The 72,089-nt window shown below is 28.4% G+C and overlaps 2 protein-coding genes and 1 long non-coding RNA gene across 3 annotated transcripts in view; 1 reads left to right on the forward strand and 2 right to left on the reverse strand.

Annotated features, from left to right (window-relative positions):
• The window catches only part of LOC147815916 (putative defense protein 3), a 14,018-nt gene extending 12,673 nt beyond the window's left edge, over positions 1-1,345 (reverse strand). The window contains exon 1 of the mRNA XM_087157754.1: positions 846-1,345. Coding sequence (XP_087013880.1) covers positions 846-1,101 — 256 coding nt within the window. The 5' untranslated portion in view covers positions 1,102-1,345. The remainder of the gene's footprint in view (positions 1-845) is intronic.
• Positions 1,346-16,946: 15,601 nt separating this feature from the next.
• On the forward strand, positions 16,947-56,436 carry LOC107453387 (uncharacterized). The gene is made up of 8 exons (XM_016070208.5): positions 16,947-17,184; positions 22,083-22,117; positions 22,999-23,018; positions 24,109-24,148; positions 30,996-31,037; positions 32,656-32,773; positions 50,105-50,206; positions 56,371-56,436. The coding sequence occupies exons 1-7, from the start codon at positions 17,016-17,018 to the stop codon at positions 50,158-50,160; spliced, it is 480 nt and encodes a 159-aa protein (XP_015925694.1). The 5' UTR covers positions 16,947-17,015; the 3' UTR covers positions 50,161-50,206; positions 56,371-56,436.
• LOC147815917 (uncharacterized) lies at positions 35,136-41,953 on the reverse strand. Its single transcript, XR_015431449.1, has 4 exons — positions 41,888-41,953; positions 40,627-40,706; positions 38,040-38,129; positions 35,136-35,257 (listed from the first exon to the last, which is right to left on the reverse strand). It is a non-coding gene; the product is annotated as an uncharacterized LOC147815917 (long non-coding RNA).
• Positions 56,437-72,089: the final 15,653 nt, after the last annotated feature.

The following is a 72,089-nucleotide window of genomic DNA, read 5'->3' on the forward strand; positions in this document are numbered from 1 at the left end:
TTTTTAAAATTTTTTCAAATATTTTCAATTTTATTTTCGTTCTGCTTGTAAGAAAAATAGTCTTAAAATATTAGATTTTCTCATTTACGTTATACACTATACATATCTAGCTGTACCCTTATAAATTTAAAGACCCTTAGCATTTAAAATATAAGATAGACCTAATTTTTTTTTTTTTTTGCCAAAAAAACATCAAAAAATAGTTTATTTTCATTTTTTTAAGCAAAAATTTTTGTTGTATTGAAGAAAAGTTTTGAACAAATATTCGTAGTTTCTACATAATTAGGACATTTTTGGAAGTTCTTTCTCTTTTTCGTAAAAAAAAAAAAAAAAAAAAAAAAAAAAAAAAAAAAAAAAAAAGCAAAACCATTGGAAAAAACTATTGGTGATCATACGATAAAAAAAATTACAGTAATAAATTATTTCAGAATGATATCGAACAACGAAAAATTTCAACCTAATGATACATTTCCTTTTATTTCGCAAGTTTTCTTATTCCTTTTGTTATTTGAAAACAATTATAACATAGTTCGTTGTATTGAGTATTTGTAGACATTTGCATTTGATGTAGTATGGCCACTTCCGACATTCTATTAACCAATCAAAGCCTGAAATTTTTTATCCTCTGTAAAAAAATTGCTCCGCTGCTCGGAGTATTTTATTTTTTGTTTGAATAAGTTTTGGATAAAATATTTTACATTTAATCGATTAGAGTAAGTTTTGATATGAGTATTTAATTTTAGATGGGTATTGTAACTAAAATAATTGCTAGCAAAGTAACAACATTGCATTTTTATTTTAAATTCTTTTAAAATATAAAAAAAAATTAAAAAAGTATTTCTTACCTTTAATTTTTCTTCGCTTAGAATCAGGATAAAACCGGCCGGCTGATGCTGTAAAAATATATGGGGAGTCTTTTTCCGGTTTTGGACTGGTACGTAAATGCCGTGGGAGTAAAGAATCACAAGCTTCAACTGGCGCTCCTGAATGAAAAGCTCTTATCATCGGTATAAATGTAATACAACACAAAATACCAAACGAAAAAATCCACAACGTTTTTCGACATTTATTATCATTCAAAAAATTCTGACACACTTCCATTTAAAAATTATTATTTCTTAAATTTATTGTATAATATTCCAAAAAAAAAAAAAACTGTCGGACGATAAATTGAAAAAAATCACATATAAATTTTATTTTCTAGGTTGCCATTGGATATAATATAGCAGACGATTTTTTTTCATGGAAAATGTAACTTATATTCTATCACCTGAAGCAAACGATTTTATTCAGAACGGGTAAACCTCATGACTCGGCGCGTAACTCAAACGTTGACTTTCTGAATACTTTTTCAAAGCGCTGATTGGAAGGTAGTTCCGTACCAAGTGGGTTACAGTTTAAGGCTAGCTTTTGTTATGTTTCTTTGTTTTTGAACTTCTGTTTTATTTTTGCAACGAATTTCACCGGATTCTGTAAAGTCAAGTCTTGATGACGGGTGTTTTTTCATCTTCTCATGTACGGAAAAAAAAGAAAGATATACTTCGCTTTCTTCACGGTTAACGGTTCGGTCATTTATATTCACTAAATAATTACAAAGATAGATTGAATAGGTATTTAAATGTTTCAAGGATGAAGACAAAAGTTCATACCCAGTTAAAAACAAGTAATAGATTCTATTTTACCTGAGAAGTATTGTTGTTTTTCTTAATTTTTTTATATTTTTTATTATTTTTTGTAATTATAAATTTTTTATTTTCATTTATACATTTTTTTTTTTTTGCTACTTCAGATAAGGTGAAATATAATATTCCAAATTCAATGAAATTTAAAGGTAAAATATTTAATCCTTCGATGCGTACATTATGTATTTTGTTAATTTCTAAGTTCAATAAATTAAGTCAATTTAGAAAATTTAAAAATTAGTATTAAAATTAAGCATTTTCAATAATAACAAGAATAATAAATATTTATCTTAATAATCAGTTAAAATAACTAGAAAAAAATTGTAACCATAATAAAAATCGATAATAAAAATTATTGATAATAAAAATTGTGAATAATAAATATTAGTATTATTAATACCATTGCAAAAGTAGTTAAGTGAACTAAACGCAAGATTACAAATTTTTCAAGGCGAATCGCTTAAATTTTTGTGAATTAGTTTGTTGATTTTTCCATTCAGATTTTAAGCACGCTTTATTTATACTGTACAATGCTATTTAAAAGAAATATTTTTAACATTCGCTAATATATTTAATGTGATTTAAAGCTAAAATTCTGATTGCAATAATTTTAATTATTTTATTTCATAAAGTTAACAATTACTTACATAAGAAGATCTTATTTTCGAAGAATATGTTTATTAAATAATTAATGAAATACTGACGATAAATATAAGTGTATATTATTATCCTGAACAAAGATAAATATTGACATTTATGACAATTGGTTTCATAGCTTAATGTGTAAATTTTATTTTATTTAAATTAATTAAATAATTAATGAAATACTGAAGATGAATATAAGTGTATATTATTTGCCTGAACAAAGATAAATATTGACATTTATGACCATTGGTTTCATAGCTTAATGTGTAAATTTTATTTTATTTAAATTTCTTCGCTTTATTTTATACGTTTTTTGATTCATTATTTAAAAAAAAATACTTTTTTTCTGTTTTAAGTTTTGTAGCATACAGACAAAAACTTTTTTCAAAATATGTCTATTGATGCGTTTAGAACCAAACCGAACTTTAATGTCATTCAAGTTTTCCTTTTTTTTTATTCTAAGTCCATCGCCTACTCTAACTTCCTGCAGCTTCTTCCGAATGTTTCACTTTAATACAAACCTAACATTTTTTTTAATGCTGTTTCATAAGCCGAATGCGTTAAATTTCAATTGAAGCTAAATATCAGTTAGATCTCAGTGAGATTCCTAGATCAGTCTAGCCTAGTTCAGATCAGTCAGATTCCTAGAACGTGAAGATTTTAATATTAGACCAAAGATTATTCAGTGTGTTGCATCTTTTATTTTACACACTGCATGATTTTTACTGCACTTTCTACGTTTTGTTTTATGGAGTTAAACAAAGAGTGCAGTTAACAGCTCATTTATTAATGATAAAAATTTAACTATAATGCATAAAATTTCAATAATGCCGAAAAAAATTCGAGGTAGTTAATTTTTAACTATAAATTAGGGAGGGGGACACTTACACAAGCTTACTTCCATAAATTTAGTCTAGGAGCCTCTGAAAGAGAGGGTATTTTAAAGACACCTCCAAGCATGATGTCCAATACTTCACAAAATTTAATGACAACTTAATTCTTGTGCTGCTTTTGAGTAAATAAGAGCAAACACTAAAAATCTTATTTAAATCTAAAAAAAAAAAAGAAAAAAATTTATAAAATATTTTATAGCATCCACTCACTCATCTGTACCATTTTAACAAGTATAATTAAATAATGAATTTCTGCTTAAACAACCCGGAAATGATAAATATGAAATAATATTCTGATCTGCAGCACATTTTTAAAGCCTCTGGTGTGTGTAATTTTCTGTCCATTGTTTTTGCGAAATAGAGTAAAATCCTAAAGAAAATTAGAATAAAAAAAAAATGTTCCGTGAGAAAGAAAAGGAATCTGTTTGAAAGAGAAATACGGTTTTCATTCCAGACTCACCTCGACCCTAAAAACAGAAAGAAAAACAAAAGTTTACTGGTTATAAATTTGGGGTAGTAAAAATAAAGACAAAAAACCCTTTCGTCTAAACAAATCGTGTGGAGTAAATTGCGCATTGACAGTTCACACAATATTTTGGTCAAGGTTTGTATGCACGCAGAGATCATTTTTCTCCCAAAAATGGTAATTTCATTTGATCTGTCTCCCTATTATGTCTTTGTTTAGGGCTGATGAAACAAATATCGTTTGCGGTTGGAATGTATTTTTATCGTCATGTTGAGTGAGTTGGGACATTATTGAAATTTTCAAATTTTTACATTTTCTTAAGAATTGGGAAATAATTTGTTCGAAATTGCACTGAATTTATATTAATTCGACAAATAAGCAGTTGGAATGCTGTTTTATAGTCATGCTGAATCTTGTTCGGACACTTTATTGAAATTGACATTTACATTGAATTGCTTGAAAAACAGGTCGGCTTAAAGATTTTTATTTAGAATTATGCAAAACGTAAAGTTTAAATAGTATTTTTTTTTCTAGCCACAAGCAGACCAAATTTTGTTGTTCAACAAGCCGACCCTATTTTGAGTTTACTACCAATGTTCCACACCACAGCCTTGTAATTTTGAACCCAATCTAGAAGACAAAGGGACTCCAGGATCGAGTAGTGGGCCTTAACGGATGCCTTAATTTTATGATGAAACTAATCCGCAAATGCATTACATGGAGAAAAAAGTCCCGAAATCAGAGTTAGTCTTACGACAAGGTTAACCTTAATATATTTAAGGTCAGCCTCTCGTAGATTACATCTTGGTAGTAAAAATCCCATCTTTAGAATAAACTCCAACCAGTTGATTTAAAGTTATTTTATTTTCATTTTATAACCGTCGTTGAAAAGCCGACCAAAATTTTGAGTTTACGTTCACCAATGTTCAACTCCATAACTTTGTAATTTTAAACCCAATCCAGAAGACAAGGGAACTTCGGTATCTAGTATCGGGCGAAATTTGCCTTCGTTGACGACTTTTTGATGGAATTAACTCGCATTTGCGTTACAAAGAGAGGAAAACCATGAAAACCTCCCACGGTTAGACTGATGGCAAGGGCACTCTAACCAATTATTTGTCTATGACTGAAGATATTTTACGTCAGAACTGTGGTTAGTGCGAGCCGAGTGTGGAATTTGTATCGACCAGCCATCGTTACGAATTTGAGCCTGGGTCATGAAAATAGGAGGCGAGCTCTTTAGCCCCTGAGCCACCACAGCTCAAGTATTTTTATTTGTAACATTTAGATTAAATTTTTTAAATAAACTGAAAAAAATAATGGCAAAGCGACACATTTTGTTTGTGCACCCGGCTTTGTGCACAATATTTCTTAGAGTCTCATAGAGGAGTCAAATAGTCTGAGCTAAATCCGATACGGGCTCAGTTTGGAGTCGTTTTGAGATTACCTCATATATGTTTAAAATTGTACTTTACCTTAGTCAATTTTTTCCTAAAAAGAGTGATAAAGTTTTGTTTTTTTTTTAAATTTTCAATATTTAATTCCCAAACATAAAGATCGCATATTTCGGCTTGTAGGTCAGAAGCTAAGGGAGATGTACATAGTCTTGTTTGAAAAAAAGGTTTATATTGGATAGTTAATTCAGTGGAAGACAACGCGATTAGAAAATGTTTCGCGAATAGAAAAAATTATTTGTGATGCTTTCCACTCAAAAACATGCTTGCACACAAAAAATAGTAAAATCTCCGAGAAATTTAACATTTTTGTAGATCTCTTGTTATTAACTTTGTGTATTCTTTATTATTTTAGGAACTCAATAATGCTTTTCAAAACAAAATGGTGGCTTTGCAGCTTTCTTCGCGAAGTCTTTCGCTCTTTATTTATTTATTTTCATTTGGAGATTAAGTTAGAAAGAAAAAAAAAACCTAAATTAGACTTTAGACGTGCGTTGATTTTTTTAGGTCTACCAATTTTTGCTAGAATGATGGTATTTAAGGAAAATCTATATTGTAAAAAAATAATAATGCAAAAATTGATTTGTAACAAAAAAAGCATACAAAATACAATAAAATGTGTAGCTTAAAATCTGAACAATAAAAAATGTAGCTTAAATTTGGAAACAATCGGTAAGAAATTGTTTGAATTTAAATTCGATCTCTTTAAAAATGTAGCTTCTAAAAAATTTGATGATTTCTGAGACAATTTTCAGACACTGAGCGGAACTTCAAAAATCAAGCACTTAGATAATTTTTCCTGCTCAAAAGTTTTCGTGTATAACATTTAAAAAAAAAGTTATTTATTTCTTTTTTTTAATGTTTTAATGCAAGAATTATTTAATCAGTGAAAAAAGTGAATTAGTGAATGATTAAATCAGTGATTAAATCGTTAACAATTTATATCCATTACACGATCTCAAGTAAGTTAATCGTTCTGTTACAAATTTTTAAAAAATGCATATTGTTAATTTTTTTTCCTTTTCAAATCATTTCTAATTCAAATTTCAATATTTTCTTTCAAATACTTAAATTTCGAAAGAGAAAAACGTGACAGAGAGGGTTAAATCCGTTTATGAGGGTGATATCGTTTTTTGGAAGCCTTCAACTGGTATAATAAACATGTCGAAATTACTTTCTCTACTTTTGCTGTTAAAATTACTTAGGAACACCTATTTGCGCATCCAACATAACACAGTTGTTAAAAAATGGGAAGAGCATTTCTGATTTACATCTGAATAAATGAGGGTGTGATTGGTGATTGGGAACAAAGGAAATGGTGTTACCAAACACTCCATAAACAGGATGTATGGAAAATTCTTTAATTTTTTTTGTTCTGGAAATATTTTTGTTACCGTGAGAAGAACGGTAAGTTTCATAATGGGAATGCATTGCGTGTTCAATCTCATTAGTTTTAAAATAAATTGATATTCATTAAAAAATGCAACTTTTTTTAAAAATCAAGATATTAATCAACGAGGTGTGCTATTTTATTACGCTTTTAAGAAGGATGACAGAAAAAAATTCCTTCTCATTATTTAATGCAAAAAACTAATGTATGAATGAATTAATTAATTTATTAAATAAAAATTATTTTTGTAGAATTTAGAATAATTTCATAACTATAAAAAGAAGTAAAGCATTCACGCAACTGCCAATTATAAAATTCGTTGTCAAAAATTTAATTTTATCTATTTGTTATTTTATTTAATAACAGTCGAAATAATTTTTATTGTAAGGTATAAAATGTTTTACATAATTTTAAAGTGCGCAATTTAACACGGCAAAATACAAAATTTGGGTGAAATTGGTTGAGTAGTTTGTGAGAAATCGAATTTTTTTTAAAATTAAATTTCACAGGAATTCTCTTCTGAAGAAAGTGTTATTCAAGGTTGTTATATTTTCATTCAAATCTTAGATTTTCTGTAGATTATAATATTCTGAAAATTCTGGAAAAGAATACCTTTCCCACCTTTTCTTATTCGATTTTTATTTTTCTATTATGATATAGAGCAGGGACGGGGCAAACTTTTTTGGTCGAGGGCAAAAAATCAGGGAAAAAAATGTTTGGTGGGCTAAGTAAAAACTTCTAAAATAAAAAAACGATATACAAGTTTTAATTTAAGTACTTAATGAGAGGAATGAAATAGCGATTTCCTTTTTAAAAGTTCCTTCCATGGAGGCTCCAAGTGAGATGAGCTTATTTTAAGGAAAGAGGCTAAATGTTTGTCTGTTAGTCTACTTTTGAAATGATTTTTTCTGAGGTTCATAGTTGAAAACACTTGTTCACATACATAAGATGAAGCAAACATAGCTCTGATTTTCTGGGCATGAGATATTAAATTTGGGAAATTAGCCTTTGGTAACGATTTGTAAAACTCAAACTTTGGCATATATAGAAACAACTGCTTCAGATGAAATTTACGGCTATTCTATAAAGAGCTTCTGCTTTCAACATTTTACCAATTGAATCTGTCTATTTCCTTCAATTTATGTTTTGTAGAATAAAAATAGAGAAAGTAAAAAGATCATCAGTACTTTGTTTAAAAAGAACAAAAATAGTTTTGAACGAATAAACAAGAAAATAGATGTATATTGCTTATATTCGCCACGGATTGGTAAGTTAAAATTCTATCTGCGGGCCTGATATCTTCCGGTGAGCCACTATTGACCCGCAGGAAGTAGTTTGCCCATCCCTGATATAATGGATTATTTTCTAAGAGAAAAAAATTTCTTTTTATGTTAGGATGCCTTATCGTCCGATATAATTATACCAATGCAATGACTATAACAATGGATAAATTGTCATTATCTAAAACAAAAAACAAAAATTTCTTGGAAAAAAAATTTAAAATTGTAATAATTTTAAAGAAAAAATTGACCCTTTTTTGAAAAAATAAATAATAAATAAATAAATGAAGACCCTTTCAGCCAGTCAAATTTAAGGATTGTAATTTCGTGCAGAGAAGCGCGCATGTTTTTCTTCTTTTCTGCATTCACATGTTTAACAGAGTAAAATAAATATTTCTCGAACTGATAACCAAATTTTTTTTGTTCCATCGTATTGTGCATTTCTTCGCAATTTCTATAATTTATAGTTTTTTAGCAGCTAAAAAATATATAAGATAAAATTATGTAGAGGGAAAAAAAGAGCAATGATTCGGCATTTAAACTGCTGTAGCTATTAAACAAATTAGAATTTGAAAAAAAAATGCTTTCACTAATAAAAAAGGCTTTTTCATAGCGTCAAAAAGAGCGATACCGGTAGTAGTTTTTTCGATGTTTATTAATATTGAGTGAAAATATCCAAATAGAGAATAATTAAATCTTTCATTCAAATCGTAACATATCATATCGTGACGTTCTGTGCATGATACGTAATGAAAGATAGCTTTAAATTCCTGAAATATTGATAAAGTCGCTCATAAAGTTTTTTTAGATTATTTCGAGATAATTCTGCCGGCTCTAGGAAGAAAAAAAGAAGCAATGCACGTTTCCAATTTTCAGATGGGTTGAAGAGGGCACGAATTCCATTGAAATTCTACCCACGTTGCTTTATCATTGGTAGATTCCGTGTTGCCACTCCCGCGAATTAAATAATTTCCTTGAACGAAAGTGAAATCTGTCCAACTTGTACTTGATACGTAAAATCGGGTCATTAATTTATTATTTGAAATTCAATCTTTTTCATATTAAACAAGGTTGGACCTGGAAAGGAAGCATTCTTTTAAACCATTTAGTTCCATTAATGAAAAAAAAGGATTGTTACAATCCTCCATCGCTATTTTGTTGGGTTGTTTTGTTCTGAAAGCAATTAATTCTGCGCAAAATTGGCATTGTAAATTGAAAGTCTATGTAAAAGAGAGTTACTTAAAATTTTATGCATGGGAAAATGAGTTGATTTTGGCCATCTTTGTATTCACATGTTATGAAATAACATAACGAGTTGCATTAATTTATTTGAAAAATTATGAATTTGATGTTTTTGTAGCTTTCTACAAAAAACCCTGAGAAAATGTTTCAGTTCAAAAAATTCAGTGTACTGAGAGGTCACGGTCCCCTATTCGCTTCATTCTTTCATCCATCATTGTACTTTTTCTTAAACATTGATATGTTTTTTTTTCTTTTTTTAAACAAAAAGATCGTTTGGTTTATAATGTATACATACATATATATATATATATGAATGATACATTCTGTGTTTTATTTACTATGTCTCTTTTTCGCTAGAATTTTTTTTGTGCCCTTCAGACTATTGTTTTGATATAATTTGCTTATGCTATATTAATTAGACAGCACTCTTTATTACGGATATAATCGTGAGAGCTGATGTCGAGCTCTATTCTTATTTTGTCTTTTTCCTTAATTTGTTTTTCCGGATTTTTATATTTTTTAAAAATATATTTTTTAAAAAAACATTTTATTTATAATTTTCCTTCTTTTCTTTAACAATATTTATATTTTTGTCTTGTTTTCTTAATTATTTGCATTTTTAGTGACACACAGACATGGATATATTCATATTTATTTCAGAAAAAGTATAAAAATATTTAGACTTAAAATATAAATTATATTACACGAAAAAAGGATGTGGAAGAGAAGTAATTTTACCCATTAATCATATAAAATGAGGATCTTATATTGTTATAACAGTTTCAATTGGAGAAGGCTTTATCACTCTTAAGCTTAAATTTAAAAAAAATTTGATATAGATGTTAAGATTGTCATATTTTTTTAAATCCAATCTCTCTCTTTTTCTCCAGCATAGAAAATTTTTTCTTTTACTTTATTAATTATTTTTCTTACAAATTCAAGAGGGAGCTTAAAAATTTAAGTTTTCGAGAGAAATTTCTTTTTCGTACAGCAATGTATATATAGTCAAATTTTAAAACAAAAAAAAAAAATGTGAAGAAAAGTATTGCGAATAAGGCGTTTTAAATTCCAATACTTAGACAAATTAGAAATTTTTTGAAAAAAAAAAAACATAACTGGCGTTTAAATTTTAATTCCGTGGATGCATTTCATCGGGTTGTAAATCGAGCCGTACGGCATTTTTTACTAAAAAATTTAACAGTTGATAATTCTAGATTTAATAATTAAATCTCAATTTTTATTGCATCGTAATCTTTGTACATTTATCTACACACCTTTATATCTTATAGTTGTCGCTTAGCAAAGCAAAATACAAAGTTAGGGGGAAGACCCAAAACTGCCGCTGCAGTGCAAATGATTTTTTAAGTGGCTCGTGTTAAGAAAAATCGTCCAATGGTTGTTGCCATCAAGCCACAGATTCTCATTAAAAAATTTTGTAGAACGTAGGTCTTCATGAAAGCTGACTAAAATAATTTTATTTAAATTTTTGGACCAAAACTAAGGGGGTCATTCTGAAAATTGGCACAATTTAAGAAAATCGTGGCTCGTATGTTAAGAATGTCTATATGTTTACTTTTTTTTATTATTTATGAGTCAATTTTCTTAATTTTTGGTGTCATTAGAAAGGAAAAAGTAAACACCATGTAACTAAGCTATTAAAAAGTAGAAAATATTTATGTAACTTTTAAAAAGTTTTAATGAAATAATTTTTTGGCAAATTAAAGATTTTTTTTATTGAGATGCAACAATTTTTAACGCCTTAAATTTTCCCCTCATAATGTTAAATCTTATACTTTACGACATAAGAAAAAGATCGTATCGTTTTTTTTAATTTTTTATTGTTGTCTTTAAAAAAAAAATTTAAAAGTTTTGTAGCCAATGTAATTCAAGTTTATTTTATAGCACAAAAACAATGTTTCTTTTCCTCATTTTCTTTCTCGTAATGAGAAATGAAATGATTTTAAATGCATAAAAAAGGTTTTTTATTTTTGATCATCAAAAAAAGAAAATTATAAATAAATAAATAGCGGTCTTTAGCCAAAATTATTCAAGCTCTCTGAATAAGCATAATCTTCTCCGAATAAATATACTTTTCTTTCTTCTACGGACTCGGATTTCTGACCTCCTAAATAAGGAGTGTTACCGCAATTTGAGAAATATGGTCCCAATAGTTTAGTCAAAAGAGTAGCCCATAGTTTGGCTTCTATGATGTAATTTTGTTTGGCTTCATGTTAGTAATTTTTATAATAATTATAACATTAATTAAAATTTTACCTTACATTCAATAAAATATCTCTTATTATTTGCCTCAAAATTATTGAAGTTATACTTCTTATGCGACTTCCAACAAGGTTGCGTTAAACGTTTAACGATACATTTTTATTGGCCGGGAAATCACGTGGTAGGATCCAGTTTTCCCTCATTCATTTCCATATTGTTTTGGTTCTCACTAGCATAAAAGTATTGTTTTTCTATAAATATTTTTTAGTTCGATTTGATACACATACAATTTAATAGGATTCGCGATCGCAACGAACTATAGGGGGCGTTGTTGTATGAGACGCTTACCTGCGATTTCCATATGAACCGTCATTCAGTTACTCTGGAGACGTCGTTAATGTAGCGCGTAGCATTGCAACGTTCCTTCTTTAATGTGGCTTATTAAATTTAAAAAAGAAAAATGCTTGATCTTCTTTCTTGTACAACCGAAAACAAAATGGTATCTCTTTTTATTAGAGAAGGAATATCCAAAACACATCGGAAAAATATTTGTACATTAACAGAAAAAAATATGTATATTCTTATAAGAGTTAAAACCTAATGCCCGAGAAATAGTATTACTAAATTTAATGATATAACATGAAAGGCCCATTTAAACTTTACATTCTATAGTTTTAAGAATCATATTAGTTCAAAAATTAAAATGAACAAAAAGTATACATAAGCCTCATAATTTTATGAAATTTAATTTTGTAAACAACGTTTTTTGACAACAATTTTTATCAAAAAATTTCAAGTTTCAATAAAAATTATTATTTAGAAACTAAGAAACGTAAAATAAAGAATGCTGACGAAACAAAAAAAAAAAAAAAACAATTCTTTTTTGTCGCCATTTTTAGTGCTACGAATATTCGTCTTTGGGATTTGCCAAAAACAAAACAAGATGCAATTTTATTTTTTCAGGAGGGAAATATTTTACCGAAAAAACGAAAATGTACCAATTCCCACAACATAAAACTTTATCTTGGCAAACGTACGTTTTGGAAATGTTATTTCATTTGGAATCTAATTCATCAGAGTTCATATGGCGATATGATTGTTTTGAATCTATGCTAAACTCTATATCGGCTCATTTTCCACCGAAATCCAATTAACTATTTTGATTTTAAATAAAGTGTTTTATTTTATGAACTGTCGCAAAAATTTTAAGTGTAGATTGGCGGCACTTAAAAATCGCCAAATCTGTAGCGGCGGTGGCGTTAATACGTCGTAAGTACCGAATTTTTATTCCATACTTTTCTGAATCATATTATTTCAAACATTGGAATATACAAGAAGTATACATAAACACATAATGTTATACCATTTAATTTTTCAAAAGTATTTTGAGAACAATTTTTATCAAAAAATTATAAACTAAAAAACGGAAAATAAAGAATTCTTAGGATAAAAAAAACGATTTTAAGAATTATTAACATTGAAATAAAAACTTTCATATTGTTTCTTTTTTTATTATTCTTATAGTTCTTAATCAGACGTAAAAAACCATTCTGTAGAGAACCATCATCAAATGAAAAAAAAATATTTACAAGCAAATTTTTTATTGTAAAAATCATTGCACTTACCTGATTTATGATTCCCGGAGAATTCCAAAATGATAAGTTCCTTGTTTGAAAACTTTATTCTCAAATAATAGATACATAGTTTATACCTTCATTACTTTTAGATAACATACTACACAGCAAAATTTTATAATTGATATGAATTTGAATATGTAGCTAAAATTAGAATAGCTGAATTCTAGTTGAACTTATTCTTTCAAAATTAAAAAAAACTTACCAAGAAAACGATTTAAATTAATTAAGAATCAGCACAAATGGCACTATTTCAAGTAACTTGAATAATTTTTTATTGTTGTTTTCCGAATTATATGGATACAGAAATATATGCTATTCTATAACGAAGGAGAATATGCTATAACTATTACAATTCTGTATGTTCTGAATTCATATTTATTCACTGGAATGACGAAAGCAATGTTGACTTCACTTTAATTCGTAATGAATAGAAGACAGAAGAAATGCATTTTACCTTAATACACACATCTGTAACAATATCCGAAATCGGAAGTCATCAGTTGCAAGTTTGTTGATAATAGAAATTAAAAATTATTCAGGAATTTTTCTTCAAATGTTTGGCGTGTTCTGTTCCTGAAAGATTTACTAATATTCTGGAGATTTTTTTCAAGTTCTTCGGCCTTTTCCTTAGGGAAATTTTGTTTCTTATTTGCTGCTAAAAATGGCGTCTGATTCAGTCAATGACTTTGATGGAACTAAATGAAAACGTGATAAATTAATGTCCGATATTTACAGGCTCCCGCTAGACGGCGTACTCGAGCGTTGCGATCGCGAATAGTATTTCTTATTTTCAAATTTAGTGGATAACAATTGTAAGAAATGAGTGAAAACAATCCCACGGACAATGCGACGGATTTAAGGTTATGTCAAGGTACGTCTCTTGTGAATATCAATTGATTGTTAGGTTTTCTCTTCTGAAATTACCTTATGACGCATTCACATACATTATTAATACAAATGCATTTTCCAGGAGAGACGATGAGGCAACCACAAGCACTTCCATTGGTTCAAGAGGTTCACGAGGGAAAAATGCACAATATTACCGTGATTACAAAGCACGGAAGCGAGCGGAGCAGGAAAAAGAGTCGTTGAATAGAACTAGTGATTCTTCTACGACTGCTAATTCTTCTACAATTAACGTCGCAGGTTTGCGAAGTTTAACTTCTTCCGCGCGGAGGGACTCGACGCACTATTTTTTTTTACTTTTGCTTTCTTGCATTGCTGTTGTTGTTAATTTACGTCGCACTAGAGCTGCACATTGGGCTATTGGCGACGGTCTGGGAAACATCCCGGAGGATGATCCGAAGACATGCCATCACAATTTTGATCCTCTGCGGAGGGGATGGGACCCCCGCTTCGGTAGCCCGACGACCTGCGCGCGAAGTCGAGCACTTTACGGTAGCACAGTTTAACGAGGACCAATACCGCACACCCTCGGTCCCTACGCAGACTGATCCAAGTGGTCACCCACCCGCACACTGACCGTAGTCAGTGATGCTTGACTTCGGTGATCTGCTGGGAACCGTGTCTTAACGATCAGTCCACTGCGGGACCTTTCTTGCATTGCAAGATGGGAAAAAAAGGAAGAAAAAAGAGGGTGTTAACTAGATCTTTTTTAAACATAGCCATCTCTATAATCTCAGCTGGAACCACCCATTTTTTTAATTTTCCGTAGTTTTTAACTAGATTTAAATTTTTTATTTGTTCTATAATTATTTCAAGTAGCATATATTTTTTGACAAGACATGTTCGTCGACTGAGAAAGAATTTTTCTTATAACTTCTTTTTTACATTTAAGAACATACTTTCAATATTTTTCAATATTCATAACAACATTCATTATTCAAAATTTTTGAACATTTTTGGTATGTATGATGCTACCAAAATGAAAAAAGACATAGCAGAGTACTTCTTAACTGCAATTCCATATCGTATTACTTATAAATTTATTCGGACAGTCTCATTGCGCAATCAATTTTTTTAAATAAATTTATTTTTTCTTTAAAAAAAAAACAGTTTAATCTTATTTTCTGCCTTTCTAAAAACAAATTTATACTGTTTTATTTCATTTTATTACCGGCGTTGAACAGTCGAACCAATTTTGAGTTTAAGACTATCAACTTTTAACTCCGGAGTCCTGTACTTTTGGAACCCAACAAAGAAGACAAGGGAGAACCTGGTTCAAGGTTTGAGACAAACTAAAAAATTGCTCAGTTTAGGCTTATTGGCCTTTGTCAAGTAGAAGGACAGACAGAACAGTTTAAAGAAGGACATCACAAAGAATACATCCAGAGTTACTGCTGGATTCGATCCCGCCACCTCAACTCTTCGCACTGCTTTTTGCGGGCGATACCGCTCTGTTAGAAAGACCCCCTTTCATTTCGCTTTTCAATTTATGCATGGAGGACATTTTGGCAAAGCAATCTCACAATTTAGCCAAACTCTCTGTAGCGTAGAGGTAGCGGGTTCGAATCATCTTTCCCATGCTTGTATTTTTCTGATATCTTCTCTTGATTGTTTTATTTATTTTATTGAAATTACATACATTTGCTGACTTGTGTGCTCAATATAGGCTTATAAGTCATTGTCAAGTAGAAAATACAGATAGAACAATTCAGAGAAAGACATCACAAAGAATACATCCAGGGTTACGGCGGGATTCGAACCCGCTACCTCCACGCTTAACAGAGCGTTTGGACCGACGATACCGCTCTGCCAGGGAGGCCCCCTTTTCTTGATTGTGTTATCTATGGATGGGTGGTCTAATGTAAACAATAACAAGCGTCCTTAAACCGGAAGAAATTTAGAAAATTTTCGGTGTATCCCTCCGCTTATGTTATGACTACGAGGCGATGTGTGAACAAGCCTAATATTCTATGCAGTTTTGTTATTGTAATTTGGGTTCAAATCTAAACATAATTGTACCATTCATAAGAGCTTTCAGAAATTTATTGATTCTCAGAGGTCGTAAGGCCAAAAAAAATTTTGGAAAGTTAATATCTCATTGTGAATAATTCTTAAGGTTTGCCATGTTTTGTATTTTATCCCTTATTTGGCTACATTTGAATGAAATGTCGCCAAAAATATCTTTAAAAATATCTTTTTAAAATAGCCCAATTAGAAAATATTGTAATGATTATAAAATTAATATGATAATGCTGAAGTTTAAAGGCTGAAAGAAAGAACTCGGTATATGTGAAATACTGCAAAAGATATGATGCAATAATATGATGGCGCGTTTTTTAAATCTGCGGTGTAAAAATATATCGGAAGCAGTAACCCGGAAGTCTTGAAAGAGCAATTTCACCACTAGCGCCACCACTCTTAGCTTTACACGATCACCCATCCATCCTTGCGCCGTTTTTATAATGAGCAAACACATGCCTGCGTATACACGTGTAACAATAAAAATGAGTTCAAAAAATTTCCAAAATTAAAGTAGTTATAAAAGTTTTTGGCAAGCGGACAGGAACCAGGAAGTTTTTCACGGGTTAATATTTTCCATTTAACCTCTTCTCATTCGCATGCGTAAGTTGTTGTTGTTGTTAATTTACGTCGCACTAGAGCTGCACAATGGGCCATTGGCGACGGTCTGGGAAACATCCCGGAGGATGATCAGAAGACATGCGATCACAATTTTGATCCTCTGTGGAGGGGATGGCACCCCCGCTTCGGTAGCCCGACGACCTGCGCGCGAAGTCGAGCACTTTACGGTAGCACAGTTTAACGAGGACCAATACCGCACACCCTCGGTCCCTACGCAGGCTGATCCAAGTGGTCACCCACCCGCACACTGTCCGCAGCCAGTGATGCTTGACTTCGGTGATCTGCTGAGAACCGTGTCTTAACGATCAGTTCACTGCGGGACTTCGCATGCGTAAGAATTTGCATTCAGTGAGAATGGTTGGTTTTCTGCAAAAAAAAAAAAAAAAAAAAAAAATTATCAATATTTCAATTATTTTCTCCCAGATCATCTATCACACAAACATAGGTAGTTTGCAGCGTTCTAGATTAAATAACCGGATAACCCGAAATATTCATTTTTCTGAGGTGGCATCAAAATAATTATTTGGACTTAGTTTTCGTTTCTGAAATATTTACAAGATATGGCGACTGCTAGTACTAGTAATGGAATTGTGAAACAAGGTTCTGCTTGGTTTCAGAAAAAAATAAATCTTCGACCAGTTCACAGAGGATGTCATTTAGTTACTGATGAAATATTAAAACAGATTCCTGAGTTATCAAATTTTGCAGTCGGTCTTTTTCATATTCAAAGTACGCCTCTGAAAAGCATTTAAAAATTTATGGATTTATTCAACTACAAGAATAGTATTTTCACAATTTTGTTAGCATGTTCAATTATTAATACTTGAAATAGTTGAGACTCTGAAATATGATCTATTTATTGTTTTATTTTTTAATTTATTATTCTTTTGAGACACATTGATCTGAAATGAGTTGATTGAGATGAATTAAATTTGATAGTTGGATAAATTAAGCAATTTTGCTTTATTCTTTTAATATAATAATTTATTTATAATATTATTCTTTTAATATAATACTATGGGCGAATTTTTTAAAATATTTTATTGAAAGGGATTGGTTTGTGTTGTTTTGACACATAGTCGATTTATAAATAATTAAAGTTCGTTTACGCTTCTTACGTTTGCATTTTTAACTCTTTTATCTTGAATTGTATGTGTGGCTTTGTTAAGGAAAATTTGTTGTAATACATTGCTTTTCAAACAATTACCACCTATTTCCAAAGAATAGGGGTAGATTTTCATATCATGATCTGCAGCAGAATAATCACCTGACCTTGACTGCTTTCTGGCTGGGGGTTGGGGGAAAAATATTATAAAAGGGGGCAGCTCAAAGGATATAATTCTGTATGTTTTTTTTTTTTTAAATTTGAAGTTTTAAAACCGTTGCCTTGGCAATTATAGTTAGTATGGATAACGATATGGAAATATCCGTGGAAGAACAAACTACTTTAAATTGATAGTTAACAAATATATTATAGTCAACCTGTAAATTAATGTAAAATTTTATTCTATTTCATACTGTAATGCTGAATAGAAAGTTATTTGAAGAAATTTTCATATCAATGATAATTTATTTTAATTTAACCCATGTTTGACCTCATGATGATCAATGTGCATTTTTTTTTTTATAAAAATACAATTAAAAATTTAACTTTCTGATCTGAATTTAGTTCAAACTTTATGATGTAATATTTATGGTATTTATTATCAGGAAGAAATATGTCTTTCTTAATTTAAAATTTTGAAATATATAGCATACAGAGAGATCAATAAGTAAAAACTAAGATTTAGAGCATTAGCTTATGATAGTACCTGTAAAAGTATTTTAGTTTTTCTCTTATATTTTTTTGAAAGTTCATTAGAAGAGTGGAATTATTAGAAAGTAAATTTAGCTGTTAATTTTAATATATAGTATAGCAAACTCATTTATTTCGGTTTATGAGATTCTAGATTTAACTTGGAAATTTTTAATTAGTTTGGTTTTTAAGGATTTAAAAATGCTGTTTTGAGCGTAACTTTTAATTTGTTGAGGAAAGTTTTTTGAACTACAAGAAAGTAATTTTATTGAAATAGTCAGAGAAAAAGTAAACTAGCTGCCAATTAAAATTTCATTTTTGAATATGTTTTAAAAAGCCCTTTAGTTCAGAAATTATAGGTAAAGAGTGAAAAATCAGAATAAGAGGACATAATGTGATACTCCTGAACCCTTTGGCAGAATTTTTTCAGGCTTTCTGCAGTAAAACTCTCTAGCACTCCTATCCTTCTGCAGTTAGGATTTTGCAGTTATAGTTTCAATAATAACAAAAATGTATGCTACCGATTTAAATTAACAAAAGATGCTGTGTTTACAAGAAAAAGAAGCATATAGTTATTTTCATTCAATATGTAATATTTTTTTATTCTAATATTATGGGCGATATTATCGCACTTTGTTGAGGAGAAAACCATACTAATTCTTTCCAATATCGCATTTTGAAAATCATCACATTAAAAAACTAATTAACCCTTTTAGCAGTAATTACTGAAAAAAAATTTATGTCACTCGAATTGGACTCTTCAAAAGGGGTTACTCAAGTTCGTGTTTTGTTTCAAGATTGATTGTTGTAATAAATAATATAAGATTTTAAGAACTATATGGAAGTCAAAAGCAATAACTGCCGAAAAAATTGTAGAAACTTCTTTAAAAAGTAAACTCTCAAATGCACAATTCCAAATTCCATATCGTCTGAAATATATCGGGATAATTAAAAACAAAGTGGAAATCAATAACTACCGAAAATATAATCGAACCACTTTATGGATTTACGATACTATCGGCGTAAATTAAATGCCACAATAAGTGATTATTTAAATGCACAATTCAAATTTTGCGCATAAATTTCTGCAGAAAGGAAAACCAAAATTTTTCTTCCTAAAAGAAAAATCTTTCTACAAGAACTCTGTAACGTTCTGCGACAATGTTGCGGCGATTCTGACACAGGGCTCCTGAATCACATGACTATTTGAGTTCACACGACCATATCATGAAATTGATTCTTTCTTTTGTTTCTGTGTAATATCAGAAGTAGCACATTACACATAGTCAGAGCCGGATTAACCTATTGGCACACTAGGCACGTGCCTAGGGCCTATGAAATTCAGGGGCCTACAAAAAACTTGGGAGAAAAAAATTTGTTGACAAAAATAATTTAGCTTTAAAAACAACAATTGTATTTTGCACAAAATTATGAAGATACAAATAAAAATATAATGTTTTTTGGTAATAAATTATTTTGCAGAATCTTATGATCTAATAAATTACTTTTTAGCGATTTTTGGATTCAACGAAATCTTGTATTATGCTGTCGAATTCCAAACTATGCAAAATTTCGTATTCAATAGACGTAAGTGCGAGTGATGCCAAATGATCTTGATTCATTGTTGAACGCAAATAATTTTTTATCAATTTTAATCTGGAGAAAGATCTTTCTCCTTCTGCATTTGATCCAAGAATCGACAAATATATTCTTAATGCAATGTGAACGTTAGGAAAAGTATTCACAAGTTTATCTTTAATTTGAGCCTTCAACATTTCTTGTGCAGATTTATATTCATACAAATTTGAAAAGAGTAAAAATTCATCTACAAAGTTTTCCTCTAAATCGGATGAGTAAATTTTCACCGAATTTTGCGCTTTTAGTTTAATCTCAGATTCTGACAAATTTTTGTGAACAAGAAAACCGAAATTATCGTACAAATCACTGTAAGCTTTACACCTTTTAGTCATTTCTGAAATTAATACATCTAAAATGGCCTGACAAAAACATTTGTCTTGGATTCGAGTTTGAAATGACTTCTTGTTCTTCTGTTTCGTCAAAAAATCTCTTTCGTTTTTTTATTCTCTTTATTTTAGCATATATTTTGAAAAGAGGGGAGGAGTGGGGAAAGTAGGGGAGGGCCCAAAAACGGCTATGCCTAGGGCCTACGAAAGGTATAATCCGGCTCTGCACATAGTGAAACTACAGTAGTCATTACTTTTTTAGTGTAGAGTGCTTTTTTAAAAAAAAAAAAAAAATAATGGTGTTGTGAGTAGTGCTACACAAGACACAGTAGTTTGTAGCAGTTCTTGGCAACTACTTTTAAGGTTAGTTTAGTAAAGAAACAAGGTTCTAAAGCAAGAAATGTTCGAATTTGATGGATGCAAATCTTCACCTGTATATCAATGGACACAATGAAATTTCCGATAGATTGTGGCTTAGGTTTATCTAACAAGAAATTTATGCTTAGAATCACATATTACTAATATTTAATCTAGCCATTATGACTAATAGATAATTTATCATATTGCTCACACTTTTAATTGCAAATATGCCCATGGGAAACATTCATGCTATTTCAAAGGAAGGGAATATATTTTCAATGTTTCTTAGAGGAAATAAAGGAAAATTAAACACTTAAAGGAAATTGCAAGGATTTGATAATTTCCAAAGCTTTCTTAAACTGAATATTCACTTTTGAAAAAGGGCAAAAAAAAGTTGAAGGTTAAATAAACATATTCGAAAAAATTGTTTTAGAAAAACCAACTGACTCATGTAAACGTGAATAAATATTTTGTATTAATTCCTAATGTTTAATGTAAACCAGTTCTTTTATTCAAAACCATTTTGAACATGGGTGAAGTAGTTACTATGTGTTGAAAGTAGTTTGTAGACATTTCATTGGTAACAGAGTAGTTTTAGTAAACTACAAAAATAACGTAGTTTTTCCAATCACTGGTGTACAGAATAAATGTTGTGAAACCTATCTGATCTGCTTTTGATTTATTTTTATGGTGGCTTTTGTTTTAGTCAAATATTAAAATGAAAGTTATGTGAAGCTAATTATAATTTTGTGTAGCCTTTCAGAGACTTTTACACAATTTTATCACAAAACTTTTACGAAATGCAAGAAAAAAGAGGCACACAAATTTCTTTAAAATGGTTACATGTTCAAAGCCAGGCTCACTATCAATGGAAGAATTTTAAATGTACAAGCAGACATTCAAGTTACAAGAAATTTATAGATTTTGAGGTTGAATAAATAATTGGTTTAATGATTTAAAAAATAGGCATAGCATCAATTTTATAGCAAAAGTAGTGGATAAGTAAAATAGTACATATAGATGATTTTATGGGGAAGCAATTTTCTATATTATTAAGATAAGCACAGCTAAAGTTATTAAAGCATTAGGTTTCTTATTCATATTTGTGCTTGATTTCGATTGACTTTAGTTTGTATGGAGTTTTTAGTTAAACAAATTGTGTATTAATTATTCTAAAAAAAGTTAATTTTGTAGGTTCTGTGATGTTGTAATGGTAGAGGCTCTTCATAAAAGAATCTCAGCTCTGTATAATGCTTGGTCTAAAAATATATTTCATTGTTTTTATGTTTTTAAGTCTATTAAAAAGTTTTTATAACAGGATTGTAAAAAGTTTTTAAGTACATGGGTATTTGAGCATATAATTACATAATTAACTATTATATTTTGTATTACACTACAAAAAAGTTGCGTTAGTGTAATAATAAAAATCTTTTTTACATTTAAAAATGAGCATGTTTTGAAATTATTAGACTTTGTGTTATGTTAACTGATTCTGATTTTTTTTCCAGTAATGCATACATCTGCCAGTCTTGCGTTAAATGAGGTAAATATTGTTTTAATTCTTTTTTCTAATGTAGAAAACTTAATAGTATCAGTTTCTGATATAGTTCAGGTATCAAATACTAATTCTGCAAAGAAAAATTTGCTTTTCAGAAGATCTTGTACACAGATTTTTCACAATTAACTTGCTTTCGGGCATTGCAATATGCATGCATATGTTTTTCATACTTATTGTTAAATTGCAAAAAACAAAAACAAATACATTTATCTCTTTTTTTTATCTATAATAATTTAAATTTCACAAGCACAGAGTGTTTTACTTTTTCAAAAGGATGTTCTTAATTTACAATTTTAAGATATAATATTTTTTTTTTTTTTTGCATTATTAACCCTTTGACACAGATGGACACCAGTATCCCTTTTATATATTTCTGCTTCTCTAACTATAAGCAAAAATATATTTGGGTACTACTTTTTAATTAAAAAAAATAGTCTAAGTTGCTAAAAAAATAGGTTAGATTATCAGAATTATAATTGTACTAAAATATAAAATCTAAAAAAAGTAGTTTGAAAAAAGTTTTGTTTTAGTTATATTCAAAAATTTATCAATAATTCATTTTGAAAGTTAAAGAAATTTCACTGATGAATAAATGTTTCTCTTAGATCTAAATAATTGCAAATAAGTGCAAATTTGAAAAATTATTGTTTGAAGTTAGCCGTGTTACCTTTAATTCAGAAAAAGACGACGGTGTTTCATGCAGTATTTTATAGCCATAAATTATTGAATCGCTAAATATAATCATTTTCACTTATTTCGACCTGTGATTATGATTATGATTTCACATATTTTTGATTTATTCTAGTTGTAAGAAATATTTCTGGATTATTTTTAAACTCATACCTTTTTTTTCTCTCTTTTTTCAGAACTGGGATCCACATGTTCGGTAAGATTGATTTTGTACTATATCATGAATAGTTTTAAATTTTTAAGAAGGAGAATTTTTTAGTGCCTTATTATTTTGTTGCAATATTCATTTCAAATTATTTAAAGATTATATTAAATTAATAAGATATTTCTTTTAATATTAATATTTTTAGGTTTAAAATTATGAAATTAAATATTTCCTCAAATTATTTCCAAAAATTTTGGTACTTTTCTGTTAGTTGGATACAAATGAACTCAACTAATACAAATCAAAACGTCAGTTTCAAAAAATAAAATAATAATAAATTATATTTAAAAAAATAGTACGAGCGCACTGTTCACTTAAGGTCCAAACCAGAACCAATTGATAATTTTGCTGTGACATTAGAAGCCTAATATAACTTAAAAATTTTCAATATTACGAATGTGATAATTTTTTTATGTCTATATATATTCATAGCTGTCAATTCTTCCATATTTTTGGGTAGATTTTCTTATTATATTTAAAGTGCTTACAAAACTTTTGCTTTTAATTTCAGTTTGGAATTATACATTTGATTTTAAATAATTTTAATCACCACTGCAGATGAACAAATTAAACATATATGCAAATGAATGATAATTGTTCGATGGTGTTTTTGAGCTCTGAAAAATTATTAAAATATTTTTACAAAAATGGATTTTTAAATTCTCATTTGACCATCTCTGAGGAAAATAATTTTTGGAAAGTGCAAAAGTTTGCAGGCATGTATATTTAATCATAAAATGCTGGTTGTAAAGTTAATAAAGTTTTAACTGAATAATTATTTTAAAATTATTTTTGAGCTAATTAAAATTAACCTAAACTTTTACTCTGACTCTAATTATATATGTATGCCTATAAATTAATTCTGAATTCTGGTTGAAATATTAATCAAGATTTCATTTCATAATTACTTTTGAATTATATTTCTAGTTGTTAAAAGATTCATACTTCTTCTTAGTTTGTTTCACTTGAAAAAGTAATGTTTCATAAGAAACAAACATAAATTATAAATGAAATATAACATAATTTAATTACATATTTATTATTATTTTTTTTTATAGTAAATATTTTTTATCTTTTTCAGTGTTGACATGGAAATGTTTCTGACTCAACTTGTACCTGAAGTAAGTATTAGACTTATCTTTTATTCATACCAACACTTGTCTTTTATTGTTTTAAATCTGATATTGTTTCTGTTGTGAATTTATCATTCATACATTATTGGCATTCATTTTTAATTAAGTTATTCGAAATAGATCAGCCTTAAGTTACTTTTTTATATTCAGGGTGCGTAGCGCTTTTAAAAAGTGCTTAAAGGTGCTTTTTTTATTTGGGGTTTGTAAAAAGTACTTAATTTTCTTTTAAATAATTAATTTTAATTCTTAATTTTTTAAAAATCTTTTGAAAGGTATTTTTTTCTTTGCCGCATCGATTGTCATTCTAAATTACAAAAATTGCATGATTTTCACTGTTTTCTCTGCAATATTTATCAGAAACTAGTTATTCTGTCCTAATTATGAGAAGTTTTTGAAAATGTTTTAAAATTTTATTGATTTTATGTTTATAAATTAAGAACTTTAAACGATAGAAAAAAAACAAAACAATTTTTTATCACTTCACAGATCCTAATCATGATTTTTTTTGGAATGTGATTAAAAATATTTTTTGAGTGTCTTAAAAGTATTGAAAATGTGCTTATTTTTGTTTAAAAATCTGGTTACACACCCTGATATTGTCTTTATTTTTTATTATTTTGATGTCTTTTATTGATAATGCTGCTTATTTTGATATCTTTTATTGATAATGCTTTTTATTGACGATGCCTCTTAAGTAGGGGTTCACAACCTGTGATCCCTAGACTGAGTCTGAGTCTAAGGGAAATGTCAATGTTGTCTTCTTCTTTTACAGTGGAATAGAAATTTGATTAAACTACAATATCTGGCATAAGAAATCTTATAACTGTTTTTCACGTGCATTTCAATTAATAATTTAAAAAAAAATCTCAAAATAAAATTCAGTTTGATAATTAAAAAACTGAGGAAATAAATTAATTTTCTTCACTACAATTATTTTTTGAATAGTCAGTGTTTTCACTACAGCGCGAGAACGCGAGAATCTCGCATATTTTTTTATATTCTCGCATTAAAAAATGATTACCGCGAGAAATTCGCGCATTCTATAAACCAATTTCAAAATTCGCGAATTTCTCGCATTTTGAAAAAAATTTCTCATTTGCGCCATTTAGAATAAAACCCATTTCACTTTTCTTCCTGGATCTTTTATTATTTTCAACATCTGCCTATCTAGCTTCCCTATTTACCAGTATTGTTCAGAACCATCAAGAACAACAGAACACAATCCTTCCGAACCACGGAACCTCTTTCAGAACGCATTTCTCTGCAACCACGTGTTTACCGTAGGTAAGGTTTCTTCATGTAAGACGTTCAAATTTTTTGCTCGTTAATGCAAGATGGACAAATACCTTGTAAAGCCAATATCTTCTACTCCGAAACGGACAAATGAAAATGAAACAAATGTGGGTAGAAACGATCAAAATGAAACAAATAGGCATTTGAGCAACCTAATGAGAATAGCTGATGAAAAAGTAGATGTAGAACATTTTCCATATGATGATGCAGCAAAAATATTCAATGCTTTAAAAATTAGAAGATGTTAAAAATGCATTATAATTAAAGCTATTATTTTTTTGCAAGTCTCTTTGTGTTTTTTTTTTTTTTTTGAAATCTCACTTAACTTTTTGAAATCTCACCCTGTTTTTGAGAAAGGGTGAGAAATTCTCACCCATTTTTTTTCTGAGATGAAAACACTGATAGTATATTAAAGTTACTATAAACCTGAATATAGTTATGTCTAAATGTTGTCACTGGATGCGAGGTAAAATTGGCTGGGTAGCCAGTAACAAGCGTTGAGATTAAAAACCATGTATTGGGTAGTAAAATAATTTTGCAAAACGTAAGTATTGAATATCTGACCAAGTACCCGGTATAACCCTATTCAAAACAAATTTAGTTTGAGTTTATTTTTTTAAAAAGTCAGGTACAAATGTAATTCTCATTCTGAGTTTTTTTTTTAACCATAATTGCTGAAAACCTGCTATACTTTGTTTTAAGGCAAATTTAATTTGTTCTTATAACACTAAGAGACAATTAAATTATAGTTAATTATAATTCAATTCAATTCAAAGCAGCAGATGTCCTCCCATACTTTCACATTTATGCTGGCAATTTTGTGAATTTTATATATTCCAAAATTTTTCAATAAATTTATTAGCAAACCTTTAAAAAAAATTAATTAAAGACTCTGACTGCATATTTGTTGATGTATGTGCTAAAGTAGAGGTGGCAAGCATTCCAAGAGTGCTTATCTGTCAGAATCAAAATAAAAAAGATGATTGATTCATCATTTTCGTGTCAATTGCATTTTGTTGAAAGATAATTAATTAAATATGCAATTATAAAAGAATGCATTAAAATTAATCAGTGGGTTGTTGTTGATTTACTAAATTGTAATTAACAAAATGACAGATATAAAATTTTGTTCTGTTTACATAACTCTTTAACTACACACATCTCATTAGCAGCAGCATCTCTCCTAATTTTTATCACCCAAAAGTTTGTTTGGGTCTTCTAATAATGTTTCCAGTAAATTATGTGCTATTGTCCTCTCAGTCTTTCAATTTTTTTAGGGGAACAAAATCACAATGTACAATTACATTAGCTCTCAAAATTTCATATTTAAGTAAAGGAAAAGAAAACTCCATTTGCTAAAAATTACAGGGATGAGATTTTTCCGCTTTTTAGCGGATTTCCGCTTTTTTTTCACTTTTGTCTCTCGAATTTCAGCCTTTTTATCAAAAACTCTGATTTTCTTAAAATTTCGCTTTTTTTAAAAATAAATATTCCGCTTTTTCAGAAAATTCAGCCACTGAAATATAATAATTATTTTTATTTCCGATTTTCAAAGGTAAACAGGAAATTCAAACTACAAGGCTACCAACCCTTTCCGCATTTTTACTTATTTGAGCTATTTTCTCCGCTTTTACGCACAGAAGATAAGATTTTCCGCATTTTTACTCGCCAGCCAGATAGCTCTTATTTTCGTAATTCAAACGACGCTGCTTCAGACAAGACAGTCTTTTAGAAGTCGCAAGCCTGGAATCTGCTAATATCTCGATTCTTATTCATGCGATTTTAATATCAAGCATAGCTTTTCGTATTTACGTGATTTAAAAGTTGTGTGTTCCAATTCTTATTTACGAGATTTAAAATCCGATATCGTGATTTGTATTTATGCCTTTTTAAAAACCTATGTAGCGATTCGCAGTCACAAGAGTTTAAAATCCAATGCTGTGATTCGCTCATGCGGTTATAATATCAAACATCGATTTTCGTCTTATACGTGCTTTAAAAATAAGGCATTGGGATTTGCATTCAAAATTATGCCTCATAATTCTTATTTATGCAATTTAAAATTTACGCATCATGATTCGTATTTATGCGATCTAAAAATTATGAATCATGATTTGTATTTACCCTATTTTAAAATTTTATATCGCAGTTTGTATTTTGTCATTTTCAAAATCGTATATCTAGTTTCATACTCACGTGATTTCAAAATCCATAATCGTGATTCATATTCACGCTATTTTGAAATCCAGGATTGCAATTTGCATTCGCGCAATTTTAAGATCAACTATTGCGATTCTTGTAAGAAGTAAATTTTTTCTTGATTTAGTTACTCTAAAGGTGACTGTTTTTCTAATGACGATTATTAGTATATGTAGGTGTTACAACATCAGCGAAACTGGAATAGAATATATTCAAAACTTTTACTCTGGGCTTGCAAAGAAGAAAAAGTAGGATTTGTCACAAGATGTTTGAAGATGGACTGACGACTAAATATAGCAAATATAAAAGATATCGCACTTAAAAAGTGATTAATTTTTTTTTTTTTGGAAAAAGAGTTAATTAAATCAGCATCAAAATGCAAAATTTAAAAAATAATGTTGCTGTTATTTATGCTATAAAATGCAAAGTTCTTATCAAATGAAAAATAATTATCTAAGCAGTTGCTGATTATCATGTAATTTTTCGAACTAAAATAGCAATTTTTGTTTGTTAAGGAGTTACTATATATTTTTACTTCACAGTTATTGATATGTTTCACAGGGCTCTAGTTAGATCAGATTATAATATAAACATAGTGATTTTCCAATTGTAAAAGTTGATTTTCTTTTCAAAATAATTTGAAAAGTCATGTTACTGATATATTTGCCTTAAATCATGTAACAGTATTTATTAACAGAAATGGAATGTTAATGTATGTTCTTAGTAGTTTTAATTTGCTAAACCAGACAGTTTCTCAAGTAATAATTGTCTCTTATGTGAACTGAAGAAAAATATAATTTCTAGCTTTATTTTTTCAATTGGTAATTTTTATTTTTACTAAATGTTAAGTATCGATGTAATCATTTATATAATAATAAATTAATACACAATTTTATGTCAACACATTGTTATTTATTATCTTAAACTGTCTGGAATTTATTGTTGACCGATTGCGCGTACGTAAATTTTATTTGCTTGGAAATTCAGCTTTTTTGCCTTTTGGTCAATCTCATCCCTGAAATTAGAAAAATTATTACTTGAAAAAAAAAATTCTTAATTTTTTAACTTTGCTAAATTTAAGTTAATAATAATTTATGATTTTTTTTATGTGTCCAAAATATTAAGGAGAACTCTTTGAAATAAATGTAATTTGAACTATTTATACTGAAAGTACCATTAATTTTTTTTCTTATGTAATTTAAGCAAATTGTATCAATAAGATAGTTAAAATTATAGTATTTTACTAAAATGTTTTGGTAGGAGTGAGGAAATCTATTAATCAGCTAAGTGCACAATTCCTTCACACAAGTCACAGTGCACGCTGTGTTTAACATATGCTGTAACTTTTGCATTTTTACAATCAATTCAGTATTTTGGCACAATAATGTGAAAAGTATAAACTATCAGATAATGCAAAAAATTTTTTTTAAAAATTTTTTATGTGTTGCTCTTTTGTAATGTTTTACTGTTACTGTTTAAAAAAATATTATAATTAAATTCATTAATATTTCTAATAATTACTAATAAGTTTAACCTAAAATGGTTAAAATTATTGGTAATTATTACAAACTAATCACTGATTATATTAAATACTAGTTGTTTTTATCAAAGCTGAACACCCGCATAAAATTGCTGAGACAAAGATCCTGTTTTGGAGTTATCAAATGAACAAATCAGTTAGATTAAGAAACAAAAAAACAAAAACAATCAATTTTTCAAAATTTCTTTTGGTAAAACTATCATTCAAATAATTTCATTGTCAATCTAAATAAGCTATTTATTTAATAACTTTAAAAAATGCTTGCATTTAAATAAACATATATCTAAATGGATATGCAGTTTACTCTCGATATCTTAAAGTTGAAAGGACCCTATAAAAAATTTAAGATAACAATTTCAGAACAAAATATGTTCTAAAAAGTAGAAAAATATATTCTAGAATATTATTCTAGGAAGTAGAGTCATGAAAGATAGGAATAACTACTAATAAATATGTATGTATTTTAATTGACTGTAATTCTAATTACAATAAATAGAATTTTCCTTTTAGGAGTAAGACAAAAATAATTATGGATTAAACATTTGCATTTTGATTTTTCTGAAAAAATAAATTTTTTATAACTAAAAAAATTTGACGTAACAAGGTTTTGAGAAGAAACTCTTTGATATAGGAATTCAAATTAACTTTAGGTGGATATATAATGCCTCAGGGAAAAATATTGTTTGGACGTAACAAGGTTTTCTCAGTATCAAAGTTTGAGATATTGAGAGTATACTGTGGTTGAAATATGTTAAAAATCTGCTAAATATGTACTTGCATTGATAGCTAAATTGAAGTTAGCACATACTATTCTAATTAGTAATATTTTTAGTTTCTTTTTTCAATATTAGTTTTTTTCTCTCTCTTGAAACCAGTCATGAAATTTTACTCATACAAATTTGTTTTAGCTGATCATCTTATGTTCTTTAGGTTTAAAAAAAAGAGAGTTGAATTTGTATGCAACTTTTTAAGTAATTGCTTTGTAGTTCTGAAACAAGTATTTTTATAATGTAATCTAAAAAAATAAATATTTCACCTTTTTACCCGTTCTTCTGAAATAATACCATGCTGCAAGAAGTTTAAAATTTAGAATTTCACATATAATTATCACATTATTTCCTATAAAAAATTACTGTGGCAAACTTAAAATATAATAGATTGAATTGAAATTTTAGCATTGACTTATAAATTCTTTAGCATAAGGCAAGTCGTAAAATATATCTTAACTGTGATGACGGATCTAGTTCTGTAATTAATAACATACTGAGAATCTCAAATCGATGTCCTTTGCTAGTGAAAATATTCTGAATTGGTTGATGCAACTTACTGAAAGCAATAATTTGAAATACATTAATTTCAATAATTTGTTTTATCTTGAATATTTTCAATTGTTAAAGATAACAAGATCTTGGTGGAATGAGCATTACATTTCTCAAAAACATTTTACAAAGTTGAAATAAGTATATAGTTGTTATGTTATTGAAAACAACTTATCACCACTGCAAATACATGGAATCTATCTTGTATTTTGGCACTAGTTCTAATTGTTTGTATTTATTTCAATTTTTTTTAAAAATGTTATTATTCATTTAAACTGAAAGAAAACTGGCATCTCTTGTAACTGAAGAGCTATATTTTTTCTTTTGCATTGTTCAACTGTGAATTGTTTTTTGATATTTTTTTTCTCTTTGCCATTGGTTCACATAGTACCACATTGTGTTTTTGAAAAAAGAAAATGCTATAAATATGCATTTATATTTAGTTTTGGCATGAAATTAATTAATTAAATGTTATATTTTTTAGAGCATTCCTTTTAAGCATTCTTGTGAGGGCCCAGATGACATGGTAAATAAAGTTTTGTTTTTAAAAATATATACATGTTTATGAAAGTTTAAAATTATATTTAAGACAATTTTATGTTAAAATATTGTGCACATGTAATTTTTTAAGTGTGAAATACTACTTACATGTTGATTGATTCATGAAATAATACTAAACAATGTTAAAAAACAATGAGGCATTATAAAATTCATATTATAAAATAGACAAACTATTGTTGCTTTTATTTATCCCATTTTATGCTTTTTATGTGAGTTTCCTGAAATTTTACTAATGTTCTTTGCTTGTTTAGAGAGCATTGTTCATTGTTCATTTGTCATTGTTTGCTTGTTGTTTTTGCATTGTTCATAGAGAGCAGTCTTCTTTTTCTTCTTCCTAATCCCCAAAATTAGCAGGGCTAAACAATGTCCGTGAAATTCATGACCCGGAGGAAGTCGGCCACTAAAAGTGGGTTTTCTAGAATGTCCCTCTTGTCCAGTCCAAGACGGTCCAGGGTATGTTGGGGAGAAGCCTGCAGTTTGGGAAGATTTTAACACTACCCTCGAAAGAAAGAGACATCGAGAGCAGTAATTATAACTTGCTGAAAATCTCTATTTTCTACATTTCTATAAAAAGGGACACAGATTAGTAAATTTTATTTAAATTGAAGATTTTAAAAATTATAAAGATAATGGTTAGTTGTTCATAAAAATTATTAACAATTAATAAGGAAGATTTAAACTATAAATGAGAATAAATGTAGCAAAAGAATTGTTTTAAATTTTTAACTTTCAACTGGAATAGGTTTTGAATAGTTATCAACAAAAAATTTTACTGTAGCTAAACATTTCCTCCAAAAGCCTGAATAGCTTTTAAAGTTATTTAACTGTTGTAAGAACAAATCCCATCAGAACTGTTATGTCTTATTTTTTAAAAAATAATTTGAAAGGTGATTAACTGGATATTATTACTAAGTCTGATACTAACTTTTATTTAACTCTATTGCTTTAAGGTGTTTAAAATAAACAAATGCATGAAATAATTATTAAAATAAGGTTAAAAAATTTTTTGAAAAATAATTTTCCAACTTTACCATTAAAACAGCTCTGCAATCAGTCTTGGGCATCGGAGCGTAAAAATCACATATATCACAAAACTATCATAACTATTTTGATATGCTACGTTAACACTAATGAAAGCGAAATTACAGAAAGTACAAAATTATTTTTATTTCAATTGAAGGCTTGAAATCTCACTGCGAAAATTGTGAAAAAAGTGAGATTAGTTGCACCATCTCTTAGCAATGCTCAGAAATACAAAAACAATCGCAAGATTTAAAGCGACGTGTAAGTAGCAATGAATTAAAATTTCTCATTGTTGCATGGCATGCGACGTCGACCATACAGGCACAAAAATGCAGAATGTATGAGATGCGATGGCAACAGAGAATGGGTTGAACTATAATAAAATGAAATTTTTAAAAATCTAAAAACTGGCAAATATGTGGCTCTAAATCGCTTACTCAAAACCAAAAATATCAATTTTATTTCTTTAAATTTTGAAGGGAAATTCTAAGTTGGTCTTTTGTATACCTTTGTAAATGAATATGTCAATTATATGTTTTTAAAATATATTATTTTTGCAGCCTGCTCATATAAAAGCCTGTTTCTTGGGCTCGAGTTTGACTCTTCCAATTACTAATGGGCAACTAAATTTAGGAACTTGGCAGGGTATTTGGCTATGTGAGCACAGGAATAGAGCTGGTAAGCTATCTTTTTTTTTTGCTCTATTTTGTATCTATTATCTTTTAATTATAAGTAAATCTGTTTAAAAAGCTACCCTTAAGACTATTTGTTTATAATTTACTATTTAGCATAACTATTTTACTTTCTGGTGGTAGCTATTTATTTTAAGTAATATTACTTTTAGTTTAGTGTTTGAACACCAACAAAAACTACTCAATGAAATTCTATTCGTCCCATTCCTGTCAAATAAGTTTGTCTTTTTTTAGGAAATAACAGTCAGATGAGACCCATCAAGTACACCCATTATCTTTCTTTTTAAATCAGTTTTCAATATTGGTTGGTAGCTGTTTTTAGCACAGATTCTCCTTACAGTTTAGTAACTAATTTTGCCTTATAAACCATTGTTCTTTTTCTGAGTTTCGGTTTCGTTAATAAATAATTTTGGCAATAAAGTTAGACTCTAAACTTGTGATAATTGCTATTTCTTAAACTGTACACCATTTCTTTCCAAAGAACTTTAGAAATGTGAAGTATGAAACAGATCTTCTAATTGTGGATGTGCATATGCCAACCATTGTTATAGCTCTTGCAGTCTTAAGTTTGTGGTGCAAATTTTTCTGCCTTTGAAAGAGCTTCGCACTCTCGTGTCACAAGTCCTTGGCTCGATCATTGAGCCACGCAAGGTCGACTCATCCTTTTAGTGGGTAGATAAAATGAGTGCCAAGCATGCTTTGGGACTAAACACTGGGGGTGTCGTGTTCAGCTGACCACCCAACCGGAACATCTGTTTTTCCACCCCAGAGTCCAAGGTCAAGAAAACTGAGATAGGGACAGTAGGCCTTGGCCCCTTTATTTGCAGTAATGTCACTGAGGTAGGAAAAAGATACTCTAATTCCAGTTTATCCCTCCCATTTTTCAAAAACAGAGATGATTGTGCTCCGGAAAAAATCTGGATTTCCTAATTTTTCGCTAACCACGAAATTTCCGGAAATCTAAGGTGCAGAAGTTTCAAGAAATCATCGATCACATTTATGTATAAAAATTCTTGTATAAGTTATTTAAAAACATTAGAACTGGAATTTATACTTGGCATCTCTTTTGTTTGTAAATATTTTTTTCTGGTAGAATAATAAATGTGATTACCCAGGTTAAAATTCTTGCTGGTATTTGTTTGCTAGACAAGCATGGAATGCTATGTACTAGCAAAAAAACCAGCTTGAACAAGCAAAAATATTTGCTGGTACCAGCAAAAAAACTAGCTTGCCATACCGTGTATTGGCACACTTTGTTGCTTGTCTAGCATACAGATACCAGCTTGTGTTGCTGGAATATCTTGCTAGTCTAGCAACAATCACGACCATCACATGCTAGTTTTCTGTGCTATACTAGCATGAGAGTTCTAGCATCGGTTGCTAGGAATTTTTGCTATTCCAGCAAGAGAGTTCTAGCATCGATTGCTAGGAATTTTTGCTATTCCAGCAAGAGAGTTCTAGCATCGGTTGCTAGGAATTTTTGCTATTCCAGCAAGAGAGTTCTAGCATCGATTGCTAGGAATTTTTGCTATTCCAGCAAGAGAGTTCTAGCATCGGTTGCTAGGAATTTTTACTTTTCCAGCAAGAGAATTCTTGCATCGGTTGCTAGGAATTTTTGCTTTTCCAGCAAGAGAATTCTAGCATCGGTTGCTAGGAATTTTTGCTTTTCCAGCAAGAGAATTCTACCATCGGATGCTAGGAATTTTTGCTATTCCAGCATGAATTCTATCAGTTGCTTTTAAATTATGCTTTTCAGTTGTTAAAATTCTACCTCCCGTTGCTTTTAATTTTTGCTATTCGAGCATAAGAATATTACCATCAGTTGCTTTCAAATTTTGCTATTTTTAGATTATTTCTCTACCACCAATCCAAGGCAAAAAACTTTGATGGACCAACATAAATTTGATGGTTACCATCTTGAATTCTCATTAAAGACCAACATATAGCTTGATGAGATCATCATCCAAAGTTAGGAATTGGCACTCTTTCATGTTGGGCCAACATAGAATATTCTATATAGTATGATGGATTTTTAAAATGGGCTAACAAAAAATAAATCCATTATGATGCAATATAATTTATTGGTTATCATTATAATTTTACTTAAAGTCTAATTTCACTTAAAATGGTAAAGCTTGCTTTTGATATAATTCTACATATAAAGGGAGGAAATAAGAAAATGGAATTTCAAATTTAAAACAAAAATTTAAATTGGACAATTTTACAACTAAATATTGTAACTGTAAACAAACTAATTTTAAATGCCAAGCTTATTAATTAAAGGTCTTTCTGTTGTTGCTTTCCTAAACAAAATGTAAAATATTTATTTAAAAATAAAAATACAAAGATAAAAAAAAGACATTTATTTAGAAAAATACAATGCAACTAATAATACAATATTTTTTCTTCCTCATTTTCAATATCTACATTTCTGCCGTTATGGCCTCCTTATAATAAAGCTTTGCTGCACCTTAAAAAAATAAATAAAATTTAAGCAATATTAAATCACAATTTCATATAAGACTGCAGAATTAAACTTACTACTTTTTATAAAATAAATTTGAATATATTTACTCGTTTTGCACAAAATTAAATCAAAGTAATATTTTTTATAAGATAGCATCACATATTTCCTTACATATTAAACAAACCTGATTGTCTTATTACATTTTTATGCATTTGTATTGGTAAGAAAAGACATGATTTTATATACAATCATAGGAAATCTAAAATGTTAGCAAAAAAGGCTGCTGCATAAAATATGCTGCAACGGAATTCGCAAGTAATGTTTGACTTTTCCTATTAACATTATCTTGATTTTGATAAAGATTCAAAAACAAAGATTTAAACTAAACGCATATAATCTAGGAGTAGCAAGTAAGAGTATACAATTTCCCAGGCACCTGACTGACTAAAGAATAAAAGCTGGTACTCAGTATAGCAAATTTAACAAATGCAGAAAACTACTACACTACTTTCCATTCCATAACATGCTCATTCCTAACGATTTGCCCTGTTGCCAACATTATTAAAAGAACTGTATTAAAAATATGTTACGATTAGAAAAACAAAACAAATTTGTTATAAATATTGCAGTAAAATTTCTTTTTTACAAAAAAGTGGTATTTTTTGGGGAAAGCGATTATTCAGTGATTTGCCACTTTCATTCACCAAAATTTATCTAGCAAATTATTTATCAGAATTGATAATTAACTTGTTCTTATTAAAAATACCAGCAGTTCCTAAACATTGTTCTGCAGAACCCTAGAAGAATGAAAGTGATCCAAGTGATAAGAATTCAAGCAGTCTAAAAATAAAAAACATTTTTAACACCTGCTATCATATTTAGGCCCAACAACAATCGATTACTTAATATTGCAGATGCTTTTTTTCAATTATTTAAAGTTTAATGCCAATAAAAAAGAAAAGTCATTTTTAAAAAAAAATTTTCTAATAATATATTAAATTGAAAATCCTACGCATCTGTAAAAAATTGAAGTATTATTTCCCATTGCGCTTTTCAAATTGAAATGAAATAACTTTTTTTTTTTTTAATGGCGGGCACTTCGAACTATTGTCCATTGGCCACAGAAAGTGCCAGAACTGCTAACTGTCTTTTCATTACCCAGTGGGCACCTGTGGTGATGCCACGGTGGTGGAGCAGTGTCGCCCATGTCACACTACCACAACCCGTTTATAGGGCGGGTCTCATTCACACACAAAGGAGAAAGGACAGAGAACACGGATAGAGAGAAAGAAACATCCATGCCCAGAGCGGGTAATTTTAATACAATTATTTTACAATTCCTTTTTTTTTTAAAAGATTTTCTGTAAAATATAATAATTCGAGAGTAATAAACTCTTATTTTATTACCTATTTATTACTTTTATTCCTTTTTTTCTAAAAGATTTTCTGTAAAATATAATATTTTGAGAGTAATAAACTCTCAAAATAAAAGTAAAATTTAAAGAAAAATAAATATTACTTGATTTAGTATATACTAAGGTTAGTTGGTTTAAATTAGATATTTTAATTTTTTTAATTACAAAGTCATACAAACATTATGTTTTAAATTATTTTAATATTTTCAAAATGCTTTTTTTCACATTAAGATATTTTAACAAAAAATATTTAAAATTCATTTGTCTTTCCATTTTATATTTAATCTAATGCTACATTGTGTTTTTAAGAGGATGTCATACCATGGGAGTAACTTTTCATCGCAAATTTTGTTTCAATTCCATAACTAGACCTGAAAAATTACTACTCACCACTGTGGGAAGTCAAAAAAAAAAAAAAAAAAAAGAGAGAGAGAGAGGTAACTTAAATAAAAAAACTAGTACCTTTTCCCCATTGCTATATACATATAGTATACAAATAACCATTTAATGATCTAAAAACATCAATATTGAGACTCAAGATAATAGAATTTTCAATTCAATGTCTCCATTATGACTTGAACAGTAGTCTGTCAAGCTTTTTCTGAGCGGTACCTATTTTGTGAAAATTTAGACATAATTTTTGAAAATTAAAAATTATATTAAAAAACCAACACAAAATTATGATATGATAAATTATGATAAATATGGATTTATCGTTCCTTACGAGACACATAATAAAACTTTAAGAAAAAATATTTTGTGAAACTACCGTTTTTTCCTGAAGTTGAATTTGTGAAGGTACCGCTAAACGGTAGTAAATTTGGCTTGGACAGACCCCTGTTGCAGATAACTTAAATTTTACTGATGGATCAAAATTTTGATCCTTCAGTATCCATCAATTTGGCTTGGAAAGATTCATGTGGAAGGAGAGTTCCATTACAATTCCCATATTTCAAAGTTGTAAGGAATAGATTAAATGTATTTTGCCTCTCCAAATATTTTAAAAAAAAGTTCTTTTAATTTAGTATGTTTAACTAATTTTTCACATATTTTTATTGTTATATTAACTTTTTATAGTCACATTATCTCTAATATGAATCTTTTGTAAAAATATATTTTAATCTAAGTAAAAAATGTCTAAATGAAAAGGACCTATTGCTATCAATCACAGAAAGAAAAAAACACGGGGGAAACAAATCTTAGAATTTTCTTTTTCCACAACATAATTTTGTTTAAAGTTTCCTTAAGCAAAGCAACCCCTCATTAAAAACAATCATCCCTCCAACACAAACAGTAGATGGCATGATCAAAACCTTGATTAACACATAATTTTAAACTAAATACTTAAGGTAGTTAAGTACTTTACTTACTTCCTGCCAATTCTAACACCATAATTTTCAGACCCTTCTGTCCATGCTGTCAGTTTATTGGCTCCTGTAATGTCCTCTTCAATGGATTTACTAAATCAAAATAAAACATTCACATTATAAATTTAAAGTTATAAATATTCATAAAAAAATAAGTTTTATAAATAGTTATTGGAAAATGGGTGATAAACCAAATTTAATAGGAATTGTATATTGTGAGAGAATATATATGAATGAACTAACTGAAATGCTAAGTAGAAAACATAAGTTAGTTACTCTAAGTTAAGTCACGGTTAGAGCAAATGAACACATTAAGAATAAGTGTTAAAATTTAAAAGTATTGTTCATTGGTTTAAGTCTCAAGTTAAATAAATTTTTTTTAGAGAAATCTGCAATTTCAAAATTCATGAAGCATGCCTGTATACAAGTTTTTCCAAATATCCACTGATATTCATAGCTTTAAAATATTTGTTAATATATTGCTGTGTTAATAAAGCAAAATTGCATTAATACTTGGACGGCAATAAATAATAGCATTTTCTAAATAATAGTTTAATAGAAATACATTTTTGGTAAAAATTTTTTAGAACTACGAACAAAGTAAAAACATGTTTTTTTTCCCATCCTTTATTTACGTCTTCATTACAAAAAGCGGTATTATTTAAAAGAGGTATTAGCGAGCGGTATTATTTAATTTTATTTTGCAAAAAACATTTCAACTAATTCCTATAAAATACAATCTTTATACACCATATCTTCATTATAATGTAGGAATGTTACCTTTTTAAGTGAAAATACAGCAGGTAGGGTGACCTGGGGTAATTCCTGATCAAAAAATACGAACATCTATTTTGTGAAAAAACTATTCAAGATAGAATTTAAATATTTACTGGAAGTTTGAGACTATATGAGATGAGTCCTATGCTACCTTCTTTTGTTTGAAAATCTAATTAGAATTTAAAAGATTTTAAATTTTTAGTGATCAGGAATTACCTCTTCTCTTGATCATTTCTGGGGTAATTCCTGATCACTTCTGGGGTAATTACTGATCACCAGTTTCAATAGTAAAGGGGCTGTTTAAAAATAATTATACAATGGTAATTAACTAATAAGACATCAAGATCAAACAAATAAACCAAAAAGATATGTTTAAGCAGCTAATAAAACGATTTTTTCAAAAGCAAGAATAAAGACTAACACTTTAAATTTTCCAAAAATCTGCCATACATTTTAGGCAAGCAACCAACTCATTCTCATGTTCTGCTTGAATATAAGAAAGTGTTCCACATGGGTTTGCTGGATTTTTTAACTTCATTAAGTGAGAGTGTAAAGTTAAGTAAGGTATGTCAACAGCTCTGGCAGTAGCTCTCACACTGAAATTTTCATTTTCAATCATTTAAAGAAATTCACTAATTTTGCTTTCTAGAAGCTTAGCATTCTTTTAGGCTTATAATTTCTCACCAGATTTATATTAGGCTAATTTATAAACTTAAAAATTATTCTAACAATGTACACACGAAAAATTAAGATAGAAGCATGGTAAGACAAACTAGAAATGGTTCAAATCAGAACACATTTGTCTTGTATGCAGTTAAAAACAAATTTTGTGATTACAGTTAAATATATTTTATAGTCGTTCCAGTTAATAAATATGAACTGTTATTTAAGACAAGATAATTAGGTATTTATTATACTATTTATAAGAAGAAATGACAATGATCAGGGATTACCCCAGTGATCAATAATTATCCCATCTGTAGGGGACAACATTTGATATAGTTTCCTATAATCAATTATAATGTTTACAGTAGATGTGAAACAATTAAACAAAAATGTACACTATTTTTATATCAAGGAAAAAGAAAGTAACTCAAAATATTTATTATTAAGAAAAGGAGGGGGATCTTTGCAGAAATGTGCACATTTTGAAACCCATCTTTCAAGTGGAAAATACGGAAAGCAATTTAAAAGATACTTATTTTGTTAGATTAAACAAAAAACTATTATTTAGTAATTGTAGTTATACTTTAGTAAAGTGTACAAGCATTCTTGTCCATGTCTCAAATTAAAAAAAAAAAAAAAAAAATTTTTTTTTGAATAAAACTTAGGTGATCATAATTTACCCCAGAAACAGAGCGATCATGAATTACCCCGGGTCACCCTAGATTAACTAAGAGCCACACATGTTCATGTAGGCAGCATATATGTTAATTTTTATGTTCTACGAGTTGTTATCAGTAAATTCAGTGTAATTTTTTTATCAGTAAACTTGATAATATGTTTTCAGAAAATCAAATACTTTCAATTGTTAGACACAAAATAAAGAGCATGAAGAAGTGGTTATTATAACTAAAAGCACAATTCAAGAGTCTGAATATCGTATTAAATGTAATCAGAATTTTAATGACCACATGGCGATAGTAGTTTGAACTGTCTAAAAGCAGTCAAAACCCCATTTGAATTTATAAAAAAATCAGAGAAAATAAGGTAAAACTAAGCGTAATCACTGAAATTTGCATTAAAAATATTTGCTTTTTTAAAACCATTTGAAATTTCACAGCAATAACAATGGAAAAAGCAATAGATTTACTTGTGTTTAGAAGCTTTCCCTTGTGTCATATCAACAGTCAGCAGGCTACATCTGGCTCACTAGTCGCAGGCTGAGCACCACTATAATATTTCAAATATAGAGCAAAAGATACAGCATTAAAATTAGAAGTAGATACCTACACAAATAAAAAGAAATCTAATTATAGATGAAAAAGCTGAAGATAAATTCAAAACACCTTTAGTGATAGCGATTTTATTTTAAGCAATTTTAAGCAACCAACTTAAATTTTTTAAAATTTCCTACATTTTCTTTTTGTTTACTTTGCTAAATAATTTTTTAAATCCCTGCTGTGAATTCGTGAACTTATTATAAATCAATTGAAACATTTCTAATGTTAGCTAGAACAAAATAAAAAAAAATATTGATTACATTGATATAACAATGCTGAACAAAATTAATGATTTTTAAAATGTTTTAGTCCTTACATATTTATTAAAAATATTTTTTTTTAAATGTATTTACTTATTTAAAATTATACAAATGCCATTGACACATATCAAGCATGTTTTTCAAAAAGATTCAAATAAAAATAGTTAGATTGAAAATAAATATTAGAAATAATTGATAAACATTCATAGACTCTTAATTTGTAATATATTTTTGTTTCTAAATCACAAATTTGAAAATTAGTAAATATATTGTTCATTATTAAATACTCTGAAATTAAAAACTCACAAGTTTTGTTTACTTAATATTTCTATTAGAAAATTTTATCTTAAATAAATTAAAAGTTAATTTTTTTTTTCTTTTTACAAAACGCATTTATTTTAACATTACATTTCAATAGAATAGGTTAACAGCAAGCCAAAATTTTAATCACAACTGCGAATAAATAAATTTTATAATAAAAAAATTATTTTAATAGAAATTATACAAACGTTACTTTAACATTATCTTCAAATGCTAAAACTATCATACTACATGACGTAAGCAATTAGAGAAATTATATATGATTTAAAAGCTAATTTCGTCAAAAAAAAATTAGGACTGTAATATAAATATTTAAGATGTAACATTTTTACTGTAAACTAAAATAAACAGAATCTTTCTTAAAAGAATTCAAAATGTAAATAGACTGCTAAGCCTATCTTGATTGCAATTCAATGCTAATAATAACATTATAATATAGATAATAAATGTGTACACATTATTTAAATGAAACTCAAATCAACTATTAATAATAAAGATAAAGTACGTTCAAATAAAAGTGATAATAGTAAATAACATAAAGAAAACTTACCACATTCACATGAATCTGCTGCCGCCATGCGTGTAAACAATCGGAGCAAGGTTCAAACGAGTTTAGTCATCAAGAAAGCGCACCAGTTTTACGGATCAAAAGTTGAAAAAGTTCAGTGATAATTCACTAATTGAAAGGAGTAAAAGAACGTTTATTCTACTTAGTCCCAGAGAGCGCATTTTAATAGGATTTTATGAAAATGTACAGCTATTTTTCTTTCTTATGTTATTATTCGCTTTTTATATCGTATATAAATATTTATGAGAAAAGCAACAAATAGAAAAAACAAACAAATTAACGCAATTAACTAAATATAATCGATGGAAAATAGTTCGATTAAATAAAATTTTCAACTTTTTATTTATTTATTTTATTATGAAACAAATTTATTATAACATTCAGTTATTTATTTAGTTTATTAAAAAATAGAAAAGCATGAATTTATTTTTATTTAATTTCTTTTTTTAAACTATCTTGTATTAATTTTCGAGTTGTTTTCTATCAGTTATTTATATATAATTAGGGATTCTATGTTCCTTGTAATAATAAATAAACATTTTAAAATAAATCTATATATTTAATAACTCTATATAAATATATTTAATAAAATGCAAATAGATAATGAATAAATCTATATATTTTATCTAGTTATTGCAAAGTATACTTTTAATTTAAAAACTTGTTTGTGAATAAAATGTAGTGTATTGGAAAATAGTTTGATTAAATAAAATATTCAACTTTTTATTTATTTATTTTATTATGACACAAATTTATTATAACATTCAGTTATTTATTTAGTTTATTAAAAAATAAAAAAGCATAATTTTTTTTATTTATTTTCTTTTTTTTAAACTATCTCGTATCAATTTCCGAGTTATTTTCCATCAGTTATTTATATATAATTAAGGGTTCTATGTTCCTTGTAATAATAAATAAATATTTTAAAATAAATCTACATATTTAATAACTCTATATGAACATATTTAATAAAATACATATAGATAATAAATAAATAAATAATTTTTTTTATCTAGTTATCGCAAAAATGTACTGTATTTCTTAACTTTACATTCAGTAAAAAAAAAACAGTTTTTGATATTTGCTTTCGAAAATAATGACAGAATTGTGGCAATGACAACAATTATGGAAAAAAAAATAAATAAATAAAAATAAGGACAACATTGTTCTAACAGTTTTTCTTTCTCTCTTTTTTTTATGTACTTGGCACATTAATTAAATACTGGCTAATATGAAGATTTTATTAAAGCTTATTGACGAAATAACACTTTTAAAATCACAGTGATCAAACTTAAAACTGGATACTGCAAAGATCTCGAAAATTAATTAAATTGAACAATAAAGAACACATTTTTAATAAAAATTTAAGTACTTTTACTAATTTTTTCACGAAAATTTTCCTATGTTACGGTGTGATTTGCCGAAAAAGCAAGCAACGCTCATTATCAATAGGTCTTTCAAATTTATTTTAAACGTTACATAATTCAAGGTATTGAGCATTTGATTTCTAAAGCTGTACGAGAGCTGTGGGTGATTTTTATGGATTTCTAAATATTAGCGTAGCTACTTTTGGGGCACCCAGGGCAAACACATTAGGCGGAGCAAACACGTGGAACACCCTCAATCTCTGGATACCAAATACTTTTAACAGGTAATGAAATATCTTTTTATTGAAAAACTATTTTGGGATCCCCTGGGCATTGTCCTGTTTTCCCAACTGTTAAGACACCCCTGTTTCTTACGACACAATGGCAATTCAAACAGGCACTCATACTTTACCGCATCTTTAGAATTGACCCCAGAGGGCATTTTCATTTTGGTTAAAATAGTTTAAATGTTTAATAGTGAAAACGTGAACTATCAAATATTACTTTCGTTATAAAGTTAACACAACAGTTATATTTACTAGTTTGAAAAGAACTAAATGGGAAACAAAAATATGATTCAGGCAGAGTCGTAGCACCAGAGTTGCACCCCGGGCTATTGGCGACTGTTTGAGAAACATCCCAAAGGATGAGAGAGAAAGTTTTTTATTGTTTTTCATTTAGTTTTTTAGATTTTATTTTCAATTGCAAAATTCCTTAAACGGTAACTAGTTTAATAATCGAAAAAGCACAATATTCATTTCAGAGTAACTGCGGAACATATTGACACCTTAGAGTTGAAATACTATCTCAACTATATGCTTGACACAGGTGGAAAATCTCAAGAACCATTCCTACTGAAAAAAAAAATTTTTTTTAATGGTTTTTGGTTATGAGAATAAGAAACTGATTAGTGAAATATCTTTTCCGACGAAGAATTTACTAATAAGGTTTTGTTTGAATTTCCATCAAATTGGCATATGTAATTTTTGCGCATGCAGCGTGAGTAGCTCTACTGACCAAGCAAGAAAAACCACGTGGGTTAACGTTTCACTTGTTACGTAGCCCATTGTCTTTATAAACATTAACTACATGCTTTATAAACTAATTGTGGTGACGTACAAATATCTATGACTTACATTATAAAAATAAATTGGATGTTGTATGTCACATGGTGATTCAAACGAATAAACGAAGGCTTGTCATATTATGATTTTATATTTTTATTTTATATTCGTCTTTGAACAGCCAACCCAGATAATAATAATACTACATAAATAAAATTATTACGCAAAATAATTATGTGTGTTCATTCTGAAAATACTTACAATTTTTATTAAATGCACATTTTGCGCAATTAAAAGGCATTATGTAAAATTAAAAAAAATATTTGCTCAATTCATGTTCAGCATCACTATATGCAAATGAATATTTTTGCAGTATGTAATAAAGATGGACTATGTTTTTATTTTTCTCGTTACACGTGAAAAATAGGTTAATTTAATTTTGATCTGCACCTCAGAAACATCACTTCAAATTAAAATCGGACATAAATTTGAATGAAAGTATCTTAAGGGAATATATTTTTCTGCAATATTGACTAAATTTTCTTAACGTGATATTCTATGTAATGTAAAAAGTCACGGGCCTTGTTCTGTTGCTGTCTAAGAAATTCATTTGGCTATAAATGTCAAGCTATATATTTTAATGATTATTTTTTATGACTCAGTTATAAATGTATAGTATTGATTTAAATCTCTGTTAAAATTTCTTAAATAGAACTATATATGAAAATGCTGACTATTTCGGTTAGAAAACCTAAATTAATTTTTAAAAAAATTCCATATCATTTTTATGTTCTTAAGCAACCTCATGTTTCCAGAAAACCTTGTTAATAGTATGTTTTGGTTAAATTATAACGAATGCAATATTTAATTTGAATGTAATCCCAAAAATATTTCTAAATGAAGCAAATTTAAATACATTATGTATTCCAGCGATAATGAACTTGTATTAAAATTAGATTCAGGTTGAAATTTCTGCTATTTATTTGCTAGACAAGCTTGAAATGCAATATAACAGCAAAAAAAGAAAGGGAAAAAAAACCGGCATGATCAAGCAAAAATATTTGCTGGTATCAGCAAAATTACTAGCATGTCATGGTATGTATTGGCACACTTTATTTGCTTGTCTAGCATACAGATACCAGCTTGTGCTGCTGGAATATCTTGCTAGTCTAGCAACAATCACGACCTTCACTTGCTAGTTTTCTATGCTATTCCAGCATGAGAATTCTACCATCGGCTGCTAGGAATTTTTGCTATTCCAGCAAGAAAATTCTACCATCCGTTGCTAGGAGTTTTTGCTTTTCCAGCAAGAGAATTCTACCATCCGTTGCTAGGAATTTTTGCTATTCCAGCACGAGAATTCTACCATCGGTTGCTAGGAACTTTTGCTATTCAATTCAGAAACATCACTTCAAATTAAAGTCGGACATAAATTTGAATGAAAGAATTTTAAGGGAATATATTTTTCTGTAATATTGACTAAATTTTTTTTAACGTGATATTCTATGTAATGTAAAAAGTCACGGGCCTTGTTCTGTTGCTGCCTAAGAAATTCATTTGACTATAAATGTCAAGCTATATATTTTACTGATTATTTTTTATGACTCAGTTATAAATGTATAGTATTGATTTAAATCTCTGTTAGAATTTCTCAAATAGAACTATATATGAAAATGCTGACTATTTCGGTTAGAAAACCTAAATTAATTTTTTAAAAAAAATCCATATCATTATTATGTTCTTAAACATCCTCATGTTTCCAGAAAACCTTGTTAATAATATGTTTTGGTTAAATTATAGCGAATGCAATATTTAATTTCAATGTAATCCCAAAAATATTTCTAAATGAAGCAAATTTAAATACGTTATTTATTCCAGCAATAATGAGCTTGTATTAAAGTTAGATTCAGGTTAAAATTTTTGCTATTTATTTACTAGGCAAGCTTGAAATGCAATATACCACCAAAAAAAAAAGAGAAAAAAAACCCAGCATGATCTAGCAAAAATATTTGCTGGTACCAGCAAAAAAAACTAGCTTGCCATACCGTGTATTGGCACACTTTATTTGCTTGTCTAGCATACAGATACCGGCTTGTGCTGCTGGAATATCTTGCTAGTCTAGCAACAATCACGACCTTCACTTGCTAGTTTTCTATGCTATTCCAGCATGAGAATTCTACCATCGGCTGCTAGGAATTTTTGCTATTCCAGCAAGAGAATTCTACCATCCGTTGCTAGGAGTTTTTGCTTTTCCAGCAAGAGAATTCTACCATCCGTTGCTAGGAATTTCTGCTATTCCAGCACGAGAATTCTACCATCGGTTGCTAGGAACTTTTGCTATTCAATTCAGAAACATCACTTCAAATTAAAGTCGGACATAAATTTGAATGAAAGAATTTTAAGGGAATATATTTTTCTGTAATATTGACTAAATTTTTTTTAACGTGATATTCTATGCAATGTAAAAAGTCACGGGCCTTGTTCTGTTGCTGCCTAAGAAATTTATTTGACTATAAATAAATGTCAAGCTATATATTTTACTGATTATTTTTTATGACTCAGTTATAAATGTATAGTATTGATTTAAATCTCTGTTAGAATTTCTCAAATAGAACTATATATGAAAATGCTGACTATTTCGGTTAGAAAACCTAAATTAATTTTTAAAAAAAAATCCATATCATTATTATGTTCTTAACCTTCCTCATGTTTCCAGAAAACCTTGTTAATAATATGCTTTGGTGAAATCATGGCGAATGCAATATTTAATTTCAATGTAATCCCAAAAATATTTCTAAATGAAGCAAATTTAAATACGTTATTTATTCCAGCAATAATGAGCTTGTATTAAAGTTAGATTCAGGTTAAAATTTTTGCTATTTATTTGCTAGGCATGCTTGAAATGCAATATACCACCAAAAAAAAAAGAGAAAAAAAACCCAGCATGATCTAGCAAAAATATTTGCTGGTACCAGCAAAAAAACTAGCTTGCCATACCGTGTATTGGCACACTTTATTTGCTTGTCTAGCATACAGATACCAGCTTGTGCTGCTGGAATATCTTGCTAGTCTAGCAACAATCACGACCTTCACTTGCTAGTTTTCTATGCTATTCCAGCATGAGAATTCTACCATCGGTTGCTAGGAATTTTTGCTCTTCCAGCAAGAGAATTCTACCATCCGTTGCTAGGAGTTTTTGCTATTCCAGCAAGAGAATTCTACCATCCGTTGCTACGAATTTTTGCTATTCCAGCATGGGTTTGAAATCAGCATATTTTTGTTACTGGTACCAGTCTGAATTTTGATGAGCATGCATGAATTTTGTCTTATATGAGACTTAATAAATATACAAACAATACTTTTGGATTGATAACAACAAAGTGGAACAGTTTTTACCGCTTTTTCCAACTAAAGATAAAGTCTGTAAGGTTTTTACTTTTAACACATAACCATCTGGAAGAGACCTTAAGAAGAAGCAAACTGTTTTGCATTTTTTATTCTTACATTTTACAAATTTTATATTAATTTACTCTCCATAATAACAATTTCATAATCTTAATAATAAAATTTAAACAAGTTCTGGGGACCTAGTTTAAATAAGTATAACAAGGTCTAAAGATTTGACAAAAATAAAAAATGCTATTTTCGCCTAAGCTGTCTGTAGAGCATATTAAGCTGGCAAGTATAAAAAAAACATGTAATAGATTGTTAAGGTATCTACCTTTCCATACTTGGGAGTCAGCTTAAACAGCTAATAAGCATGAGATGCTTGCACATAGCTTATCATGCTATTACGATGAATGCTAGGTATCTAGCATGTGATGCTGGCAAGCAAAAAGAAAGCATATAATAGCTTGTTAAGGTACCTACCTCTACATGCTTGGGAGCCAGCTTAAACAGCTAATAAGCATGAGATGCTTGTACATAGCTTATCATGCTAGTACGATGTATGCTGGGTATCTAGCAAGTGATGCTGGCAAGCATAAAAAAGCATATAATAGCTTGCTAAGGTACCTACCTCACCATGCTAGGGAACCAGCTTAAACAGCTAATAAGCATGAGATGCTTGTACATAGCTTATCATGCTAGTACGATGTATGCTAGGTATCTAGCATGTGATGCTGGCAAGCATAAAAAAGCATATAATAGCTTGTTAAGGTACCTACCTCCCCATGCTTGGGAGCCAGCTTAAACAGCTAATAAGCATGAGATGCTCGTACAAAGCTTATCATGCTGGTAAGATGTATGCTAGGTATCTTGCATGGGATGCTGGCAAGCATACACTAGCATGAAAATCTAGCAGACCTAGCAATACATAGCAAAAACTAGCATATTTTTGTTGCTGGTACCAGCATGAATTTTGACGTGGGTAGAGATAAAAGGAAACTTATACATAATTATTAATTTAAATTATGCTGCATATAATTTATTTAGAAATGTAATGCCCTGCAAATGCCTGAAATGACGGATGTTAACACAGGTGGGCATGGGAAAGAAAAATTTATATTTAGAATTTCATGTTGTGAAAATATCAATGATTTAAATTTCTAAAGACATAAATTTTTTGCAATGCGTCATTAATGATTTTACTCAAGAAATTTTCAGGATTCTTGAGTTGGGCTCACAATCACCCCTGCAAAAATTAAAGTTTTAAAGTAGTAAAAATTTTTTACATTTTTTGCTACGCTATCTTGAAAGCTCAGTTATTAGAAATATTCCAGTGAATAGTTATACCAACTGTGGGACAGTTGATATAGGAAAGGTTAATTAGACAGTTCAGTAACTCTTTCTTTCTGCTTGATTCCTATTTCAAAATGACCACTGTTTCACACTCCTTAACTTGAGTATGCTAAGCATATTACATGCACGGAAATCTAATTAGAGGAAAGTACATGTGCACACATTTCTAAGAAATGAAACTATTGATACATAAACCTTTTTTTAAATTTTATAATATTTAATTTATTTTGCATATTTTGGAAATTTCAAAATTAATGTGTAAGTTTGGAAGAATATTTTATTCCCTCTCTCATACGCTGTTTTTTTTCCTTCCATCTTATAGCATAGAGATTCTATCTCAAATAGTATACAACCTATTGAGTCATAAATAATGTAGTGAAGTTATAAATTGTGTTTTATAATATTATTCTACAGCACAATTTACCTTTTATTCTTTTGACATACAATAATTTATTTATTGTTTTTTTAGCCGAAACTCTTAAATTACCTTTGCAGAATGTTCTAGTCCTTCTTTTTTCTTTCACTGTTTTTTTTAATTTTATTATTTTTTTATCTTAGCATGATGATTGTATCTTAAATAAGAATGCACTGTATAAAAGTGAAAAAAAAGCATTATCTGATTAAATTGTTGCTAAGTTATACACGGTGTTCAATTTTATTATAGCACAAAGACACCCTTATTTTTTTAAACATACAATGGTTTGTTTTTTCACCTTTAAACTCTTGGACAAATTTACTACTGAGTAGATTTTTCCAGATGTCCTACTCCTTTCTTTAACTGTTTTTTATGAAACTAATTGGTATTGAGATTCTACCTTACTTAGAGCACAATGTATATAGAAGTACAAAAAAGTGTAGTAATTTAGTTGCAGTTAATTTACATACATTGTTTTCTATTTTATAATTTTAGAGCACAGCGATTCCTTCCATTGTTTTAATTCAAAATGACAGCCTTATTTATGCTTTATGTAGAGAGAAATTGAAACTCCCTGATATCAATTAATATACATTTTTTTAAAAAATTTTAGGTTCTAGAAAAGTAATCATCACAATAAATGGAGCTCTAAATGATAGTACGGAATGATGAGTTGTTTTAAACTATGAAAAAAGAAATACCATGATCTTCCTATGTAAACACAGTTTCTTTCCCTTATAAAACTGTTTTCTTACATATAATCTGTGGTAAACCACCATTTGTACATAAAATGCTTTAATCCTCCAAACTTTAGGATACTGAAAAAAATGTACCATTTTTTTCATGCCATGCACTTTCTTCTTGTTAAAAGCATGGTTGAAACTGAATATGTGTTGTAGTAAGCTAAAAGTTCAAAAACAGCCAAAAGTAACTCTCAGAGGTTTAATTATGTACACTGTGCAAAATAATGAATGGAACACTTTACTAACTTCAGAACTAATTACCAAATTTTCACATACTAGGATATGATCTTAAGTTTTATAATTTTCATTAATATTCAAGTACTTTCTTTCAAATTTTGAATTTTGTTAATTACAATTACGCATTTTGATTTCATAAATTACAATTACGTGTGCAGGGCTGATTGTGCTCCGGAAAAAAATCCGGATTTCCGTATTTTTCGCTAATTGTGATCCAAAAGTTTCCGGAGATCGAAGGTTTAGATGTTTAAAAAAATCATTGATCACAAAAGTTTTCAGAAATCAAATTTTCAAAGGTGGAACTTAAAAACACAGTTTATTTTATTTGTTTGTAAGGAGAACTACTTTATAAGCTTATATTTAAGATTAATTTTAATTTTTTATCAGTAAATAGTTATAATCATAAACTCAGGAAAGAAGGACATATTTGTAAATTTCAATTACTTCTCCAGGTCATCATAGGTATGTGTGAAATTTTAAATATATTTTATGTAAACTAAGAAATATTGAAAAAAAGGATAAAACCTTGTTGAAATTTTCTTCTAATTTTTCGATTCAAATTTAAATTTTTTTTTTTTTAACTCAAGAAATTTTCTGTAAGAATGGATGTCAATGCCTGACAATCAGATCAAAAGCTATTAAGGTGTTCAAATTTTCATTATGCACACTGTACATTAAAATGTTTTTTATTACTAAAAGCTAAACACATACTCTTGTGTAAGAAATGTGTGTAATTTATCTTGTAAAAACTACATGTTTTATAAATTTTTGTGTAGATACATATATATATTAAATGGTAGTGTTTTAAAAAAAATTATTTAAATTTGTTTATGTTTTTCTATTACCTTCCAAAGCTTACTGAACTGTGCCAATTCATTACATTTTTAACTTTTAAACATTAATGGTGTAAATAAAATTAGAGTATATTTTTTAAACTGTACAAAATTATTCCATAAGTACTTAGTTATAATTGAATAAGGCTTATTTATACTGAAGGATAGTGTTTTGATAAAAATATAGTTAGAAAAATTTCCAAAGCCAATGTTAAACATAATCCTATATGTTCTCATTTATTTTAATGTTAATGTTTTTTTATTGATTGGTTAATAATTTTTTATGTTAAAGGTATAGGTTTAATATTATATTTTAGTTTTATTAAGTTTTTTATGTGTTAAACTTCTTCAGACCTTTTAATTCTTTTTCTTCCTTTTAATTCTTTTGAATTCTTTTAAATGTATATTTTGTATATTCGTTTCTTAAATAATTATTAACTTTGGCATTGTACTTAAATTACAATATGTATTACAACTTGCATTTCTTTACATATCCATGTAGACTATGATAATATATCAAAAAAAATCATGTGTGTGTGTTATAGTTAGGTTATAGTTATATCACATTCAGACTCTTCCATTCTTTAATTGTTATATCTTGTAAATATTTTGAGTGTTGTAGTTTTTACAATGCTGATTTGCTTGTTTATGTTCATGTTCACTATAAATCATTCATACTTCCATTTCATTTTCTAAAATTTGTAAATAAGGAAATCTGAGGTATTTAAGACAATTTTAAAAACAATTTTAATAAGAAAATAGAGTCGCTATAGCTTTGTAAAGTTTTATGTGTTATAATAGGATGTTAGTATTTAATTTCATTCAAATATTAAAACAATAGTATTTAGCATCATTAACATTTTTTTAATGTAATCAAAAAACATTTTATAGATATTTATGGTTAAATCAGTATTGACAATTCATTAAATGTTCTTGACGTTGATATTTAAGATGTTATTTCTTTGATATTTTTGTTGCTTAAAGCTTACTAAAATGTCTTTTTTTGTAATTTAAATATAAAAGCTCTAAATGCTTAAATTTTAAAGTCAACAATTAGACTTTTTTTTTTCAAATTTTACCAGACTGTAATTACTAGAATAGAAATAAAATAAATAAATGTGGAATGTATTAAGAGTTAATATTTTAGAAAAGTTACTCTAAAGACATGAATTTTTCAAAATTTTTAATAATCAGCATTTTCTAAGAATTTTTTTAAAAATTATTGGATATTAAATTTTGCTTTAAAGAATAATGTAATTAAAATATTTTGAAATAATCATTTTTTATAGAGGAAATAAATTATCAAGGTTCTGACCTGAGAAAACATTACTAACTTCTAAAAATTTAATTTACTGGGCAAGGTTTTGAAAGTTTTCAGCTGCAACCAACTCTCTTTTTGAATAACATAGAAAAAAAAGTTGCCATCTGAGGTTTAAAGGTATCTAATCAACATAAAATTTTATATGTTACTCAGAAATAAGTTTTTTATATAATGACAATACATTCTGAGATAATATTTGCTATTTAACTAAATAAAATTGAATTTACAGTCTATTAAGATCAGAATTTGTAAAATGAAATTTTTGAAGTGGTGATTTACATTTTCCAAATTTTTATTTAACTTTAGTGTGAATTTGTAATTAAACGGAATTGTTTTTTGAGCAATTCTATGCTTGCAATTTTAGGTTTCTGGATCTCTTTATATATTAGTGTGCCTTATGCTATTAAAGTTAAGAAGTACATTTGAATATAATTTATTTTTAAACCTAATAGTTTTTATAAATAAAAGTATAGATTGATTTGTTAAATTTATTTTATATTTTCCTTTATTGTATTTGCTATTAAATAGTCAATTATGCATAAACATTTATTTTCATTTTCAGAAATCATTCTACCCATTTAAATTAAATTTAAAACACATTTTTTTAATGAAAAAACTGTGTTAAAACTTAATTAAAATTATACTTATAAAGTAAATATTTTTTCAAAGTTATGAATGATTAAATAAGCTAATTCATAGTTTTGTAGTTTAAATTAAGTTGTTTCTTCTATAAAAATATTTTTGCTCATAATTATTTCAGGATATCGAATTTAATTATTTCATACAGTTTAAAGAGCTTGATATTTATATGAGGAATATTTTATGAGATGACTATTTAATTCGTTTTTCTTTAAACTTTGCTGTCTAAATATTTCAAAAGTTCTATATATTTTTCAGTGCTTTCTCATGTTTTTCTGCATAATTATTTTAAAGGCATTTAATTTCTATTGATCTTAATTTTAAAATTTTAAATCTAATGATAGAAATCATTAGTTTACATATCAGTTAGATATTGTAGTTTATTACAATATTTTCAAATCAGGGGTGTTTAAGGTCTAAAATCTGCAAAACATTTGAGCTGCCATTTACAAAATTATTTAGATTAAAAAAAAATAATATTTTGTTTTACAAATTTACAGTAAATTGTTTTGAACGTTCATATCTTATGTTGATATTTCACAAGTTTCTGCCTGAACAGTTCAGATTAACAAGGTACATATATTTTTTTTTGTTATAATGATTTGCAAATTTAAATTTTTTATTCAATGCTAGAGTTTCTTAACATATATTAACTATTGAACTATATAATAACTATTGAACTTTTTTTGTTGAGAAAGATATAGTTTACTTCGATATATATAAGAGTATTGTCACAGTTTTTTATCGGGGGTTAAGTTCAGATTACATTTCCACATAGAGTAAGAAACTCTTACTTTAGTCTACTATCACCTCTTTTTCAAATATGTTCTATATTTTTTCGTAGCTGAAGACAGTGAATTAAATTATGTTATTGTTGTGATAAATATTAAACTAATTTGTGATTTTGTGCTAGATTTAGGTATTCTATTTTCATGGTATTTATCAGTTCCTTCTATAATGTCATAAATGCTCAAACATATTTTGTTGTGAATAATTGTGTGCAACCTGTGTATAAAAGTTTATATGAATTGTAAATAAATTCAAATACAATATCTCCTTAGTAAGCATCAGAAAATTTTAACATTAGTGAAGCATTAGAAATTTATATTGTGCAGTTTTATCAATGTAATCTTCAAAATATTTTGATTTTGTATATGGTTATTTGCTGCACTGAAATATTGTTTGTTACACTTTTTTAACTTAACCATTTAAAATATGTTTTCCGATTTACTTCTACAATGACAATTTCTCTATGGTGTTTTAGTTATTAGAGTTTTAAGTACATTATCTATAGTATTGCTAGTTAGGGTATCAAAAATCAAATGTTAGGTATCTATAGAATTTAAATATATGAATTATATATTTTTTCGTTGTTTTAGAAAAAAAAAGAAAGAATGGAAGGTAGAGTTAGAGTATAATTTTAGTGTAAATCTGTATAAAGTATCAGTATTGTATAAGTTAATTGAAAACTAGGTATTAAATTGTAATTTCTAGTAACTAGAAAATCTCAGAAAATATTATTTGTTTTGTAGGCTATTTTTATTTTAAGATTGCTTCGTCACATCCAATTTGTCATACTTAATATTCAAAAGAGTTCCTTGGCACCACTTTTTTTTAGTTCGAAAACCAAATATTTTGTATTAACATAATAACATACAAAATGATAATAAGTATGGGTCAGAAACAAAATAGTAAAAATAAATTACATATAATGTACAGAGTGCAAAATAAGAAACCACAATTTATAACTTTTGATCTAATGATAGGGTCGTCACATTCTAGGACACTATCTTAATGATATAAGGAGGTTGCATCAAATATGCAAATTAGTTTGTGCAGTCGATATTTTAAGTTATGAAATCTGGCGCAAAAACGTAGTTTGACATTCATTAACTGACATTCTTTAAAATGATGGGAAAAATTTTATACTTTACATTTCAAAACTTTTTTGACTATTGTTAAATAAAATAATAAAAAATAATAAATATTTACTATAAGTTTTATTTTACAAAGAATTATCTTTAGATTAACAAATTTTTTAATTGTGTGCAAAAATGTTTCAATTCGCTTAAAAAGTTCAACAAAATAAACAAAACAAAAAATACGAAACTAACAAAAAATAAAATTAACATTAAGGGATTTGAACTTTAGACTGCTCTCCTGACCAAACTATGGGGACCATATTTCCCAGGTTGCGGTTACCCATCCGAATTTGTCAAAAAAAAAAAAGGTATAATTATTCAGAGGAAATAAGCTTTTGTGTCTGATTTCATGACTTAAAATATCGTCTGCACTAACTAATAAGCATACTTAAAGTCACCCTCTCAAACTCTTTAGATTGTGTCCTAGAACGTGAAGATCCATTCATTTGATTAAAAGTTATTTAGGGTGGTCCGTTTTTTTTATTTTGTGCACTGTATACACACACAGTAGGGCACCGATTATCCGAACCATTCGAGACCAGAGCCGATCCGGATAAGGAAAAATCCAGATAACTGGACAACTTTAAGAAACAACTATGTTTTTAAGTAACTTCCCTTCAAATTTATTCAGGATTGGCAGTTGTAGTAGTGCATGTTTATAGCATATTACAAATGGCATATTTAAAAATGTAATTTTTTGAAACTTTATTAGAAACTACCTGCCACCCACATTGAAACAGGGCAGTAAGAAGAGGTTTCTTTCAAGGTTGCCTTAGGACAAAGAGGGCTATATTTTGGCCCCTTCCAGATATTCTGAAAATAAAAAATGCATTTTCTATTTTCACATATTCTGAAAACTAAAAGTTAATTTTCACATTTTTTTTTTCCTTAGCAGAAGGTGGGAACACAATCCTGTAAATTGCCTTTGGATAATTGAGGCTCTACTATATATGTGTATATATTATCTGTACATATTAAAATAACAGATAAGTGTTGGAATTTTTTTTCATTATATTTTAAGCAATTTTTTAATTAAGAGTTATTAAGAAAATCTTTGCTTTGTAAACATTGACATTTTTAAAGCGTTATTTCATCCAAATGTTATATATGTATGTTTGTTTTGAATGTAAAATAGTGTTTGTAATATTATAATTTTATAACTTCTGAACTATGCCCATTTCTAGGCTTCTGCCAGTGTTAGGGAACTGATCACTGTGATGTTTTTGGGTGATACTAATTAATGTGAATTATTAAAATGTGTATTCTTCTGCGATGACGTTAGCTAGATGTAAGTCAAGTCATTTTAGGTAACTCAAAGTTCTCTTCCTAACCAAACTTTTAACTTCCATTAATGTTTGAGCTATCAATAACCTTTCTACATGTTTTATTATAATCTATGGAAAGTATTACCTTCCAACTTTCTCCATGGATAATTCATCATTTTGATCTATGACTGTTTATATCATATGCAGAATGGTTTAAAAATTTATGTGCTTCGTATTTGATTTAAGTGAAAAAGATTCAACTTAATTCTTTGTTTGTCTGAAATTTTATTTGTGATTGATCATTTATTTTTTTAACTAGTTATTTAATTTTAAGATTTATTCTAAAATTAACGATAAATTAGATGTGGTTTCAAAGGTAATGTTTTATTGTTTATATCCAAAACACTATCTTTATTCTATGGCTTTTCTCTCACGATTGTTTGGCATTTATACATCAAGCGGAATTAGAATCCTGCCAAATAAGGGTGTATCATCATACAATTTTTTATTGTAAGTGATAGGCATTAAAAACTTTGTATAATATAAAATCATACAGATCTAACACAGTTTTCCATTGTTATGAATTAACCGAAGAAATTACATGGTAGGATCCAATTTTTCTACCTTGTTTTTCATATTGGTTTAGTTGTCATTAAGAAAAAAGGAATAAAAGTCATAAAGGTATTTTCCTATAAATATTTTTGCATCCTAATTTAATGATAATTTACCTGTGCTACTATTATTACGCTTTTGATTTTAACAGGGTGCGTAGCATTTTTAAAAAGTGCTTAAAGGTGCTTACTTTTCCCTTTTTCAAAATGAGATTTTTCCTTTACCGTGTTGATTTTAGCTGCAAATTATGCCAAAAGACTCAGTTCACATTTTTCTATTCAACGTTTTCACAATTCATTCAACCCCTTGTTTTATATGATTCAAAACTTCATGATTTTTAACATGTGTAAAAAAAAATGCCATTTTTTTTTTTTTTGGACATGATGGTTGAAACTAGATAAAACCGTCAATTGTCAAAAGCTTTCCAACCCTGCCCAATTATGATACTTTTTTATAGTGCTTAAAATATCTTTTGAGTGCTTGAAAAGTGCTTAAGAGGTGCTTATTTTTTGTTGAATAATTTCTAAATTAAGAGTTTAAAACTAAAAAAAAAAAATTTTTTTGTTACGCAATTCTACGCTACATTTTAATATAAAGTTATTTAAATTGTTATCTAATTTTATAAATTGTTTTACGATTATTATTTTTTGTGAAAATTACTTAGTAATTATACTGTCATAAATTATGATTAAAGAGATTCGTCAAACAATTCAGAACTTAAGGATCAGCTTCATGCACAATGCACAGGATCAGCTTCATGCATAATAAGGATCAGCTTCATGCACAATCCGTATGCAAAAATTGCATTTAATATATCCGTCATGATGTCAAAATCAGATATTACTACTTGGCAGGATTTTAAATCAGCATTACCATAAGGCTAGACTAGTGTTAAAATGCTGCGCTACGAGAGAGTTAAATACTAGTGTGAAAGTTAGTGTATCAAAACTCAGAAATTAATTACTATTCCACCTGCATAAATTATCTTTTTCACTCTCTGATTTTACACTGTATATAAGCCTGATTACTTTTTCTTCAAATATTTTTTACATGCTGTATAACCCTCTGGTGAATTTGCTCCTACATTTTTGTCTTCCAACCTATATGCTTTCCAACAAGTTTCTCTCTTTTTAATATTAAATAAAAATATGTATATAAGAAGAAATATCCATAGAAATGTACCAATTTTCAAAAGTAAAGTTGGTTACTTTGCAAAGGAGGTAAAAATAAACCACTTACGCCTGTAAACATTTGATTAATCTTAATTACATTTTTGAATGTATATGACTTCTATAGATTTGTTACCAAATGTCCCAGCGTAGTTTCTTATTGCAAAGTTATTCAAGTGGACGAATTAGGAAATGATAGACAATGACCTGGCATTAGTCTAGTTGTTTTCACTGCCAAATAAATATATATTGTGGATCCAGCAATACAGAGTGTTTCTACGCAACTGAATATCATAATTGTATAATATTGCTCATGAATAGTATTTGAATTTCTGCACAAAGGCATTATTTTGAAGGAAAAAAATGTAATTGATTTTTTCAAATATGATGAATAATTAAACAAAACAATGGAATAAATTTGTTTCTGGTTTATTTTTTTTGTTTGTTTTTAAATGGCTGAACAAACTAAAAGCTTGGGGATAGGACATTTTAAATGACACTTTGAAAAAGTTCCCCATTTATGGATGTGTTATATTTTGTTAGTGTAAAATATTAATTTATTAGTTATTTATAATTTTTTTTTTCAAATGCTTAAAAAAGACAATTTTTAATGAAAAAATTATGCTTTGTAATGTCGTTTGTATGATTTGTATCTATCATGAAGTTAAGTTTCACAAATTCAAAAATGTATTGTCTTGAGATGTTTAACTACTAAAATCTTCAAAAGTTTAACATTAAATAATTGTTTATCTTAAAAAATATTTCGTTTTGCAAGTTAGTATATATATATATATATATATATATATATATATATATATATATATATATATATATATATATATATATATGCAGTCAAACCCCGCTATAGTGAACACGGTTTATAGTGAACTCCCGGATATAGTGAACGAAATGTTCGGTCCCGTGTCTTGCTATACACGTATAATGTTATTTTTTGTGGATATAGTGAACCAAAAAAGTGAGGAAGTTAGATATAATGAACTTTTTTCTGTCTTCAACTGACTTTTTTCTTCATCTTTTTTGTAAGAATTTTGAAATTTCTACTTCAAAATAAATACATATACCGATTTTTAAAACGATTTATAGAGGGGAATGTACCGATAAGCATTTTTTCTTGTTTTCTTCTTTTATCTCACTTTCCCATCCCTAAGCAAACCAAGCAGATGTTTCCAAGGCAGATGATGCACCTGTAAGGTGTCAGTGGGATCAATATGCATTTTCTGTCAGAGGGAATGAGTAATTATTCATTATTGGTCAAAGGGTGGGACACTAATATGTGTTGATAAGGCCCTCATTTCAACTCCTTTTTGCTCTCAGTTCAGTTAAAAAAATCCTGCAAACAAGTGTCTCAAATTTAACTATGGTGAGCAGTAAACGTAAAACGTTCTCCATTGATGATAAAATGATGGGCATAATCAGAAAAAATTGAAAATGGATACAATCAAGTTGATATTTGCAGGGAATATAAACTATCCAAGTACATATGTAACATATGGAAAAATAGGCAATTAATAATTTCTACTCATGAAAAAAATTTAGATGGCTGAAAAAAGCAGATCACAAGGATGTTAAGAAGCATTACTGAAGTGGTTCACCAATCGAAGTATCTGGACAAATGTCGATGAATTTGCTAAGCGATTTTATGAGACTACTTTTATATGCTCGAATTGCAGGTTAGACAGGTTTAAAAAGCGGAATAATAGAAATTCAGGAAAAATTATCTGATAGTCAAGAAGTGTTTCCATATCTGATGTTGAGGATTGCTCATCATCGAAAAATTAAAAGTTTTGTTGCACGCAAGACGAAGAGTAATGAAAAATAACACATTTTTTGTTATTACATAATATTTTTCAGTCATTTATTTGAATAATGTGCAATAAAAGGGAAGAGTTTGGGAGCCATTAGTTAAATTGCATGAGTAACGGATATAGTGAACTCCCGGGTATAGTGAACCAAAATTTCGGTCCCTTGAAGGTTCACTATAGCGGGGTTTGACTGTAGTACTAATCTGTAAAATGTATTCTGTATTTGTACTTGTAAAAAACCAAAAGAATGGCAAATTCTAGTTTTTATGAAAAGAACAGGGATTTACCAAAGTGGCTTGGTAAGTACTAGGTTTTACCACAAAGACTTGGTAAAAAGCCGAAATTGAATCTTATTAAAGCATACTGCAGACTTTTACCCAGCAACTTTGGTAAAAGCCAAGTTTTACTGGTAAAATCTAAGATTTACCAGACCTTAAGTTTTTACCGTAATATATATATTATGAATTCGCTGAAATGTCACATATAGGTTCTTCACCTATATGTGACATTTCACCTATAGGTTCTTCAAAAGTTTTGAACGTTTGTTCCAGAAAGAATTTTATAATGTTGTTCCATATATTAAAAACTCTTTAAAATGCCACATAACATGTTCTACGACTAACCTCTTTAAAAGTTCAACATTAGACTATTGAATGTCGCTGAAATGAATTGCATTGACTTGGTTGCCATACATGTTATGAATTCAGCAAAATGTCATTGCGTTTTCGCACTTTGTTCTTAAAAGTTTAACATTAGATCATTTATCTCCGGAAATAGTTTTCTTTTATCAGGTGAACATACACAGGCATGTGATTCCTTCGCTGAATTCTACGAGTCTCAGGAGCAATGATTCGCGGTTTTCATCGAATCAATAATTTATAATTCGACAAAATTTTCTCGGAGTTATTAATCTTAAATTTGAATTTCGTTGCTGTTTACTCAAAATCTCGTAACTAGAGATTTATTCCGCTTTTACTAGCACCCCCTTTTTTTTCTTGCTAGTTTCTCATTCACGTGCGATAACTTTTTTTTTTTTTACGCAGATTTGTTAAAGAAAAAAGCTTCGGGAACACTATACAGAAGAAATTTTTTTTTCCTAACTTCGACTAGAATGTATGAACTACTGAGGCAAACACAAAAGTGTAAAATTGATTATCTGAAAAGTAAAGTAATTTCGAATATTTAAAAGATCGTTCGCTAGAAAAAAAAAGTTGTTTTTTTCCTCATTTTTTCTTTAACTTATATTTTAAAGTAATAACTTTGCTGCAATTCAAATTCGTAGCCGAAGAATTATTTAATTAATGAGATATATTTGCCCTGTTTTTTATTTGGCTACAATTAGATCGAAATAATTTTTAATGTGATATTACGACATGGAAAAGACTAGTGTATGCCCCAACAAAGAATTTCTTAAAACTGAAGTTTTACCGAAACTTAAATAATTAAAGTTTCGATCATAGCTTAAAATACTCTGTTAAATTCGCGATCACTAGATTTATTAATGTTATTTTATAATACGAGGATTGCTATTTATATTTCTGGCCTTGGCAACAGTAAGTGTTGCTAGGCGACCGCAGACGATTTTAATCGAAAATTTGATATTTTTAAACATAAATTCAGCAGACGATTTACCATTATAGCTTCATTTGTGTTGTTGACAGTAAATTGAAAAGTTCTTCTCTTTCAAAAAATTGAAATGAAACGTGAACATTTGCGTTCCATTATTTTTCATAACTTTCGACGTGGATTGTCAAAAGTTGTTCAAGGAAGAAGCACATCGAAACAAATGATTGCCTGTTTCTTCGGCATTAACGGTCATGTGGCAACAGTGGCGTTAGAGCAACGCAGGACGGTCAATTCTGAATGGTACACGACCATTTGTTTGCCAGAAGTCATCGGAGAAATTCGAAAAAAGCAGAACAGGCGAATCATTCTTCATCATGACAATGCGAGCTCTCACACATCGACTCAAACAAAGGCATTTCTGACGGAGCGAAAGATCGAACTGATAGGTCATCCGCCGTATAGCCCTGATTTGGCACCCAAAGACTTCTTCTTATTCCCACACATCAAAAATAAATTACGTGGACAACGATTTTCGACCCCCGAAGAAGCGGTTGATGCATTCAAAACGTATGTTTTGGAGTTACCTCAATCGGACTGGAAAAAGTGCTTTGAAAATTGGTTCAAACGCGTGCAAAAGGGTATTGATCATCATGGAGAATATTTTGAAAAACAATAAAACCAATTTCGATCCTACATATTTGTTTTTTCATTATTAGGCCAGAAATATAAATAGCAACCCTCGTACTGAACAGAAGTGTTAATATATGAAATTATATAACGGTTCGCAATTTTAAAAAAATGAAGCACTTTATTTTAATTGTTTATCTAATGATGAGATTTTTACATACTGCGATGCAATCTTAATTATTCTAAGGATTAACTTAATATGATAATTAATTTGTGCAGATCATATTTTCGCTTACGTCAGGGACAAAAATGTATTTTCTCTGAATAAACATATTTCTTCTACAGATTTCGGTTCTTGGCATACAAAATACGAAGGGGGGTGAGGGTAGTCACGACCACAATGGATAGTCTTGATAGTTTAAGCTGGAAATCTGTCGAAATTCGATCCTCATAAAGCTAATTACAATTTTTGCTTCATTTGCAATCTCTCTGAAACTGTTTAGTTTAAGAGAATATAAACATTTTTGAACGCAATTGTTATTCGAAGATATTGAAATTATCTGGAGATAATTTTATGCAAAAGATAATTTTTGAAATAATTTCATTTTATTGCTTTATTTATAGGTTGTCAAAAAATTTTTATTGTTCAGTACACATTTTTACTTAATACTAAATTTATGCATAAACGGTTGAATAGTTTCTGCGAAATTTAAGTTCCAAAAAATTTTTTTTTTCCAAATTTATTTTTAAGAACTATTTAACTGATTCCTTTTGAATTACACCAGTTAAAATTACGCAGCTCAAAATTATAAAAATAATTTTGTACCTTTAAATCTGTTTTTTTTTAATGTTAAATTAAATAAAACTGAGATTTTTATTTACGTTTTTTTTTATTTTTTTTTTTAAAAAAAAGCTTAAAGGTTTTGAGAGAGCTGTGGTAGCTCAGAAGATAAAGCTTTCGCCTCTTAATGAGATGAACCGTGTTTGATACGATACGTCTGGTCGATACGAATTCTGCACCCGGCTCGCACTGACAGCAGTACTGACGTAAAATATCCTCAGTCGTAGACGGATCATGGATTCAGACGAATCAGACACCGTGCCGTCAGTCTAACCGTGGGACGTTTTCGTGCTTTTCCACTCCATTTAACGCAAAGGCGGGCTAGTTCCATCTAAAAGTCTTCTATAAAGGCCAATTTCCCCCAATACTTGATCCACGAGTTACTTTGTCTTCTGGATCGGGTTCAAAATTACAAGGCTACGGAGAGTTGTAGCCGTAGACTCAAAATTGAGTCTCTTCTATTCAACGACGGTTTTCATATATATATATATATATATATATATATATATATATATATATATATATATATATATATATATATATATATATATATGAAAAGAAGAGAAACAGAAAAATTATTAATTACTATCTATTTTAGTTCTTTAAAAAATTGGATTGTTAATGTCAACCCTCTGACCCGTGATTTCCACGGGCGAAATCGTGGGTATGTATTTATCTTCGTTTATTGAGGAGTGCATCCAGCTTTTTCACCGTTAAGGTGACAAGGGACTTTCAAAGAAGCAAAAATTTGTCAAAAAATCGATATTTTACATTTTATATTTTTGAAATTTAGGCATTAAACTGAACATTTTTTAAAAAAATTTCAGGAATAAGAGCAAAATTGATGAAGTTATGGCCATTTCAGTTTTGACCACGCCCCTTTTTTTACCTTTTTTTGTCTGCAGGTAACTGTTAAAATTAGTTTAGTTTAAAATTAATTTAAAATTAGATGAATATTTTGTTAATTTTTTTAAAAAAATTTGAAGTATATAATTATTAAACTGGTTCATTAGACAATATTTATAGGTATTTATATTAAAAACAAGAAATATTTGTTCAGATGTAAAATTTGCAATGAAAAAGTTCTAAAAGTCATTTTTCTCAAAATGTCTTTTTTGAGAAATTTTCAATTTTCAAACTGTTCCAGCGTAATGAATTTTCATTCTATTGACCTGAGAATTTAATGCTATATATTTATGAATATTATTAACATTTTGTTGGAAAAGTTTTTTGAATTAAGTGAATAGTATTTTTTTTTATACATGATATTTTATAGAGGTATCATGATTTTTTCCTAAAAATGTAGGTTTTTTACTGTTTTTTTAATGTTTTTTGTTTCTGTAATAAAAAATGAAAAAAGTACTTCCAACAATTTTTTCAATATTACCTAATATGTAATATTTTAAAAGAATTTTGACATTTTGACAAAATTTCAGACGCGAGGAGTAATATAAAAAAACATAAAAAATTGAAAAATTTAAATTTTTTAATTTCTTAAATTTTGAAATATTTTTTTGAAATTTTGTATATAAGTTGTTTTTAGCAATATAAATGTATCCTGAAAATTTCAAGCAAATCCCTTTATAATTTCAAAAAAAAAATTTGAAAGCCCTTTGTCGCCTTAAACCGGTGAAATAATTATGTACAGCGAAATATTTATATACAGCAGTAGACGTTTAATTTAGGTTTTGGCCAACAGATGTCGTTAGTCGTCCATTAAATTATGTCATTTGAAGGTACGTCATTTATCGCTATAACTTCCAATATGTTTGCCGCCTTTTTCTAATCAGAAACGGCTGATAGAAAACGTTCACAGATAGACATAGTATATATTCCTGATGATTTATCAGATTCTGAAAGTGATTTTAGTTTTGATAATGATAATGTTGTAGATTTTTCGGACTGTTCCTCAGATGGCGATGAATCTGATTATTATTAAATAAACCTGCAAAGTGTAAGGCGGTTTTGCAAAATTGATATTGAATAGGTAGAAATTAACTGTAATCCAATTGAAATTAAAAAAATTTTTTTTTTGATAACATGGCTATTCTGACAGCTTAGTTTCTTACAATGAAAATCTATATAAAAACATTTTCTAGAAAGAAAAAATGCCTATGTCATTTCCATATCTATCTATATATGTATTATATCATGTGCCTTTGAACATCAGGTACTTTCATTTATCTAAATTATTTTAATTTTTTGTTTTCTTTTAATTATTGTCAAAAACTACTTTCAAATAGGTAGAGTATTAGTTGTTTTATCGTAATTAAATGATTTGGCAATTAACTGAACAAGCCTACCTAAGCATAAAATTACGATAAAACAGTATTTCTGAGTATTTTAATGGAACTCCTATCCTGACAATAACTTATAATAACATTCCTCAGTGGTAGATGGATCATGGTTTAGAGTCACTTTGCCGTCAGCCTAACCGTGGGAGTTTTTCGTGGTTTTCCTCTCCATGTAAAGCAAATGCAGGTTAGTTCCATGAAAAAGTCCTCCATGAAGGCAAATTTCTCCTAATACTTGATCCATGAGTTCCGTTGTCTTCTGAATTGGGCTCAAAATTACAAGGCTACGGAGTTGAACAATGACGACAGCAGTCGTAAACCCAAAAAATTGGGTCGGCTGTTCAACGATGGTTATAAAATAAAATAGTAACGTGAATTTAGAATATTTTAGAAAAAATAAAAGTGCAAGTTCAAAGGCGCACGAAGAACATGTCCTTATGAGGAAAGCGTCTCTAGCAGCGTAAGATGAAATTGTCGCTGATGGTTTCCAAGGTAATTCTTAATCCTCATGATGTGCCCTGCCCCCCTAAAAGTTTGTTACAACATTTACGGGGCACATAATGATTATGTGGCTTAAGTGTGACTTGGGCTGTGAAAAAAATTAAATTAAGTTCTCTGTTTGGAAAAAACGAAATTACCGAACAGCCCAATATAAAAATCATGATCAATAATAGAAAATATAGTAAAAAGCAATTATCAAAATTTTAATCATACCATATGCGTTTTTCTGAGATTAATTTCGTGAAAAGATTCAAAACTTTTTGATGTTTCAAAGGAAGAAAATTGATTTTTATGATTGATAATTTTTCCCAAGAACTTTTTACGTTTAAATTAACTTGTGCACCAAAAAAATAAAATAAAGACTTAACGATCTAGTGGAATTTCACCCTAGAGTAACTCGACTTATTACAACAAAATTGCTTAAGACTAGGTTTATAAATTCGAATCATTTGGCGAATTCTTTCATTCTATTTCAGAGCACTTCTCACAAAGCTGAAAAACAATTTCAGTAATGATTTCCGATTTGGAGTATTGCGACTGGTAGCAAATTTAATAGTTAACTCTCTATAAATTCTTGAAAAAAAATATTAATGCTTAAAATTGAAAGAATAATGCTGATATTATTTCTTAGCCCTTTTCATATATATATTTTTATTGCTAAATCCTTAATGTGGATATTTAAATAAAAATTCTATTTTTTTTCTGGAAGTTCCATTAAATATTTCATTACTTTTTGACTTCAATTTTCATTCGTATTTATTATCATTAAAGTAAAAGCTTTTTGTGATTTTTTTTCCGTGCAAGATGGGAAAAAAAAGATATTTTGTTCATTTTCAAGTCATTAATAAGAAATGGGTTTTAATTAATTAAAAAAAACATTTATAGTTATTTTAATTATGATTGGTAATGTGGTGTTATAAAAGTCGTAATTTCATTTAATTTACTTTTATATGGTCATAAGTTACCATATCTCAGTTGTAGTGTAGGGCTTTTAAAGTCTAAAAATATTAAAGAAATAACGGGCTAACAAAAGCATAAATAAAATAAGCTAAACACATAAAGAAATAAACAATTAAATAAAAGCAGACGATAAAATTAGAAGACCTTTTTAGTTGCTGTTGTGGAATTTGAGTTTTCATATATCCCGTTACGGGCACTTTTTCTAGTTTGCTTTATAAGATTTAACTATCCCGTTACGGGTACTTTATATTTGTTACTGTATTTGTTGTGGTGTGAAATAAACGTTTTTTTAATAAAACAAAGAACTGTTTCTTACTATAGATTGATACGCTACAGGCTGCTGAACCCATGGGTTTTGTAGGAGAATCACATTTTTAATTAATTTTTTTTACCAGTAATAATTATATTTATATCCAATCAATAAGCCATACTTTATTTAATATTTCGGTTTATTAAATGAAATTATTTATATAATGCAAATGAAAATGTAGTAAAACATGAATTTTTTTTTAAAATACTGTTTTGAACAAATTATAAAATGGATATGAATTTATAAAACATTCCATAAATACTTCTCACCAACCTTATTAATTCGTATTAAAATAAAATGACCCTATTCAAGAAGAAAGGATTATGTTTCTCTGATAATTAGTCTCGACTCTTAAATCAGTACTTTTTTAAGAACCATATCAGACTTATATAAGTCTGCTTATTTTATTCATTTTCACTATACGCATGCACTAAGAATGAACCCATAATATTAAATACTAACTTAATATCCGCTCTTCGTAAGGGAAAAAAAAAATCAATAAATCTGTACTGATCACTAATCCTGCACTAATTTGCTGAAATAATGGACTAAACTAACATATTCCAACACAATTAATTAAAAGACATATTCCAACACAACTTATTAAGCTAAATATTTATTTATTTATTATTATTTGTTGCCCTTTTTGGCTGTTTCACGCTATTAGATTAAGCAAAACATGTTTTTTAAAACTCTTTCCATATAAATAAATTTCTAAATTTAGCATCATTTGGCATTTTGCTTTTGCTCAAATCCAACTCTCGTTAATCGAAGATTCAGTTGGTCGTAAAAAATCCTATTTCTACAATATCTACGTTAGGTTATTGTAATATACTTAGTAACTATTAGGAATTTACGAAACTAATACAATCATGCTTCTATATTGTCTATGGAAAGAATTCCCCTAGCGATTCATCTGGAGCAGTGGCGGTGACTATGGTTACGAGGTTTAATTATTTAAAGTTGGTGGGCCAATATTTAAGACAGATCTTAGCTCGGATCGACGAGAGCAAAGGAATCGATGGAGGGAGAAACTTCGATTTTTGAAATGCGCTATTTCTTGTTTCCATAGCAGCTGCTTTAGACTTCATGGCGAGGGGAGTCCTTTCTATAGAAAAACTATATTGACTATTTGTCTGAATAAAAATAGAAGCTTTATAATTTTAAAATAAATAATAATAGAACTGAATTTTGATATATTTATTTAAGCCAAAAATTGTTTATAGATTTGAGATACATTGATATAAGAATCATAGAAAAAAATAGACTATATACAATACATTCATTATTCAACAGTACTCTAGAGTTCAAACAGCAGTCTCTTTCCTGTCAAAATCATGCAGTGTCTTTAAATATATTTTTTTTTTTTTTGCCTTTACAATATAATTTATGTAGCAGTCTTTTTCCTGCCAAAATTATGCAGTCTCTTTCCTGCCAGTTTAGTATTGCCTTTGCAATATAATTCAAATAGCAGTCTTTTTCCTGCCAATTTATTTTTGAATTTATATTATGGTTGAAATAGCAGTCTTTTTCCTGCCAAAATTATGCAGTCTTTTTCTGCCAAATAAATGCAGTCTCTTTCCTGCCAATTTATTTTTTGCCTTTACATCATAGTTCAAACAGCAGTCTCTTTTCTGCCAAAATTGTTCATAATTGCAAAGTATAATTGCATTCTTTGCTCAGCGCTCCTCTCCGGACCATTTCCATATATTCCACCAAATGTCATTGCTGATTTTAGTGGCAAAGCTGTCTTTCCATTGACACATGTCATTTTTTCATCATGAGGATTCTTTTCCCCTTTTAAATTTTTTCTGTTCTTCTTTTTGAAGAATACGCGCCAAACATGATGTTTTTTGGCTGCAATTGTCTCATCCAAAATCTCCTTTTCCATCTCTTTTATCATTTGAGGAATTATGGGAGCTTTCCCAATTTTCCAATCTCCTTCCTCCTCTCCACCGATGTTGTGGTTTTTGGCTTCCATATCAGGATCGCCATTCTTTTTCCTGATAAGTAATAAGAATTCATTAATTGTGTTAAAATAAAATCCACTTACAAAATTTTTTTTATGTACAGTCCGCTAAATAGAAGATGTGGATATTCTAATTTACTTTTGATCTTAGCTCGGATTTTCACACATTGGAACTCAGTCTCAATGATTTGAGGGCTTAAACTTATCTATGCTATTTAATAATTAATCAGGCGTTATTTTAAGTTGGAATATTAAAATATCGTCAAATTTTAAAAATGCGACTTTTATAAACTTTTATTTTTGATACCGTTTTGGCTGATTTGGATCAATTTTCGACTTTAAAATATTTTAGAAAATGGTATAATTATTAAAATTTTTTAAGTAATTATTCAACTTTGTTTTATGTTTTTTTTTGGACAAATGATTTTTATAATTGTGTGTAATTTTCAAGTTACTTAAAAAGTTCTCGTGATCACCATTAATAGGTCCAAATTAAAGTGATTAGGTTCAAAGTTTTGGCAGCTCTACTGTCTAAACTAGGGATGCACAACCTTTTTGAATGAAGGGCCACTTGCGCAGCAGGTTGAATAATAAAGGAGCCGCACGCCTATTTAGACATCCTAATGGCAAATGACGAAATTTTTCTATAAACATAAGCACTAATTTTTTTTTTATCAGTAAACCTAGAATTCATCAGTAATATTTTCTGAAAATAAAATACTTTTAATTTTTATAAATATTTTTAATTATTAAAATTCACTCAAAAATGAAAAAACTGTTACTTTTTTTGCAAAAAATTTTCCTTCCTATTGAAAATTGTTATATTCAAAAAAATATAAAAATTTGATGTAAAAAATGGTTTTCTTGTCGTATCACTTAGTGAAAAAAATCTGTTTCAAACAAATTCAAGCTAAAATGATCACTAAAGTGTATGATTCAAAATTTTTGATATTTTTTTTATTTTTCAAAAAAAAAAAAAAAAAAAAAATTCTTTTTATTGTGTACAGTGCGGGCTGCATATTAACAGTCTGCGGCCCTCAGGTTGTGCATCCCTAGTCTAAACTATCAGTTATCACTATATTTTGAAGGTTAAGCATCGAAATCCGTCTGAAAAAGTTATGTTTATTCAGATAATGTACATTTTCGTTTCTGATTATGAAATTTAAAATATCATCTGTACTATAATGAACATATCTAAAGTTAGGCTCCTGAATCATTAGGACGAAGTTCTAGTACGATATAATCTGATCATTAGTGCAAGAGTTATTTTAGGGTGTTTGAATGTTTATTGTGCGCATTGTACAAAACTTAGTACCAATAATTATTTGTATGGTTAAAATATTTACATTCATTTTTAATACTTATCAACGGGGCATGTTTTAAACATAAATATTCTTGCATAGTTTCTTACCTAGCATTCTTTGACAAAATTTCAATTTTTAGTAAATTGCATGTACTATCAATTATTACACAAAACGTGTATGTCTTAAAAATCAACATCTAAATAATTCTTATAAAACGAGTATATTTTCTAAAAAAAATTTCTTCTAAAATAATGAAGCTTGAAGTAGTTTCAATAATTTTTAAAACTGTGATGGTAACTAGTAGTATTGTTTGGAAGTAGTTTTATCAAAATGTTCTAAATTTTATTTTCTATGAAAAGTAGAAAAGCAGTAGTAAGTTCTTTGAACATATTAACATTATGTTTCTTAGATAAGCACACAATTTAGAATTTTTTTTATTACACTATATGAGCTTTAGTGTATTTAAAACATGATTTTTGAAAAATCTACTGTTCACCTAAAAAAGATGAATAAAAAATAGTTATAAAACATTTTCTAAATGATGTAGGGTAAAAAAACCAGTGAAGGAACATTTCATATATATTGATTAAAAATAAGAATTTGAAGGTTTTTCTTTAGATTGATTGGTAACAATAGCTTACTGCCAAACAATAGGAAGTCATCTAGCAATGTTTTGTATTATCTGGTCAAATAGACTTCTCTGGAAAAATGTTTGAATTTGTTATTATCTCTGCAACACCTTGTTTCTTTGAAAAAATTATAAAGTGAGTGTTTGTATTTATATGTTTGAAGTGGAATTAATTGCATGTAATAGTTTTATTTTTCTTACTGTGAAAAAGAGAATTCGAAATATAGTTATTGAAGTTACGTTTTATTTTTTTTAAGCATCAAAGCATAGTAAAGTACTGAGATAAGGGGGTGTTTATTCACTGGATCACTAAACGATGAAAAACCAGTGAAGGAACAGGTGTTCCTTTACTGGTTTTTTTTCTAAGTTAATGAAAATAAAAGATAAACTTTAATTCTCTTGTACCTTTAGTGGTGTTCCGCATCAAAAGTATGCTAAAAATACGAAAAACAACTTCTAACCAGTGAGGGAAGAGGCATGTTCCTGTACTGGACATAGATTTCCCAGTGAATGAACAGTATGTGTTAATATGTTGACACTTTAATTTTCAATTCATGATTGCAAAAAAAGTTAACATTTTTCAAGTATTTATGTGTTATAATTTCAAGGATAGGCTTGCTTTTAAATATTTGTATGGCTTATAAATTCATAAAGAGCATTAAAAAATAATCAAACTTAAGTGTTCCTTTACTGGGTGTTCATTCACTGGTAAGAGCTGTTCCTTCACTTGGTCTTCTTACTACTTGTTATTTGAACCTCCAAAACTTTAAAACAATATTATGTAAGTTCTCTACAATTTTTTTACATAATTTGCAATTAGTAACAAATATGTTGACACTGTCATTTAACTAAAATTACGAATTTTGAAATTAATATGATTTTTTAAAAGGCAAGCGAAGCTTAAGTGTTCCTTCACTGGTTAGTTTACCCTATTCAATTATTCTAATAATTAACGCAATGCTGTTGAAATTCCCTGACAAACTATATGCATTTTTAAGTTTGTGTTTGTAAGTGTTATGCTTGCAAAACAAAGA

Source organism: Parasteatoda tepidariorum, chromosome 2 (assembly GCF_982258835.1).
Source record: "Parasteatoda tepidariorum strain Cologne lab strain chromosome 2, Ptep-v5.0, whole genome shotgun sequence".
NCBI lineage: Eukaryota > Metazoa > Arthropoda > Arachnida > Araneae > Theridiidae > Parasteatoda > Parasteatoda tepidariorum.

Bases quoted from the DNA above. Each gene is read 5' to 3' on its own strand.
- LOC107453387 (XM_016070208.5), top strand. From the start codon at position 17,016: ATGGCGACTGCTAGTACTAGTAATGGAATTGTGAAACAAGGTTCTGCT. The intron at 24,149-30,995 runs GTAAGTATTAGA...TATATTTTTTAG, and splicing joins TGACTCAACTTGTACCTGAA to AGCATTCCTTTTAAGCATTC. The intron at 32,774-50,104 runs GTAAGCTATCTT...AAAAAATTTTAG, and splicing joins TGAGCACAGGAATAGAGCTG to GTTCTAGAAAAGTAATCATC.